The 72,089-nt window shown below is 41.4% G+C and overlaps 1 protein-coding gene across 1 annotated transcript; it reads right to left on the reverse strand.

The window, feature by feature from the left end:
- Positions 1–6,669: 6,669 nt before the first annotated feature.
- LOC121135246 (ferritin heavy chain-like) lies at positions 6,670–7,556 on the reverse strand. The gene has a single exon (XM_040733765.1). It carries the CDS (start codon positions 7,450–7,452, stop codon positions 6,805–6,807), a length of 648 nt encoding a protein of 215 aa, XP_040589699.1. The 5' UTR covers positions 7,453–7,556; the 3' UTR covers positions 6,670–6,804.
- Positions 7,557–72,089: the final 64,533 nt, after the last annotated feature.

Consider the following 72,089-nt stretch of genomic DNA (forward strand, 5'->3'; position numbering starts at 1 on the left):
CTGGTTCCACTGGCAGAAGTCCCATAGATTGCCCAGGCCTCCTAACTGACACCCACACTGAGGGGGCTTGGTTTGGTCCTACACTGGTTCCCCAGCTGTCAGACTGGGCTGTGTGAACTCCCACGTGCTCATGTCAGCTGTTTCTGTGGGTTTCCTCAGCATGAACTTGATCCCTTTGCTCATCACTCCTGCCTCTCTACAACTGAATTCCACTTTGACTCAGTGCTTAGCTATGGGTGTCTGCTTCTGCTTCATCGGCTACTGGATGAAGGATCTAGGATGGCATCTATGGCAGTCATCAGTCTCATTATACGGGAAGGGCTTTTAAGGTAGCCTCTCTACTATTGCTTAGATTCTCAGTTGGGGTCATGCTTGTAGATCTCTGGACATTTCCCTCGTGCCAGATTTCTCTTTAAACCTATGATGGCTCCCTCTATTAAGGCATCTCTTTTCTTGCTCTCCTCTATTCTTCCCCATACTCAATCTTCCTGATTCTTCATGTTCCCCTCCACACTCCTCTTCTCTCATTCTCCTTCTACTCCAACCCTCCCCTCCCCCAGTCTCCCACAACTAAGTTTTGAAGCACAGGAGGCTAATGAAGTAAAAATACTGTCATATTATACACACACGCTTATTTTGCATGGTCTCGTTTGAGATGTGGTCATTAAAATCTTCATATTTTTATGCAAGGAAACACCAGAAAAAAAGACTCAAACATCCAAAAAAGAAACGTATTGGCAAAATAAGATTATGTCAGTAATCTTTTGCTTAACCTTTGTGGAAAACCCCAATACAATACACTATCCTTGAGAAAGTATGACTGTATTTCTATGCTGTCCTTGCCCTCAGTGGTATTGATTGTCAAAAAGGAAACAGGGGCAGTTTTTTATTCATACATGTATAACAAATGCAGATATCAAGAGAATTGTCTCAAGAACAGAGTTTTGGAAAAAGGGAAATTTATGAGAGTCAGAAAAATAACTGTATTAATGTATGCTATTATTTTCAAATGGAGTTTATATTGTTAGCATTATTATCTTTTTTACTACACCATAAAGAAATAAAGACTAACGTGGTTCTTTCTATTTTTATTTAAGAAAATATTAACTAATGGATCTAGGAGAATCAGGTATGAAGTTTGGCATTATAGTGTTTTTGTGTCTGATTGCAACACTGACATTAAACGATACAAGGAATGATGCCTCATTTATTTACAAATTTTGAAGCTCAAAAGTTAAAACTGAAACTAAGGTAGAAACACTGACTCATCCAATGAGTGAAAGAAAGATCAGACATCCCAGTTCTGGGAGTAGTCATGGATTGATAATCTGCCTTGTTTATAAGCACATATGAATAAGAGGAATCAAGATAAATTCATCACCGGAAGGGTGTACAAACCACAAACCAAACTGGGTATGTTTCAATATCTAGCAATACCTAGGATATTTGCTGCTGAGCCCTTAGCAGTGAAACAGAATTTGGAGTCTATCACTGAATAATGCCTGATCTAACATCCTGGTTTTTCATTTTAGTTATCCTTCCCTCATATAATCCATCCCTACCAGCAGATCCAGGGAGACCAGGGGACCAGCTCTTCTGGAGGGAGCAGGTACAACAGGCCCTGCATCCGGGCCTGTGTTCCAGTGCCTGGGGATCACCTGGGAACTGCACAGGGCTTCCAATCCCAGCGGGAGCAAAGCACCCCAGACTCCAGTTCCTCTCTCCCACCAATGAGACAAAGAAACCAGCAGATCCAAGAGAACAGGGAAACAGCTGTTCCGGAGGAACCAATTAAACCAGGCCCTGCATCCGGGCCTGCGTTCCAGCACCTGGGGATTGCCTGGAAACAACAACACAAATTGCACAAACCCTACAAACTAATGGAAATTGAACAATGCACAATTGCACCATTCCAGGGTCAATGAAGAAATAAAAAAAAATGAAAGATTTCCTAGAATTCAATGAGAATGAAGACACAACATACCCAAACTTATGGGACACTTTGAAAGCTGTGCTAAGAGGCAAGTTCATAGCAATAAGTGCCCATGTGAAGAAACTGGAGAATAGTCACACTAAAGAATTAATAGCACAACTGAAAACTATTCCATGACAAAACTAGAGAGAGTTAAAGGTTGGGAAAAAATGTTCCAATCAAATGGACCCAAGAAACAAGCAGGGGTAGCAATCTAAATATCTAACAAATTAGACTTTAAAATAAAATCAATCAAAAGAGATGAAGGAGGTGATTACATACTCATCACAGGAAAAATCCACCCAGATGAAGTGTCTATCCTGAACATCTATGCCCAAATACAAAGGCATCCACATACATAAAAGAAATATTACTAAAACTTAAATGACATTAAAGCCCCACACACTTATGGTGGGAGATGTCAACACACCACTCTCACCACTAGACAAGAATACCGGACAGAAACTCAACAAAGAAGCAAAGGGTCTAATAGAAGTAATGACCGAACTGGGATTAACAGACATCTATAGAACATTTAATCCACATAAAAAGAATATACGTTCGTCTCACCACCACATGGAACCTTCGAAAAATCGACAACATACTTGGCATTATAACAAACCTCAGCAGGTACAAAAAATTGGAATAACTCCATGCATCTTATCAGACCACCATGCGTTAAAATTAGAATTCAAAATAACACAAATTGCAGAAAACCTACAAACTCATGGAAATTGAATAATGAACAACTGCACCATACCTGGGTCAAAGAAGAAATAAAAAAAAGAAATTAAAGACTTCCTAAAATTCAATGCGAATGAAGACACAACATACCCAAATGGGACACTTTGAAAACAGTGCTACAGGGAAAGTTCATAGCACTAAGTGCCCACATGAAGAAACTGGAGAATAGTTATACCAGAGAATTAACATCACAGCTGAAAGCTCTAGAACACAAAGAAGCAAACTCCCCCAGGAGGAGTAGACACCAGGAAATAATCAAATTGAAGGCTGAAATCAATGAAGTAGAAATGAGGAAAACAATACAAAGAATCAATGCAACAAAGAGTTGGTTCTATGAGAAAATCAACAAGATAGACAAACCTTTGTCCAAACTTACCAAACAGCAGAGAGTGAACATGCAAATTAAGAAAATCAGAAATGAAAAGGGGGACATAACAACGGACGCTGAGGAAATCCAGAGAATCATCAGGTCATACTTTGAAAACCCATACTACACAAAATTTGAAAATTTAAACTAAATAGACGACTTCCTGGATAGCTATCACTTGCCAAAAGTAAGTCAAGAACAGATAAGCAATTTGAATAGATCTATAACCCCTATGGAAATAGAAGCAGTCATGAAAAGTCTCCCAAACAAAAAAAAAAGTCCAGGTCCAGATGGCATCAGTGCAAAATTCTACCAGAAATTCAAAGAACAGCTTATACCAATTCTTCTCAAAGTATTCCACACAATAGAAGCAGAAGGGCCTTTGCGAAACTCTTTCTATGAGGCTTCAATAACCTTGACCCCAAGGCACACAAAGACACAACTAAGAAAGAGAACTTCAGACCAATATCCCTCATGAACATTGATGCAAAAATACTCAATAATATACTGGCAAATCTGATCCAAGAACACATCAAAACAATCATTCACCACGATCAAGTAGGTTTCATCCAAGGGATGCAGGGATGGTTCAGCATACGAAAATCTATCAACTTAATCCACCATATAAACAAGCTGAAAACCAAAGATCACATGATCATCTCACTAGATGCTGGAAAAGCCTTTGACAAAATCTAACACCCCTTAATTGTAAAGGTATTGGAGAGATCTGGGATAACAGGGACATACTTAAACATACTAAAAGCTGTATACAGTAAACCAACAGCCAACATCAAACTAAATGGACAGAAACTCAAGGCGATTCCACTAAAATCAAGAACAAGTCAAGGCTGTCCCCTCTCTCCAAACCTCTTCAATATTGTACTTGAACTTCTAGGTAGAGCAATAAGACAAAAAATGGAGATGAAGGGGATACAAATTGGAAAGGAAGAGGTCAAATGTTCACTGTTTGCAGATGATATGATAGTTTACATAAATGACCCAAATAACTCTACCAGGGAACACTTACAGCTGATTAACACCTTCAGGCAAGTGGCAGGCTACAAGATCAACTCAAGAAAATCAGTAGCCCTACTATATACAGAGGATAAAAGGGCTGAGAAAGAAATCAGAGAAACATCACCCTTTACAATTGCCAAAAACAACATAAAATACGTTGGGGTAACGCGTGAAAGACCTGTATTGCAAGAACACTGAATCTTTAAAGAAAGAAATTAAAGAAGCCCTCAGAAAATGGAAAAATCTCCCATGCTCTTGGATAGGAAGGATCAATGTAGTAAAAATGGCAATCCTGCCAAAAGCAATCTACAGATTCAATGCAATCCCCATTAAAATCCCAGCACAATTCTTCACAGATTTTGAAAGAACAATAATCAGTTTTGTATGGAAAAACAAAAGACTCAGGATAGCCAAAACAACCCTGTTCAACAAGGCGACGTCCGGAGGCATCACCATCCCTGACTTCAAGCTCTGTTATAGCGCTATAGTCCTGAAAACAGCTTGGTGTTGGCACAAAAATAGACATGTAGAGCAATGGAATCGAATTGAAAACCTGGATATTAACACACACAGGTATGAACATCTGATCTCTGAAAAAGAACCTAAAAATATACAATGGAATAAAGAAAGCATCTTCAACAAATGACACGGGCATACCTGGAGGCTGGCATGTAGAAGAATGCGGATCTATCCATGTCTATCGCCATGCACAAAACTTAAGTCCAAATGGATCAAAGATCTCAGCATAAATCCAGCCACACTGAACCTCTTAGAAGAGAAAGTGGGTGGTACCCTTGAACGAATTGGTACAGGAGACAGCTTCCAGAACGTAACACCACTAGCACAGACAGTGAGATCAGCAATTAATAAATGGGACCTCCCGAAACTGGGAAGCTTCTGTAAGGCAAAGGACACAGTCAGCAAGACAAAAAGGCAGCCCCCAGAATGGGAAAATATATTCACTAATCCCACATCTGACAGAGGGTTGATCTCCAAAATTTACAAAGAACTCAAGAAGCAAGTCTCTAAAACATCAAAGGACCCAATTAAAAAGTGGGCTGCAGAACTAAATAGAGAGTTTTCAATAGAGGAGTCTAAAATGGCTGAGAGGCACTTGAGAAAGTGCTCAGCATCCTTAGCTATCCGGGAAATGTAAATCAAAATAATTCTGAGATACCATCTCACTCCTGTCAGAATGACTAAAATCAAAAACGCCAATGACAATTCATGCTGGAGAGGATGTGGTAAAAGGGGAACACTCCTCCATTGCTGGTGGGAGTGCCAACTTGTTCAGCCACTTTAGAAATCAGTATGGAGATTCCTCAGAAAAATGGGAATAAACCTACCACAAGACCCAGCAACTTCATCCTTAGGCATATATCCAAATGATGCCCATTCATACAACAAGGATGTCTGTTCCACTATGTTCATAGCAGCATTATTTGTAATAGCCAGAATTTGGAAGGAACCTATATGCCCCTCACCTGAAGAGTGGATAGAGAAAATGTGGTATGTGCTCTCTCATATATGGAATTTAGACATAGATCTGTGGAATGCCAGCCTACAAGCCCATGGCCAGAGAGTCTGGGAAACAGAAACTTCATCCAATGGCTGATGGAAGAAGAGGCAAACTCCCACCTCTAAGCACTGAGCTGAACTCAAGAAAGCCAGTAACAGAGAGGGAGGACTGATGACCAAAGGGGTTCAGACTGGGTTGGTTTAACCCCAGAAACAGCTGACCTGACAAGGGTTAATTCTTGAATCCCAGGGTGATGCCTGGGAATCCAGCATGGGACTTATCAAGACCCCCTGAATGGGGGTGTCAGTGAGGAGGCCTAGGTAATCTACTGAGCCTTGGGCAGTAGATCAGTATTTATCCTGGGTATACAAATGGACTTTGGACTCCCATCCAACAATGTGAGATGCACTCTCACCCTGAAATCTTGGGGGAGGGTCTAGGCCCTGCCCTGGATGAAATGGCACACTTTGGACACCCCAAAGGAGCCCCTCACCATCCCAGTGGAGATGAGGGGATATTGGGGTGATTGGGGGGGAGGGCACGGCAGGAGGGGAGGGAAAGGGAGAGGAGGGACCTGGAAAAGACTTGTGAAGCAACCCTGTTTCTAATTTAAATTTAAATTTAAAAATGAACAATAAAAAAGAAAAAAAAATCCATCCCAACAACAACATCCCTTCTCTCCACTCCTCCCAGTTTCCCTGCCTCCCCTCTCCCCCACATCCACTGCTTGTTTTAATCCCTGCCCCGTCTCAGTCCTACTTTGATCCCTGGTACTTCACTTGCTTACACTAAGCACAGACACCAGGGTTCTGACCACACTCCCCGTCACACCCCATCATATCTTACCACCTATGCGCACATGATTTATAAAGAATGCTACTTCTGGGGCTCTTGGATCAGCTTTCCCTTCCACCCTTTGGAGATTTGGGGCTGTAAGAGGATGGCCAGGGGTGGGTGATGAGAATCCTGGTCTTAGACCTCCATGGAATAGGCCCTTATTCTTGGGAAGTAAGGGGAAGTAAACATAAATAAACTAGACACTTTATTTGATTGAAATCAAATGACTTTATTGGAAACAGTGGTAAAGGGGAAGGAAAAACCAGTGAACTTGCTGGAAGGGCAATGTAGGTGTCCATTCTGGTAGCCTGGAGAGGAATAATGTAGAATTATTATACTTTGTTCAGCTCAGCTCTCTTTGTTGCCAGCCAGGGTAAGTTTTCCAAATAGATTTTCAACCATGCCGTCATCTGGAGACCCCATCTGGCGCATGTTGGTCACGTAGCCACTTATCACCTTGAGGATCTCAATTTGCTTGTTCAGAAAACGGTTCTTCAGGAAGCTGCATAGATGGGCATCGCTCTTGCTAGCGGCTAGCAGCTGCAGGCCCACAAGGCTTTGGTTGGTGGTCAGCTCCAGTCGAAGGGCATACTCCATGGCTTTAAGGCCGCTGATCCAATCAACACGGACTGGCTTGCTGACAGAGCCGAGTGAGATGCGGCCACCACGCTGGTTTTGCAGTTCCAGGAACATCTCGGCGTGCGCAGAACACTCGTGCGACTTGTTCAGGAAGAAGCTTGCCAAGTTCTCCTGAGCCACATCTTCACGATCAAAGTAGAAGGCCATGGACAGGTAGACGTAGGAGTTATACAGCTGCAGCTGGACAAGATGGTTAACAGCGGCCTCGCAGTCGAAGTGGTAGTTGTGACGCACGTGAGATGGTGGCGAGACCATGGGTGGTGCCATAAACACCAATGGATAGGCAGGCGTAGCCCTTGAGGAGCGGAGTGGGCAGCGGTTGCGCTGGCGACGACGAGACTTTCGCAGAAAACCCATGGTGAACGATAGATCCACCCGCAAGCTTGGGCTCCTGGCTGAACTAGCGGCAGAATCACAGAGAGTGATAATGGAGGCTCAGAACCGTTATGAGGCGTTAGAACGTGAGATCTAAGCTCCATAGCAACCCACGTGACTGCACTGATCATCTCACGTATACAGTATTCGAAAACATATTAATAAAGTACTAATATTTTAACAAATCACCCCATTTCTTTAAGCAAGCTATGTGAACACTGTTTACATGTGATTGTTTTGTTGATGAGGTGCTTTTCATGATTCCAGCAGTTAGTTATGTTTAACATCCTAGAGTTTTGTTTTAGTGACAGCTCTTCTCAGTGACTCCAATGTGCATACCAATGACATCCTTCAGTCTAATTTGTTAGATAATAGGATTGCTACAACATACTGTATTTCTGTACCTTCTCAAGTTTGTATTTGTAGTATGTTTTGTATGACTGTCTACTAACATGTCTCTAGTGTCCTTTAAAAATTCTTCAACAAATATAGATAATTATTTCTTGCAGAATTTTCATATGATTCAAATGTCAGCATGACTCCTTTATTCAAGCAACCATTAGACTATTACACGTTATAATCTGGGAGAAAATAATATAAAAAGGAAAATAGTTGCAGTGGTAAGCATAATCAGTGATATAAGTAGGGAATATTTAGAAACATGTTTTAATTTTGAAAACTTTCATGTATAATGTTAGTATTCAGGCATCTGTACTGGCCTGTCCTTGGTTTTCTGACAGGATATGCCCTCAGCTGAAGGAACATTCACTACCCTCCCTTAAAAGGGCCCAGGCTACCTCCCATCCTCCTCTCTTTCTTTCTCTCCTTATCTCTCTGTATCTGTCTGTCTGCCTGCCTGTCTGTCTGTCTCTGACACACACACACACACACACACACACACACACACACACACACACACTTTCTCTCTGCCTCTCTGTCCTGTCTCCCACTACTCCTGTCTTGGAGGCAGGGCTCCCTGCTTTCCTTTTCTTTTCCCTAATAAAAAACCCTCCACTTGAACTCTGTTGCATGGCATCTTTCTTTTGTTGCTTTTTAAATATTATAATATATAAATACTCTTACATCCTATCTCTATTAACTCTCTTACCTTGGACTTCTCCCCTGAACCCTTAAATTTCACTTCTCAAATTCATGACCTGTTATTCTTTAATTATTATTGCTGTACACACCCTTACTCATAAATAAAACCTGTAAAGTCCATTTAGTGCTACTCTTATGTGTATGTATTTAGGACTGCCCACTTGGGACTGAACAACCAATAAGGTTGGTTATACCTGAGTAACACTGATAATCTCTCTCTCTCAATCTCTGTCTATCTGTCTCAATCTCCCTCTCTCGCCCTAGTCATTAATTGTCTATAGCTCTTCATCTAGGTGTGTGGCCTTTTGAGATTTACCCCTTCCACACTGGCATGGCAACTGTGCTGTCATAGTTTAGTTTTATTTTAGGCAACCACATTCATGAATGCAGTTTTCCTGTCACATACAGAGGACACTATGTTGTAACTGACATTCCAGTATAACACATGTTTTCAAAATCACATTTTTTCAAATGCACATGGATTCTGAATAAAGAAGAACCTTTATTTTGAGTTATATATAAACAAAAATTTAATCAAAATAAACCATCATAATAGATATCTGAAAACCTAAAAGTGTTTGGTGACCAACTGTTTCTGGATCCCGCCTGGGTCCCTTAGCAGCTTTCACCCCCAAATAACATGCAAGACACTGTATTAATTATGAAGCTGTTGGCCATTTGCTTGGTTTCTAATCAGCTACCTCTGATTTGATTATTAACCCATAATTAAGAACTTATCTTTTTGAGGACTCATTGGTGGGTGCCCATTGCTCCCAGGAGATCACATGGCGAGAGGTATCCTCACTACAATTCCAAGAAACCTCCTAGACACCTAGTCCCACCTATCTTCTTTCCCTATTGGATAACAGTGCTTTATTCAAACCAATCAGACACATACTTAGAGAACGAGGTCTCCCAACAACCAATAATACACATTTAAGCAAATCTGTTGTCACTAAGATCTCAGTCTTGACTCCTGTTATTTGTCTGGTCCTTGTGATCTCCAGGGACAGTATTCAGGTGTGATACACACGGTGTGGTTAGTGTAAAAGACAAGTCATATTGATTTCACAGATTGGTGCATGCTCAAATGATGAGAGTAGAAAATGATCAAAGAGATCACTTGGGTGACCTAAATTTTAGGCAGGCATTGCAGTGTTTTCTTTTATAAATTAATTTTAGAATAAAATTATGGTTTTCTTTTTTATTTTTATTATTTATTTTTAAATTTAAATTAGAAACAAGGTTGCTTCACGTGTCAATTCTAGGCAGGCATTGCAGTATTTTCTTTTATAAATTAATTTTTAGAATAAAATTATGGTTTTCATTATGCCATTTTTACTTCACAATTTTTTATTCCCCCGCCCTTCCTCTGTCCTACTTATATCGACAGTGAGCTAATTCTAGAATATTTAAGGAATACCAAATAATTAAATACCCGAAAGTCAATAAATGGGTTCATGATCTGAGTACACAGTTCTTAAAGAAGAAACATAAATGTCCTCTTAGAAAGACGTTTACCATTCTTAGGCACCAAGGAAATACAAATTTAAACTTATTTCTATTATTCTGTAAGAAATCTCCAAAATAAATAGCTTTCCTGGAGGAACTTTGTCCTGCCTAGGTGACTGACAAGCCTATTTAGATCAAGTCTTTCTAAGGGCAATATTGTGCCTTTGATTTTTTTACCTGACAAACTTCTGTTATATAGTAGTCATACAATCTTTAAGGCTCCTGGAGCCCTTTTTAGTTATATACTAATGACATTTTGAGCAGTTTTGGATGTCATGCTTTCTCATGGGACATGAGACACAACTCCAACCCTGTTCTTCTGATCAGTAATTAAAGCTATGCTGTTCTAGTCATTGATTTAATGAGATCTTTATTATAAAGGAAAGGCCCAAATGCAGTATCCTCCAAACCTGTTAGTATCTGTCCTGCTGGCGGTTTTTTGTTTGTTTGTTTGTTTGTTTGTTTTTTGTGGGGCAAGGAAAAGGTTTATTCTGCTTATGCCTTCATATTGCTGTTAATCACAGAAGGAAGTCAGGACAGGAACTCACACAGGACAGGGTCCTCGAGGCAGGAGATGATGCAGAGGCCATGGGGGGTTGATGCTGACTGGCTTGCTCTTTTATTTATTCTTCTCTCATACAAAACATCCCAACTGCTGTTTCCCTTCCCTCCACTCCTCCAAGTTCCCCTCAACCTCCTCTCTCCCCCATATCTGCTCCTCCTCCATTTCCCTCCAGAAAAGACCAGGCCTCCCAGTGATATCATCTGAAAATGTCATAACGAGTTACAGTAAGACTAGGCACTTGTGGAATCAATGAGAGAATTCTTCAAGCTTCATTATTTTTTTAATTTTTAATTTAATTCTTTTAAATCATTACATCCCAGTTTCAGTTTCCCTACCTCCAATCATCCCAGCCCTCACCCTACACACCTCCCCACCCTGGCAACTCAGACTAGGTACAAACCCTGGTGTCAAGACTGGACAAGTAACCCGGAGTGAGGAAAAAGAACCTGTGAGCAGGCAAAAGAGTCAGAGACACTCCCACTCTCACTGTTAGAATCCCACAAGAAGACCAAGTACACAACTGTCACATGTATGCAGAGGGTCTAGATCAGTCCCATGCAGGCTTGCTGATTGTTGATTCAATCGCTGTGAACACTTATGAGCACAGGTTAGTTGATTCTGTGGATTTTCTTGTGGTGTTCTCGACCCCACTGGGTCTGACAATCCTCCCTCCTCCTGTAGCATGATTAATAAAACCCAGAGACAGATATTAGGTTTAAAGCTGAGGATCAGAAAGCAAAGAAGCTAGTTACTAGACCTCTCTCTGCCCAGCCATACCACTCCTATCTCCACCTCCCAGTGCTCGGGTTAAAGTTGTGTCATCCCAAGTGCTGGGATCAAAGGCATGAGCTCTGTTTCTCTTTTAGACTGATTATCTCTCATGTAGCCCAGGGTGGCCTTGAACTCACAGAGCTCCATCTGCCTCTGTCTCCCAAGTGCTGGGATTAAAGGTGTGGTCACTACTGCCTGTCCTCTATTGCTAAGTAGAGCCTTAGATGTGTGACTTACTAGTAGCTTAGTGTGTGTGTGTGTGTGTGTGTGTGTGTGTGTGTTTGTGTGTGTAATAGTAGCTTAGCTCTTAACTAGGAGTGCGGTTAACTATTGGCTTAGCTCTGCATTCTGATCTTCAGACAAGACTTATTTATTAGGTTACAAACAAAATATCACCACAACCTCCTCTTCTGCATGGATCCCCGAGCTCCACATTTTTGTGTAAAGTTCACAAAGGATGAATTGTGCTGGTTGTTTTTGTTTGTTTGTTAGTTTGTTTGTTTCTTTTGTCAACTTGACACAAGCTAGAGTCATCTGAGAAGTGGGAAACTTTTTGGGGGGGGTTTCGAGACAGCGTTTCTCTGTGGCTTCTGAGGCTGTCCTGGAACTAGCTCATGTAGACCATGCTGGTCTCAAATTCAAAGAGATCTGCCTGCCTCTACCTCCCAAGTGCTCAGATTAAAGGTGTGCACCACCACTGCCTTGCTATGAGAAGTGGGAAACATAACTGAGTCCTCTCTAAGATTGGCCTACAGTAATGTGTGTGGAGAATTTTCTTAATTGGTGATTGACTTGGAAGGGTTCAGCTCACTGTGGGTAGTGCCACCCCTGGATCCTGGATTGTATAAGAAAGAAAACTGAGCAAGCCAAGAGGAGAGAAAGCCAGTAAGAAGCATTTCTTCATGGTCTCCACATCAGTTCCTGCCTCCATGTTTCTGCTTTGATTTCCTAGCCTGACTTCCCTGGATGGTTAACAACAATTAACCCTTTTCTCCCAAAGATGCTTCTGGTTATAATGTTTATTAAAGCAATAGAGCTGCTACTGAGGGCTACATCTGGGTCCAGACCCTACACCAGGGTCTGAGTAGATGTCTATGGCTCCTGTTACCACCATGGACCATGCAGATACCTGAGGTCTGGTCAGCCACCTGAGACCATGTTGATGTCCAAGGCCATGCTGCCACTGGTGCCATACTGATTTGGGTGACCTGGGCTGCCACCTGGCCATGGCAATATTTGGGTCTGAGCTGTTGCTGAGGGCCATGTCTGTGGCCACAGTAACTGGAGTATTAGGGCAATAGTCCTAGTTCCAACGGCTCCAGCAGGGTAGAGAAAGTCAACTGCCCCAATATGTCAATTAAAGAAACACCAAATTCTAAAAACTGGAGAAACTAATACATTTCTTCCTATAATAAAACCTAAAGCTCTTTTAGTGGTACTCAGATAACCTTGGGATCACTGGGCTCTTTTATAGGTTCCTCTGTCCACATATTAGTTACGAGTCATGGTCAAGGACTGGTCCCACCCATCATTGCCTCTACTCTGTCTTGCAAGTAGTCCAATAGAAAGTTGTTCCTCTGTTAATACTAATCACTGCCTGATGGAATCAACCTGGTTCCTACAAGAAGAGCTGTTTTAGGTCATTGTGGCCTCTCATAGACGTGATTATTTAGAGGAAGTAATAGTATATCCTGTTTGTGAGTATTTGTTGCTCTTTGAATCTAAGGTGAATGCTGGTTTAGGAAAATGAATGTGAAATTAGCATTAAAGAAAGATGGTAGTTTAGGTAGCACCAGGATTCCAGAAAAATGCTCTGTGTCTTAGGAGAGGTCAATTGAGTAAGAGTCTCAATAAAGGTGAATAAAATATGTGCAAAGCAAAGGCAGAGATGCTAGGCATCCATCTTACTGATAGATACAATGTGGGCTCAGGAGAGGAGTCAATGTTTTTTATCTTTTATTTGAAAAGCAGCTTCTAAGTGTTTGCTGCATTTCCAGGAACAGAGCAGGGGGTGTCTGTTTTATAATGCACAGTTTGACTGGTAACTTTACATGTGGTCTGGGTTAGAACTCCCTTCCCACTGTATTATGCCAATAAGGGATGGGGTAACTTAAAGGTCTCTGATATGCTATAAGTCAAAGTAAGTTGATACTAATCAAGATTTCATTTTTTAATGATATGACTTGCATTGATATAACCAAGTGGTTGGACAATAAAAAGCAATTGAATACAAGATGTTCTTGGAGAGATAGCTTAGTGAGTAGGAACTCTTGTTGCTTTTTCAGAGGATCAGAAATCAGTCATAAGACTTTCATCAGGTGGCTAACAACCACTTAGAACTCCAGTTGCCTAGGACTCCTCACTGACTCTCACACTCAGGGGGTCTGGATCAGTCCCATGCTGGCATCCCAGCTGTCGGTCTGGGGTCCAAGAGCTCTCCCCTGTTCTGATTAGCTGTCTTGGCTGGTTTTGACAGTCCATTCTTTGCCAATTTGCTCATCGTTCCTCTCTCTGCCACTGGCTTCCTTGGGTTCAGATCAGTATTTAACTGTGGGTGTTTGCCTCTGCTTCCATCAGTCATTGGATGAAGGCTCCAGGATGGTTATTGACATCAAGTTCTTTATCAGGAATGGGCATTCGGGTTGGTCTCTCCACTATTGCTTAGCTTGCTAATTGGTGTCATCCCTTTAGATCACTGACTGGTGCCTAATCTGTCTTCTAACCTATGATACCCTCTTCCCCTTATTCTACCCCCCCCAATCAACCTTCCAATTCCCCCATGACCTACTCTCTCTTCCTCTTCTCCCCCTCTGTTTTTCCCATCTCCCACTTCCTCCCACCCCTCGCCGAGTTCCCCATCTGTTCAGAGGATCTTGCCTCATTCCTCTTCTCTTGGGTACCCTGCATATCTCTTAGGTTCTTTCCTGTTTCCCAGACTCTCTGTCAGTGGAAGTAGAGACTGGCACTATCCTGATCCATGTCTAAAATCCATATATGAGTGAGTACATAGCATGTTTGTCTTTTTGTGACTGGGTTACCTCACTCATGATTGCTTCTTCTCGTGCCATCCATTTACCTGCGAATTTCAAGATTCCATTGTGTTTTTTTTCTGCTGAGTAATGCTCCATTGTGTAAATGTACCACATTTTCTCTATCCACTCTTCAGTTCAGGGGCATCTAGGTTGCTTCTAGGTTCTGGCTATTACAAATAATGCTGCTATGAACATAGTGGAGCAGATGCCCTTGTTGTATGAATTTTCCTCTTTTGGATATATGCCTAAGAGTGGAAAAAAACAGACATCATGTGTCCATAACACAAAGACGGATGCTCTCTCAGCCTGGACTCTTAGGTGAGTGCCTGTACCCTACCCTGAGTGAAATGACAGACTCTAGATATCCCCTATGTGGAAGGAGTTGGAAATAGGGTGGGAAGCTGGGGGGGGATGGTGGGGGGTGTTGGAGGAGGGGAGCAAGAGGGAATTGGATTGACATGTAAAACAAGCTATTTAAAATTCAAATAATAAAAAAAATTTAAAAAAAGAAAGGACTGCAGTTGCAATGGAGGGGATCAGACCCACTTTCCCACTGTCTCAGCCACTTGTATGCATATGATATATACATATATATACATATATGTATATATGGCAAGCAGACATATACACAAAAATATAAATAAAATATAAAACTCTATATATATATGGAAGAACTCACCCTCCCTGGGGAAAGGAGGGAGTATTGCCTGGGTGGTGAGAGGGGGTGGGAGCAAGGGATGGAATGGGAGAGGGACGTGTGATTGACATGAGAAGAAACCTTGTTTCAAATTTGAATTTAAATTTACAAACAAAGTTTAAAACATCAAAAAAAACTTTATATATTTTTTCATGAATTATTTTCATTTCTGTGTGGTCACTGAACAAGAGGCACAAATCCTACATTTAGATTAGAACTGCGCTTGACTAATAATTTTTCCTTAAGTTCTTTTTGCAGTTTCTTTTAATTGTGGTTTTGTCAAATATGCTCAAATGAGAGCGTTTGGCACAGTTTTACTAGGCCCTGTCATGTTTTCTGTAGTGATAATATTCATACTAATAAAAGGAAAAAAAGGAGACATTTCCAAGTGCTCTCTTTTAACGAAAAGTTTCTTTCTCCTCAGGTCAGACCCTGTAAGCAATATGGTATGGCTTTTACCTACCAGTAAAGAGCATAAATAAATGAAAGAACAAAATAAAAGGCTCTGAGAAAAAGTGAATAAACTGAGAATTTAAGGGAATTTTATTATCCTGATAAAAGTCATACACAAAATACTTTTAATAGCATCTTAGTGGTGAAAACATCATAGCTTTCCACTGAAGATCAGGAAAAAGACAAGAATATTTGCTCTTATCCTTTCATTTGACAATGTACTAGAAGTTCTACCCAGTAAGGTAAGTAAGAAAAACAAATGAAAGAGGTAATGAACATATGGTAAGGATTTGAAATAATTTTAATCAATTTAAAACAGAAGATAAAAAGACATATAAAAGGAAAGAAATACATAAGAATGTTGTATATTTGCAGATCACATAATCTTATATGTGGAAGATCCTTAAGTATTTGTTCAAGAAAAGCAAATAAAATAATAAACAAATTCACAATGCTTCAGAACACAAAATACTACCTCCAAATCCTTGTACTTAGAACAGTGGTAATGAACAATGTGAAAATGAAATTAAAAACACAATGGCAAGTCTCATCCTCAGCTCTGTAGCAGGAAACCTGATTCAGGTTTCTTGTCCTCTATTACCCCATCCCTAATGCATCACAAAGGCCTTCTCCTCCAGCAGCATTCCTTCCCCCTAACTCATCCCAGTGCCCCAGCCTCCAACACCAGCAGGCATTCACTGTAAACACACTGTCTGAGCAAGCCAGGGAAATAGCTAAGCTAACTGAAGACCTCTCCTCCAAATTCAGTCCCCCAGTCATGTCCCTAGCTCTGCAATAGACCACCTGCTGCAGTCTTCCTTACCCTATCACATCTACTGTGTTTCCTATAGATCTTCCCCTTCTAACCTCACTCCCCACACTTGTTGCTTTCCTCCAGAACCCAGCTGCAGTAGTCACTCCTGCTTACACAAGGGCATCTCTTCCCAGGGCTAAAAGTAGGCTGAAGGCTGACACAAACCTCACCTACAGATCCTGAGAACCAGTCCCACCAGTTTCATCCCATGCTCTGGAGCAGGAAACCTGCACCTGCATGGGCTCCCTTTCCTCTCTGACATCATCCCCAGAGACCATAAAGACCACCTCCTCCAACCTTCCTCCCCCAACTCATGCCACAGGCAACACACAGCCATCATGTAGTGAACAGCCCTCCATTTCAGCAGCCATGACAGGCTAACATGTGTTTGCGTGACCTTGCAGCTCCTGTCCTGGTCACTAGGAAGTCAGATGCCCTCCTCGTGGCAAGGAACCAATCAGAATTTAGCTGGCAGGGTTGTGTTTTATGGCTCTGGATGTGGTTTATGGACAAGTGCACAACAGTAATGTACAGAGAATAGCAACCACCCTGGGAGGGCCTATGGTCCATAACAACCAGTTGACCAATCAACACAGGGCAAGTCATCCAAACTTGGAAAATCACCATTCCTGAGACTGTTTCATACCCCTAGACACTCCCCTTAAGCTGGCCTTTAAGATCCCTGCCTGGAGGTTGCTGGGGTCCTTCTCCAGCCACCAGCCATTGTGGATGGAGGAAGAGTCCAAGCTAATCTGTTTATCTCATTAAATACCTTCAATATAAGACTCAGAATTTGGGCACAACACCATACTCTATGAAAATAGAGAGGAAACAGACCCCAAGGAACAAAACACCAACACAATGCAGACAAGATCAGACATCAGTATCAAGCATTAAAATTGTCCCAAAACCTAATGCCTAGATGCTAGAGTAAAAACACAATCAGTATCACCCAGGGTAATATTTCTCCACTGGACACAGCTATCCTACCACAGCAAGTCCAACTAGCTGAAACACAAGGAAAAGACCTTAAAAACCAACCATATGAATGTGATAAATATCATCAAAGAGGAATTAAAGAAATACAAGAAAATACTAGCTGTTCATTGAAGTGAATAAAACTATTCAAGACACGAAAATGGAAATAGAATCAATAAAGAAAACCAAAACAGAGGTGATTGTAAAACTTCAAAATTAGGAATTTGAGTAGGAACTACAGAGGCAGGCTTCACCAACAGAATATAAGAGATGAAAAAGAATGTCAGGGGTTGGGGGAGCAATAGAAGAAATGGATACATAGAATAAAGAAAGTGTTAAATCTAAAGAACTCCAGAGAGGAAACATGCAGGGCACTATGAAAAGAGAAAACCTAAGAATAAAAGCAATAGAAGAAGAAACCCTGGTCAAAGCTACAGAAAATATTTTCAACAAAATCATAGAGGAAAATTTCCTAACCTACAAAAAGGAGGTGCCTATGTTGAAACAAGAAGCATATAGAACATGAAATAAACTGGACCAGAAAAGAAAGTCCCCTTGCCACATAATCAAACTACTGAATATACAGAACAAAGAAAGAATATTAAATGCTGCAAGGAAAAAATGAACAAGTAACATAACATACAAACACCTATTAGAATTATACCTGACATTTCAATGGAGTCTAAAAGCCATAAGGGCCTGAACAGATGTGCTTCAGATTCTAAGACCACAGTCACCAGCCCAGAAAAACTTTTAATCATAATTGTTGTTCTTTTGTTTAAATAACTGACTTGCAATCACAATGGGACATGAACCAAGAGAGGCATTACCATGGAGTTTATTAAAGGAGGGAGAGCGAGAAGGGGAGAAGATTTGATTTAATTTGGCAAGTGATAGCTCCCCAGGAAGTCGTCCATTTCCTTTAAATTTTCGAATTTTGTGGAGTACAGGTTTTCAAAGTATGACATGAAGATTCTCTGAATTTCCTCAGAGGCCGTTGTTATGTCCCTCTTTTCATTTCTGATTTTGTTAATTTGCATGTTCACGCTCTGCTGTTTAGTATGTTTTGACAAAGGTTTGTCTATCTTGTTGATTTTCTCAAAGAACCAACTCTTTGTTGCATTGATTCTTTGTATTGATTTCCTAGTTTCTAGTTTATTGATTTCAGCCCTCAGTTTGATTATATCCTGGCATCTACTCCTCCTTGGAGAGTTTTCTTCTTTGCGTTCTAGAGCTTTCAGCTGTGCTGTTAATTCTCTAGTATAACTAACTATTCTCTAGTTTCTTCATGTGGGCACTTAGTGCTATGAACTTCCCCGTACCACTGCTTTCAAAGTGCCCCCCAGGTTTGGGTATGTTGTGTCTTCGTTCTCATTGAATTCTAGGAAGTCTTTAATATCTTTATTTCTTCTTTGACCCTAGCATGGTGTAGTTGTGAATTATTCAATTTCCATGAGTTTCTAGGGTTTCTGCAATTTCTGTTGTTGTTGAATTCCAATTTTAACACATGGTGGTCTGATAAGATGCATGGAGTTATTCCACTTTTTTGTAGCTGCTGAGGCTTGATATGTTGCCAAGTATGTGGCCGATTTTTGAGAAGGTTCCATGGGGTGGTGAGAAGAAGGTATATTCTTTTTATGTGAATGAAATGATCTATAGATGTTTGTTAACCCAGTTGGGTCATTACTTCTATTAGACCCTTTGCTCCTTTGTTGAGTTTATGTCAGGTATTCCTGTCTAGTTGTGAGAGTGGTGTGTTGAAATCTCCCACTATAAATGTGTGGGGCTTTATATGTGATTTAAGTTTTAGTAATGTTTCTTTTACGAACGTGGATACCTTTGTATTTGGGGCATAGATGTTCAGAATTGAAACTTCATCTTGCTGGATTTCCCCTGTGATGAGTATCTAATGACCTCCTTCATCTGTTTTGATTGATTTTATTTTAAAGCCTAATATGTTAGATACTAGGATTGCTACCCCGCTTGGTTCTTTGGTCCATTTGATTGGAAAATCTTTTCCCAACCTTTAACTCTCAGGTAATGTGTGTCTTTGAGGGTGAGGTGTGTTTCTTGTATGCAGCAGATTGATGGATTCTGTCTTTGAATCCATTCTGCTATCCTGTGTCTTTTTATGGGGCCTTTTCATGGTGTCCCAAATTTCCTGGATGTTTTGTGTTAGGGATTTGTTGGACTTAGGATTTTCTTTTGTTGATAAATCATTTCTCCTAGTGTATCTTCAACACCTGTGATTCTCTCTTCCATCTCTTGTATTCTGTTGATAATGCTTGTATCTGTAGTACCTGACCGTTTGACCAGTTTTTCTATTTCCAGCCTTTCTTTAGATTGTGTTTTTTATTTTCTCTATTTCAGTTTTCAACCCTTGCACTGTTTAAATTGTTTCTTCCAATTTTAGGTATATCTTTTCATCAATTTGTTGCATTTTATGATTTTTTTGGTTTGGTCTTTCTTCCAGTCAAAGGTTTGGAATAGCCCTGGGAACTACCACGGAGATTATAAATGAAAGCCACCACAGGCACTTCTAAACATCCTAATACTAGTCAGGGTAACTAGAGGGAGGGAAAATAGATTTTAATGCATTTCATTAATACAAGTTATTCTAAATAGCAACACTTCAATATGTTACCAATGTAAAGAAAAGAATAGTTTGTATTCAGTCTTGTATTCACATCTTCAAAATCTTGTATGAGTTTTGTGCTTACAAACATTTTAATTTCACATTTCTGTGATAACACCATTACCGGCTGACACCCTGGGGTCGGCCATCATGATATTCTTTATCAGCGTTCAATGCTGACATATTTTAACATTAAGTTAAGTGTATTTGTTCTCCTTGGATTCATGTTTCAATTATTAGTTAAGGCTAGAGAGTATGCTATTTTCAACTCGTAACTCCAGTTAAGTCTATCATGTCACATATACTCCCATCATAGCAGAATCAGAAAAATGATTCATGCTTCCTGTTACATAGTGGTCTTTGTTCACTTACAGTCCTTGGCCACGGGATAATAAACAATCCTGGAAGCACTGACTATTCCCATAATCAGAAATGTTTTATATTCCACCTATTCAAAAGCTAAATTTTGTGGCTGAATCAGAGGCTCTCCAGTTAAGAGCAATCGTTGCTCTTGCAAGGACCCAATTGCAATTTCCTGAAGCCACATGATGACTCACAAACATCCATAACTCCAGGTTCAGGGGATGCAATGTCCTTTTCTTATCAAAGTGGGCCCCAGCTATTCATGTGGTACATATACATACATTCAAGCCAAACACTCATATACATAATTCAAGCAGATCTAAGATCTTATATACAGTGGTTTTCAAAATGCTAAAACCAAAGGCACACAAAAATTGACCCCAAATATAGCACTTCTTCCTGACCTTGCTTTTTCTGTAGGAGATCTGTTCCATCAAGAGTTGGTGTCCACTAAATGCAGATAGATATTTCAGAGGAGTGTTTTTCTTGTTTCAGTTTCTATGGTGATACTTAATGAGGTCTCCAAAACATATACATGAGCCTACCCCACCATACCTGCCTGCATATACTGAATAACTTCCCTTGGTTATCACCATAAGCCTATGAAGAAGAAAATTACTCACATACAAAAATTGAAGATTTTCTTTGAACTTTGGAAAGGAAACATAACAATGTCAATATAGCTACAAATATAGTGATGTCAATTTCCTATCTGGGAAAGATACAAGCAAACCAAAGTAAGGTTGTGGGAAATTTCCAGAGCCTAGTGTTTTAGACCTTGACATACAGTGTGGTTGCTAAGAGTTTATTGTCAAATGTTGTGGAAATTTTCTTCTCTATTTCAAGTTTTTCTCATAGTACTGTGTATTTACATAACAGGGCTCCAGAGCTTAGTAGGCCCCCAGACCTTAGCACAACTGACTCCATGATGGAAGTACCATTTATCCTGTAAAACTCAGCATATAAAAAGCACCACCAGCCCCCCCCCAAAAAAATCTAATCGATCAAAGTCTGTAGTTTTGGGACAGTCTCTAAATGTACTAACCTTGATTTTTTTTTGCTTCTGTAGTTCTGTTTCTGGCTAACTGTCCTTATTAACTGATATACGCCAATTCATAACATAGTTTTTGTGCTTAAAAGCTCACCTGGGAAAATGTCAGGGCTGAGATTCCAAACACCCAGTATAGTTGCTGGTCAGCTAATAAAGACTTTCTTTTGTTGTAAACATTCACCACAAAAGGAAAGAAATTAAAATCAGAAAGTCACCTGCTCTGTCACTGGAGGTGAATCTGGTTAAGGAACCTTGTGCTTGGACACATAGGAGAGAGGTGGGACATGGCTGCTAATCCTGAGTCATGGATCCATGTGAGACATCACTTGTGGCCCCTCATGTTGGGGACTCAAATCCTTTTGACTCTGCTAGGTGACCCAGAGAAACCCAAAAACTCTCCACATGTCCCACTCCAGGAATGGACCACATGCTTGTTTGGTTCCTTGACTCCTGATCAAGGTCAGGGGTGGCCCCTATGTCGGGAAGGACAGAGACCGGGCTTCTTAAGTGGGTCCCTCATCCATCTAAGCAGACTACAAGCAGGGAGGGGAGATAGTTCCCCCAGGTGAGCATGCCCTCAGCTCTGTGCCTATTCTAAGGCACCTCAGGGAGGGGAAAAGTGCCCCTGGGCTGAGCCAAAAGGAAAAGAGGAAGTTCCACTCCTTCTCTTTCATGATTTATGTCTCTTTTCTGACCAATGATCCATAAACCCCACCATAGTCTGAAAAAAATTAAAACAGCAACAACAGCAACAAAAACTGCCCCTGGGTTGGGCATGTTGGTAGGGGTATTGCTGCCTGGCAATACTATTTGGGCAGAACGAATTTTCCCTCTGTCCTACACTGACCATAGAGACTTTAAGCAATATTCACTGGGTCCTTTTTAAAAGATTAAAGACAGCTGCTAAAATAATTTTCTTCATCACCTAGTCAGCCCCAGATATTAAAAAGTTAAAAAATTCAAAGTATAAGTATGTCTCAGTTGCCTGAGGTAGCTCAAAATGTGTTTAACAATTAGGACAAGACCTTCTGCCTAAACTGAAAGTCATCATCATCTTCTGATGATGAAACACAGTTAGACTTACAGAAACCCAGCAAGGATTTGCTGTCCTACGCTCTGTCAGAAGAATATCTCATAGTTGAACGATCTGCCTCTAGTCAAAAGATACAGTTGGACTATCTCAGATGGACAAAAAAGATTCCTCGGGTTATGGGCAGAATTCAAACCCTGAAGACAGGCTCAACACCAAGGTTGCTACAATTATTCAACTCACCAGTTTAGCTAACCCATCCAGATTAAACAATACCCAGTGACCATGGGCACAAAAAGAGAAATCACAGTCCATATTCTCTGTCCTGAAGAGACAGGAATCTTGGTCCACTGTCAGTCACACTGGAATACACGTCTCTTGTCTGTGCAGAGACTAGGGGCCTTTGATTCTCATGAGGCTGATTCCTCCTGAGAAACAGGTGTAACTGTCTTGCACCTCAATGATGCATTCTTCAACCTTCTGTTGACTAGGGTGAGTCAATGTTAATCCCGCAAGTCAAGTATAAGACCACTACCACAGTTTAAAGCCAATTTGAAGCAAGCTTTAATTAAATACTGGCCAAGATGATGGACTCCCTTACCAAATCCATCTCTGGTTTCCCAGACAATGGCTCACCAAGTCACATTTTGTAGGGGATAAAAAGGCAAACATTCATAATTCGCTGCATTTCCCATGAGGTCCAGTCAGAGGCAAGCCTACATCCTGATGTACTTCCTGCCTACATGGCTCTTGCCTATATACAATCAGGGGCAAGTGTTCATCCTGACATATTTCCTGTCCACATACCTCCCACAAACGTGTGATCAAGCACATCTACTGCACATGGGTCAAACAAACTCGTTTAGAGGAATGAAAACCATGTGGCTTGTTATCTCCCATAAACACTAAGCTCCAGCATTTCAGGAACTATCTGTCCTCGGGCAAGGGGCTTACGCACCAGAGACATTTTGTTTCATGGATCACTTAGGCATAGTAATAAAGACAAAATTTGGATTGCACATCACTCATATTTGTTTGTAAGTGAACAGACCCAGTGGAGGTTACAATGGGCATCATACGTAGAACAGGATTTAAAGACACCAAAGGCAAACTTCCTGCCCTTCTATCAGAGGTTTCATGGAAAAAGAGATTATAAAAATGTCACTGGGGGACTGCTGCAAGAGTTGCAGACCTTGCGCTACAGAATATCAGTTAAGAAAGCCCGACTTTGTAGAAGTCTGCCTGTCTTGGCTACCAGCTGAGTGGAGGCAAAAGGAGTATGCTTCAGACTCGGATTGCTGCCATCTTTCAGATCCCAACTCCAAAGTCTAAGAGACAGCTTTAAGAGATCCTAGGTGAATCTGACTATTGTTGGCTCTGGATACCAAAGTTTGTGGAAATGCCAAGGCCTCTATACACCAGTACAAGGTGGTAGGGAGTACAGGGATCTCCTGATCTGCACTGAGACTAAATAAAAGACAAAGAGGTTTAACCCGAACTTTGGGGTCATGGAAATGCCCCAGACATACCTGCCCAAACAATTGGATCCTGTAGCCACAGGATTATGACCTGTTTAAGATTCATGGCGTTTATTGCTAAATTAATGAAAGAAAGCAAGCAACTGAACTCTGGGTCAAGATCTTATACTACTCCTGGCTCACCCTTGTGTTGGGTCTGTGAAACCCACCACCATCAATCCTGCTACCCTCTTTCTTAATGACATAGGCTTTTGACCTGCTGCACCCCATATAGGAAAAGAGTTAACCCCCATGAGACTATGTTTGGAAGACCTCCCCCACCACTTCCCAGGCTCAGAGACCCACAGTTGGCTGGCCTCTCTAACCATTCATTTCTCAGGCCCCTACAGGCCCTCCAGTTCTCCACACAGGCTATTCATTGAACTGTCCTAGAGACCCAGATGACCTCAGAGTCCTCCCCAAGTTTCCCCTTGTTCAATACAGTGATAACATCTGGGTCAAGAGTCGTCAAAGGGGCACTGACACTAACCTGAAGGACCCTATGAGGTGATTCCCTCCACTCCTATGACAGTCAAGGTAGCTGGCTTCACACCATAGAGCCACCACACCAAGGTCAAGGAAGCAGAAGCCACAGATGCTGCTGCCAAAAGGACTGTCTCTGGACTACGTCCCACTGAAATTAAGGTTGGTTTTTGTAGTTGCTCAGTTGCTAGTATTTTGTTACAGAAGCCTCCAAAGACAACATATGTTTGCTGCTTCATACATTTTGACTTTTCATTGTGGTATAATGTGAATACACAATGAATGAAACACGAAATGTCACTATAGTTTTATATTTTTATTTTTTAATAGAAATACCAAACCCTACTCAGAAAAGTGATATTACAAGGAATAAGAATCAATCCAGTCAATATCTACCTTTTTTCCAAAGGGAATTTTTTAGGATCTAACATAGAGGCAATGTAATGTGTAAATATCTTACCAAACCATTGCTGAAAGATATTGAAATGCGGGCAAAATGCTGAAATGCTAATCAAAGATATTTAAATACAATTCATAATTTTACAAGTTTTTCTGCATGCTAATTTAGTTATTTATCAGAAGGACCTATCAAATATTAAAACAAAAATATTTTTGAAAATCTAGCATTTTCCAATTTACAAAGGTTCACTGGGAAATTCTAGGTAAGCAGGCATCTCCCTCTGCATTTTTTTGTCCACTCCCTCCTTGGTTTTCTTGGACCTCACCAGTAAATTGATTCAATATAATAGAAAACTAGTTGCTATCACGAAAACTGTCTCCCTGACTATACATGAAGTAATAGATGACTTGGGAACAAAATTGCTTGTTTGTTTTTTTTTGCCTGTCTGAGACAGTGTTTCTCTGTGTAGCTTTGGGACCTAATTCTTGACAAAACATTTATGAATCAAAGCCAAAATATATGGGAGTGAACAAAAACTGAAAATAGAAGTAGTTAAAACAATGAATGCCTGAAATCCATTGAATCACATCAGTATTTCTGAATTGGACTTGTAAATAGCTCCTTCCTACTGCAGAATGTATGATGATTAACTAAATCCTCAGATTCTTTACTCAAATGCACTGGTTAGAGGTGGACATGGACATAACAACATGGCTGCAAATGCCAGGGAGGGAAGAATCGGTAGTAAATAGTAAACCACCATGATACTTTCCTCTGGGAAAAGGTTGAAGTAAAATCAGTCTGCTAGCTAGTGAGACTTGCTCCTTCTGAGGTAAAATCAAGATGATACCAGGAGTGTAGCAGATTCTTAGATACCAGAACCAAAGCTGCACCTCCTTTGCCTGCTACATGATAAAGGCTGGCTCAGTGTTTCCACAGAGAAGAGAAGAGAGAAGAGTAGAAGAAGAGAAGAGAAGAGAAGACAGAAGAAAGCAATTTCCTGTTTGTCCATGCTTATATACTGATTCTGCCAAGCTACATCATTTGCTGACTCTCTGTATAATCCTCCAGACCTCTATGGCTAGCTAGTGGCAGTTTCTGCCCAGCTACATCACTTCCTGGGATCACATGATGACTCCTTTCTACCTATACTTCCCAGTATCGCCATTGTCTCCTAGCCCTACCATCATCCTTTCTGGCCAATCTGTATTCTATTCATCATCCAATAAGACAAATATATACACAGAAGAACATTCCCCCATCATCTCCTCTTTTCTGTCTAAATAAAAAGAAGGGTTAACTTTAACATAGTAAAATTCCATATAACAAAACAGTTATCAAGTAAGAACTATAGTTACAATATTTACTCCATTCACATTTAGTAAGATCTAAAGGAAATATTCAATCATCTATCCTATCTTTGAAAGTCTAAAATCTTATATGAAACTTATCTTTTATCATAACAAATGAAAACCATAACCATAACTATCTGTCCTCAACTCCATCAAAGACCTCAGAAGGATAATATATAAATTCTAGAATTGGCAGACACATCTCAAGGCCTAGACAGTCACCCAAAGTTACTCTGTAACGTTGGAATATCCATTTTAGCCCTAAGTCATACAATGTGTCTGGCAGAATTCTCACTGAAGCAGGAAAATTTAAACTGTACACCTGCATTGACAGTTTATCAGTCATTTTTCTCTGTGTCCTGAATTATCTCTGGCAGACAATTTCATGAAGAAGGAACACTTCAAGACTGTTCTATTTTGTTTTGCAAGTACAGCAGAGACTTTCCTGAGGGTCCTGCATGTCCGGTTTATACAGCAACAGTCAAACAGTCCAGGAAAGAGAAGTTTGTTGCACAAAAGGCTAGTTTCACCATATTGAAAGCAAACTCCATAACGAGTTTCTTTGATGCCCCTCTTCCTCTCCAACGTTATTGGTGTTGCCAGGAACAGTTGTGTCTCACTGTCAAGGAAAACTTTAAACCATTTTAATGCCATATTCTGTAGGTCTTTGAAAGGTTTGAAGACTATCTGTCCATCTCAAATTCACCTCAGTATGTCTAGAAAACCTAACTAACCTAACTATGAGTTTTGAATACTGTAGGTTACTATATGTAATCTGTATTTCATTATGCATTACATTATAAAAGATCTGTATAAAGACAATACCTACCCTAGAAGAGAAATATGCATATCACAAAATTGACCTTAAATTTGTATAAATTAATCAAAATTCATACCAATGCAAAGTACTCATTTCTATATCATTTCCCCTTCTTCCTTTAAAAAGAGATTGACTGTGATCATTACCATATATAACCAACTCCATATAAATGAAAACAAACATTTATAAACAATATTTGGGATTACGGGGTCATTCTCTCCAAACTACTTTCTGCTATTAGGAGTCATTGAAATATCACAGGATCATGAGAAAACAGAAACCTGGTCAAATATTGATTGTTGTAGTCAGCATAGTTTTATCATCTCAGCTGTTTTGGATGCTGGATCAGTTGGGCCATTGCTTCAGGGGTCTTGCTTCATCAAACCATATAAATCTGGAAGGAATCCACAGCTTAAAATTTCTGTGGAAACACAAATAAAATCTCTTTTTTTCCAAAGTAGCATATCCTTACACCTAAATTTTGAAGTCAAGGCATTTTTTGAAATATATACATTGGATTAATCCAACAGCATTTCTTTGAACAGTTGTTGGTATTACCTCAGCAGTCAATTTAAAGAAAATGGCATACAGTTCCCAGACTCTGTGTATATTCCAAATTAATGTGGCTTTTTTAATTGCTCTCTTTCTTTTACTTTCATTCTTCTTCTTTTTGGAGACAAGGATTCTATGTGTAAATTTGGCTGCCCTTGAACTCACTCTGTATAACAGACTGGCCTTGAAATCACAGAGATTTGCTTGCCTCTGCATCCTGAGTGCTGGGATTATAGGTGTGTGATACTGCACTGAACTACTCTATTTCTTTTTTCTTAACATGTCAATTTCATATTTGCCCTGGGACTTTGATATATATATATATATATATATATATATATATATATATATATATATAATTTAAATTAGAAACAAGGTTGCTTCACATGTCAATTCCTGGTCTCTCTCCCTTTCCCTGCCCTCCTTCCTCACCCTCCCATCAATCCCTCCAATATCCCCTCATTCCCCCAGGGAGGGAGAGGCCCTCCATAGGGATGTCCCTAGTTTGTCATTTCATCCAGGGCAGGGCCTGAGACCCTCCCCCAAGTTTCCAGGGTGAAAGTTGGATGGGAGCCCAAAGTCCATTTGTATACCCGGGATAAATACTGATCTACTACCCAAGGCTCAATAGATTACCTAAGCCTCCTCACTGACACCCACATTCACGGGGTCTTGATCAGTCCCATGCTGGATTCCCAGTCATCAGTCTGGGATTCAAGAGCTAACCCTTGTCAGGTCAGCTGTTTCTGCGGGTTAAACCAGCCCAGTCTTAACCCCTTTGCTCATCAGTCCTCCCTCTCTGTCACCGGATTTCTTTTTTTTTTCTGAGAGAAAATGTATTTATTTATTTATTTTTCAGTTTAAATTAAGATAAGAAACAAGGTTGCTTCAAAGTCAGTTCCAGGGCCCTCTCCCTTTCCCTCCCCTCCTCCGGTGGCCTCCCCCCAACCCCCCCATTATCCCCTAATTTCCCCAGGGAGGGTGAGGCCCTCCATGGGGGTGTCCATAGTCTGTCATTTCATATAGGGCAGGGCCTAGATCCTTCCCCAAGAGTTCAGGGTGAGAGTGCACCTCACATTGTTGGATGGGAGTCCAAAGTCCATGTGTATACTTGGGATGGGTACTGATCTGCTGCTCAAGGCTCAATAGATTACCTAGGCCTCCTCACTGACATTCACATTCAGGGGGTCTTGATCAGTCCCATGCTGGATTCCCAGGTTGATGCCTGGGATTCAAGAGTTAACCTTTGTCAGGTCAACTGTTTCTGGGGGTTAAACCAGCCCAGTCTTAATCCCTTTGGTCATCAGTCCTCCCTCTCTGTTACTGGCTTTCTTGAGTTCAGCTCAGTACTTAACCTTACAGAAGCTTCTCAGTTTCAGGAGGTCCCATTTATTAATTGTTGATCTCACTGTCTGTGCTAGTGGTGTTATGTTCAGGAAGTTGTCTCCTGTACCAATTCCTTCAAGGGTACCACCCACTTTCTCTTCTAAGAGGTTCAGTGTGGCTAGATTTATGTTGAGCTCTTTGATCCATTTGGACTTAAGTTTTGTGCATGTCCATAGACATGGATCTATCCACATTCCCCTACATGCCAGCCTCCAGTTATGCCAGCATAATTTGTTGAAGATGCTTTCTTTTCTCCATTGTATGTTTTTAGTTTCTTTGTCAAAGATCACATGTTCATACATGTATGGGTTAATATCAGGGTGTTCAATTTGATTCCAATGGCCTACCTGTCTATTTCTGTGCCAATACGAAACTTTTATTTTAAAAAAATACACTTTATCCTGTTTCTTTTTCTCTCCAAACCTACACATATTTTCAAACACACTGTAAACCTTTAGAGTTATTTTTCTTCATCTAAATCTGTCTGTAACATATATGTTTACAGTTTTTCTGGTCACAAGTATTTTACCTGCTAAACAACATTGTTAAAATTAAAGCTGTGGCTGTTTTAACCTGTAGCTTTGCAAGATGGCAGGGGTAGATTTACCGTCAGCACTGGGATCTGTGCTCACCTCTTTGGTCAAGAAGTTTGCTGTCACCGTGGAGATGTGTTCACTGCCACTGTCAGATGCTCGTACACACCATTCAATTGTTAGCAGTACCTCTTAAAAGAGCCTTGCAGTTTTTCTATTTATGCTCATTTAGGAAACCTCCTTTAAAAGAACCACCCAAGACTCTGCTTGTCTCTAGCAAGACAGAGCCCACCTGAGAAAAATGCTCCTACCAAGAAGCCCTGCTTGACTTTGTTCCTTTGTTTCTAAAATCCCTTACTAAGATTTTTCAGTTTTAAATGGAAATTCATGCCATCCGTTGAGGGTGACATCATGTTACATATACTCTTTCCCACCAGCCACCTGGTTCCTGCTGCTGCTTCACCCCAAATAATACATGACACACTGTACTAATTGTAAAGCTGTTGGGAAATCACTAACGTTTCTTATTGGATAGCTCTAACTTAATTATTAACCCATAACTACTAATCCATGTATTTCCACGTGGTCTTGGCTTAGCATACCTGCAACTCCTATGACTACTATATGATGACGGCTGGCTCAGTTCCTCCGCAGAATAGAGAAAAGAGAAAAGCCACTGTAATTTTGTTACACTGAAAACATTCATGGAACCAATATGAAGGAACCTAAATTTTACCTATGGGCCTAGTCAGCTTATTTGATACTACTAAGATGAGATGAAATATTTTGACGAAAATGTCTCTTAGGGTCCAACAGACTGGAACTTTTGCTGGGCTTCACTACCATGATGTATAATAAATGTACCTTGATGTCACTTAAGACTGCTATCCTACTGTATACTCTGCTTGATTGGTTAGCCTGCCTTTCTATTCATTTCGCCTACCAACCACAGTTCTTCCTCCCTTCCTTCCCCCTGTTCCCCCTAACCCATCCCCCATCCAATCCAGAGAAAGGGTAAGACCTCCCATGGGGAATCAACAAGGCATGCCACATTAAGTTGAGGCAGAATCAAGCTCCTCTCCCCTTTGTCTAGGGGAAGCAAGGCATATGACCATAGAGAGTGGGTTCCAAAAGCCAGTTCATGTACTAGGGAGAGATCCTGTTGTCCACATGTTAGTCCCATGCAGACTTCACAACTGTCTAGAGTCCCTGAGCTCCCTAAGGGAACAATATAACATTCAACCTTACTTGCCTTGGATTTCCCATGCAATCAACTTTTACAATCCAAGATAATGTATAGCTGTGATCTTAAGTAATATAATCTTCCATTTCCCTGGGTCAAGATGAATGTGTGTGTGTGTGGGGTGTATTATGATAAATATTTGCTGAAAACAGAAAATAAAGGTTGAAAAAAATCTTGTAAGATGAATATTCACCATGAATCCTGAAATAAGTTATGAATATTTATTGATAAACAATGTTCATAGGACTGTTACCTATCTGGGTAAGTTGGGATCATTTGGAGACAGTGACTTGATCTCTTCTAAAACTCTGTTAAAGAATTCTGTAAAGCATCTCATTCTGTCTACACATGATGACTGCTGACTGTACAATAAAAGAGTGGGCAAATGGCTCTTTGTTAGGCATGGGCACACAGGATGGGTAAAGACACAGGGACAGAGACAGATTTGAGAGACACAATTCAGGTAGGCACAGATTCACATTAATTCAAGAGACAGACAGAAATGACAGAACTCACAGGAAACAATGTAGAGAATTCAAACCTACCTGGTTCTTGTTTAAATAACACCAAAGTGAAGACTTTTGATGGGACATGAATACATTATTGGTGACTCGGGTTTATTATAGCTGCGTTCACACCAGCCACATTTTGTGCCCCCATCTGAGTAATCTATAATGCATCAAACACATGCATCAAGCTGTTCTGCAGAGTGGATATATCAGGGCACATCACCCAGAAAGAGCCTGTCTCAGTTCACTCTTCTCTAGGCCTTGTCTGGAGTCTGGGGCTACAAGGACATCTGATGGGGGTTAAGTGTGATTCCCTCACACCAGAGCACTGACAGATAGAAAGCAGTCAAGGTTGTACTTTCATGAAGTAATCAGGGCAGTGCTGCCCCAAATTCAATTGTATTTTGTTTCTGTGTCTGTATAATCCCTCTAGGAATGGAAAATCCACAAAATGAGGAAAGAATAGGTAATAAAAATACGCAAAGCATGCTACAAGTAAGCAGCCAAGAATCATGGCAAAGGTGAAGGAAGACAATATATAATTTATTAAAGGTTTATTTATTATGTCTAGAGTGTTTTACCTGATCACCATAAGAGGGCACCAGATCTCACTTTTTATATTATATTTTATTTTTTAAATTTGTTTTACATAACAACCACAGTTCACCCTCCCTCTTCCCCTCCTCCCCCACTTCCCATCCACTCCTCAGAAAGGGCACTGCCTCACATGGAGAGGCAAAACCCTGACACATGCAGGTGAGTCACAACCAAGAACATCTCTCCTCCCACACAGACACACACATCAAGGCTGAGCAAGGCATCTCACCGTATGGAATGGGCTTCAGTAAATTGGATAAAAGAGGCTGAGAAATACAGGTGTTGGCATGTTCTTTGGTTGGCTAAATGTCAAAAGGAAGTGAAGGGTCCAGGCTAGACTGGCAATACAGAGCCCTTCCTAGGACCCCCCCAAACCAAGAATGCCTGGGAGGAATCAAGTAGTGATGAGTAAGGGGGAACCCACAAATCATCACAGATGCTGGTCCGGTTCAAATTTAAGTTCAGAGAAAGGGAAAACTGTGACCCAGCACACTGTCAGAGGCCTTAATGCTGAGTCAGTACATATGACTATGGTCATCAGAGAATGTTCAGCATCAGAGCTGTCATGCTTTTGGAAAACTTTCAAACAAGCAATGAGGGAACACTTGTCCATTTGGCTTGTGGGACATGGAAGAAGAGATGATCAGTCTGAGTGCTGCAGAAGCCGAAAAGCTGGGCAATATAATTTCCCATACCTCCTTCAGACAAAGGTTTCAAGATCCAACCATCTCAGCGGTATACTTGGTATACATTGGTATACTTGGTATACATGCACGTGATATTAAAATACGACACAGGAGGATATGTGCCTGCCCCAATATATTACTGCTGCAGTGATGTCTGCATATGAGATTATGCATACAATTCCGAATTTGCTTGCTTCAGTAGAGCAGCACGTATGTTCCTGTGTGGAATGGACTCCGAAGAATATGGTTAAAATGGAAGCACTTTTACAACAGCCAGGGCTTTGCTCTCCCGATGAATCTACAGAGAGAAGCATGCAGCACACGTGGGGGTTGATTTGCAGGAAAGCAGAGAAAATGAGATCATTACTGCTGGAGAGCTGCAAGGACACTGATTAAGCAAGGACAGAACAAAACAGCACAGCCCGTGCCTCTCAAACTGAAGCTGTACACAGTGTCATCTTAGGAAAACACACCCATGTGATGCTAAAATATCATCCCAGGCATAATGTCCTATCCCAATGGGCTATTAACTGCAGTGATATCGAAACAAAGTTTACAACAAAGCCTAGAAGATTACTCATACAAATATGAAGTTGCCTGCCACGATTATTAAGAACACAGTGAAAATTATAGAAAGTTGCTGTGGAATAATCCTTCTGTGAACTGTGCGAATACATATCACTATGATCAGTTTAATTAAAAAGGTCGTTGGCACATAGCTGGGCACGAGGAGGTAGGTGGGGAAAGTGCAACTGAGAATGCTGGGAGGAGGAAGGGCAGAGTGAGAAATGATGCCAGACAGCAGCCCAGAAATCAAGACATGCTAGGGGACAGGTAACTCCACAAGCCACGTGACAATACAGGGATTAATAGAAATGGATTAATTAAATGTAAGAACTAATTAGTAATAAGCCTGAGATGATGTGACAATACAGGGATTAATAGAAATGGGTTAATTAAATGTAAGAGCTAATTAGTAATAAGCCTGAGATGTTGGTTGAGCATTTATAAGCATTATTAAGTCTCTGTGTTGTAATTTGAAAGCAGCTTCAGGGTGGGGAGCAGGTGATCAGGACAAGAAGCGTCCATTGGCAGTACTTTTACATCAGGAAGAAGTTTATCATAATGATGAACACTACAACAGAGAATACAGGTGAGGAATGTTATGCTGGAAAGCAGAGTACCTGGGATTATTACTGTAGCATTGCACCAGGACCCTGACTGAACAAGAACGAAATCTGAGAGCACAGCACACATCTATAACTGAAATTGTTCATAGTGGATCCTTGTAAAACACATCCATATGTGACTAAAACACTGCACATAGCCATATTTGCATAATTCCAACTTTCTACTACTGCAGCCATATGTAGAATGTATTCACCACAAAACCTAGAAATTTCTCACACAAGTTTGAAATTGCTTGCTTCAATACAGCAACACATGTGTTCCAATGTGGACTGCAATTTGTTAGCAACACGGTGAAAATTGTTTTAATTTTACAATAGAGCAAGCAATCTGTTATAGGGATGAATGTCACAGAGGTGCACTGTAATAAAAGCAGTGACTTATGTGCATAAAATCAGACATAAAACATTATTATAATAGCACTGCTGCTCTTGGACAGAGACAGAAGAATGGAATAGGAGCCTCTGCTAACCAAAAGGCCAATTCTGCATGGAAAAAGGGTGGGGAACCTGCAAATGATGAACTAGATTCCCTTAATGTAGGTGACAATGGTGCGACCAGGACAATAGATGAGGCCACTGGCAGTGGGTCCAAGACGTAACACTAATGCACAAACTGACTTAGTGGAGGCCATTCTATATGGAAAGATAACTTGCTCAGTCTACACACAGGGGTGTGGAAGTGTGAAGAGATGCCTTCGTCCTGCCTCAGTGAGATGATGGGACAGACTTAGTGGATTTCCTAAGGAAGGTTTTACCCTCTCCAAGGAACAGATAGGAGGTGCAGGTTGGTTGCAGGAGCTGCAGGAGAGAAGGGAGGGGAAACTTGGATTATAATATAAAAAATTAAATTGATAAAATACGCTACCATTTTCTCTATGTTCTTAACAATACCACTGTACATAGGATCTCATGTGTTGTTATTTAAAGCAAGCAAATTCCAAGTTTTAATATTAATGCTGCATGATCTTTTTTAAATTTTATTTTCAATTTAAATTTAAATTAGAAACAAGGTTGCTTCACATAGCAATACCAGGTCCCTCTCCCTTTCCCTTCACTATTCCCACACCCTCCCACCAACCCCTCCAATATCCCCTCATTTCCCCAGGGACGGTGAGGCCCTCCCTGGGGGTGTCCATAGTCTGTCATTTCATCCAGAGTAGCGCCAGGACCCTCCCCTGGGAGTCTAGGGTGAGAGTGCATCTCTCATTGTTGGATAAGTGCCTCCATTTGTAAACCTGGGATAAATACTGATCTACTATCCAAGGCCCCATAGATTGCCTAGGCCTCCTCACTGGCACTCAGATTCAGGGGGTCTTGATCAGTGCCATACTGGATTCCCAGCCATCAGTCTGAGATTCAAGAGCTAACCCTTGTCAGCTCAGCTGTTTCTGCGGGTTAAACCAGCCCAGTCTTAACCCCTTTGCTCATCACTCCTCCCTCTCTGTCACTGGATTTCTTGAGATCAGCTCAGTGTTTAGCTGTGGGAGTCTGACTCTGCTGCCATCAGCCATTGAATGATCTCATGTCTTGTTATTTAAAGCAAGCAAACTCAGACTTTCAGGAGTAATACTGCATGATCTTTAGTGTGGAATTTAATCACTGCAGTGGCAGCACATTGATTTTGCAAGTGCATCATTGTGAGGCATTTCAGTAGCAAGTGCCTGTGTACTGAAAGGATACCACAGTGGGCTGCTTCACTTTCAGAGGGACACGCTGTGCTCTTTTGTTCCATCCTTGCTTAATCAGTGTCCTGACAGCTCTCCTGCAGTAATGACCTCATTTCCTCTGTCTTCCTGCAAATCAATCCCCTCGTGTGCTGCAGTGCATCTCTCTGTAGATTCATGGGATAACAAAGCCCTTGCTCTTGTAAAAGTGCTTCTGTTTTCACCGTATTCTTCACAGTCCATTACACATAGGAACATACATGCCGCTGCAGTGAAGCAAGCAAATTCATGCTTAACTTCTTTAATGTGAAAGGAATTTACGTACAGCTGCAGTAGCAGTACATTGTTTTTTGCAAATATGCCATTGTGAGGTGTATTAGCCTGCAATGTGTTTTTTATTTTGAAAGGACGTCACTATAAGGCTTCAGTTATATGCTGTATTCTCCTATTCCATTTTTGTTCTATTTCTGTCCTAGAGCAACAGTGCTGCAATAATGACGTCATGGATAGGCTTTTCTACAAGTCAGCCACCACTTCTATTATGATACATCTCGGTGACTTTCATAACTATCTGCTTGCTGTTATAAAATCACTATAATTCTCATGTGTTTTTAATAATCTGGGTCCATGTATATATGCTGTACTGAAACAAACAATCTCAGCATTGTATGGATAATCATGTCTGGTTTATTACAAATGCAATATATATATACATATATAAAATCAGCAGGAATAAAGCATTACATTTTTTGCAAATGTGCCATTGTGATTTGTTTTAGTCATATGCACTTTTTTGCACTGTGTACAGCTTCTATTAAAGACACATATGCTGTGTCCTCCTGTGGTGATATTTTGTTTATGATCTGACAAATAAAGCTTGCCTGAAGATCAGAGTTCACAGCTAGACACAATACTCAGCCATGGAGGCCAGGCAGTGGTGACACACAACTTTAATCCCAGCAGCCACAGCAGTTAGCCGTACAAGCTGGGTGGTGGTGATGTATACCTTTAGTACCAGCACTAGACAGGAATATAACAAAGGAGGAGACAGGAGCTCACACTGAGGACAGGATTGCCCCTTTTGGTCTCAGCCTTGGTAGAGTTAACATCTCTCTAATGACTGGCTGCTTTGCTTTTCTGATCTTGAGCTTGAACCCCATTATCTGTCTCTGGGTTCCATTCTTGTTCAATTGGTGTCTTGGTGCTGTGCTACAATCAGATGCTCAGGTCCTGGCTTTCCTTTATAGTGATCATCAATTAGGATATAGTCAGTACTCCTCTGTAAGCTACACTGGCATGATGAACTTCTAATTTGTAAAAGTATTGTAATTGTCCTCGTGTTCTGAACCACCCCAATCCACTTAAACGTGTGTGTGCTGCTCTGAACCAAGCAAAAGCAGGGCTGTAAGAGTGATCTCAGAACTTGGTTATTAACTACGTTTAGGTGTTGTTGTCATAGTAGTACGCTGGGATGTCCAAATAGGTCATTGTACAGGATTTTAATATCATGTGTATGTGGTTTGCAAGGATGCCACTATGTACTGCTTCGGTAACAGATGTAAATGGGTCTGGGAGAAAATATCTCATTTTGTCTCTATTAATTGAATGTCTTGTTCCTTGGTTTCTACACCCTCCCTGGAATTCAGCAGAGTGTGGTGCTGTGTGCTGCCTGGTAGGTAGTTTTCTGTGGATCTGTTTTCCTGGTCTGCTCAGCTGGTGTACTCCCCATGAATGCCTACTGGTGTTGGAGGCTGGGATAATAGGATGAGTAGGGGGAAAGAAGGTTGGAAGAGAAGATCTTTGTGGTCTGTTGGGGTGGGGACAGAGAGGAAAGGGAGAGTGCTACAGGTTTTCTGCTCCAAGCTGGGGACAACTGGCTTTGGAGGTTTGAATGATAGGAGCAGTAGTAGAGGTGTGGATTCACCATAGCTTACGTTTTGTCCTCTCAATTTAGTGTTCTCATGGAACTCCTGAGTGTATGAACATGTGATCTGATTCTTGGAGTTTCTCTTGAGACTCTATTTCTGCTTTGGTGTGCCTTGTCCAATTTCAATGTGCCAGTTTTTGTTTTTTCTTATATTTTATTTTGATAACAACAACTGTTGTGGGCTATTTGCACACTGGGTAAAGATGTATTTACTGTGATTGGTGTAACAAAGATCTGAATATGCAATATCCATACAGGAGGAGGTTAGGCTGGACTTCTGAGCACAGAGAAGGCTCTGGGTAGAAGGTAGGCAGAGATGCCAGGAGACACTGAGAGGAAACAGGAGGTGCAAGTTGGACGAGAGGTGATGCCATTTGATAGAACATAGATTAATATAAATGGATTCATTTAATTTGTAAGGCTAGTTAGGAACAAGCCAAAGCTATATGCTGAGCTTCCACAATCAATAAGGGGTGTCCATGTCATTATTTGAGATCTGGCTGGTGGGACACAAAAAAACTTGTTACAAACAGTAAAGAACACCAACGAGCTTGTTCTGATTATAGTAAAAATGATAGTAGTTTTAGAACAGCAAGAACTTCTTTAGACCATTGGAGCACACAGAGAATTACTGATGGATTTAAAGGAAAGCAGAGGACCTGAGATTCTAATTGTAGCAATGCACAAGGTTTCTGACCCAACAAGAATAGAGTATGAGAGCACTGCACATGAATCTGTAACTGAAGCAATACATAGTACTATCCTTGGAAATCACCTACAGGCCATATTAAGGACCTGTACAAGGCCATATTTGCCTGTATCAATATGCTTCTGTTTCAGAGATATCTGAATGCAATTTACAACAAAGCAAACAAGTTTACTTATACAATTCTGAAGTTTCTTGATTCAGAACTGTGGTACATATGTTCCTAAGTGAACCATAATTGTTGAGATGACAGTTCAAGTTGTAGTACCTTTAAAACAGCAAGAAGTTTGTGATATATATGAATGTCACTGTTGCACCTTTCCCCCATGGGGGTCTGTTGACTGCTTGTTACTAGGAGCTTTTAGCAAAACACTTCTCACCCCCTCCTCCCAGTAAGGCCTGCATGAAAGTTCCTGTTTATTGTCTAAAAGCTAATTCCTGGTTTTGGCCCACCCCTTTGAGGGAGGGCCTTGGGAATGTAGGCTTCTGACCTTGGTGTTTTCCCACCATGCCTGCCTTTGGTATATAAGGCTCCACTCTGGTAATAATAAATGCCATTCTCCTTGTAAGGATGAGGCGCTGTCATTGTCTTCATTTTCATCTTTAACCCTTAGCCTCGGATCATTGTGAAGTATGGTAGCACTGTAGCTGTGAACATACTGGCAGCTCTCTACAGGTCACATTAATACACGGTAACATGGATGGTGACTGGTATACAGAAAAGCAAACACATGGGATTATTATTGTAGGACTGTACATGGACAGTGACTGAACAAGAATGGAATAAAAGTGCACAGTGTACACATCTATAACTGAAGTAGTACACAGTGGCATCTTAGGAAAACACAAGTATGTGTGACTAAAATGGCCTGAGGTGGCATTGTGCATAATATAATGTAATTCTTCTGCAATGAAATCTAAATTCCATTAACAACAAGGGGGACTGGTTAACTTCTACGTCTCTAAAGTTGTATGCATCAGAACAGCAGTACATAGACTTGAGTGCCAGGGCATATGGAAGAATACAGTGAAAAGAGTAGTAGACCAAGAACTTTGTAGTAACACTTCAACAATACAGTTCTGTACTGTAACAGATGAGATTATCTATAGAGAAGTGCAAGTGGACAACGATTGAACTTGAAGGGAGTAGTAGGGCAGACCTTACACGTCTATAAATAAAGTGCTTCACTATGGCACCTTTGGAAAACACACACACGTTTGGTGATTCACATTTGCAAACCCAATGGTCTTCATCTGCAATGAAATCCAAATCCCACTTACAAAGAAGTGAACTGGTTTACAAACACAGCTGTGAAGCTGCTTACATCAGAACGGCAACACATATAATCCTAAGTGGACCAGGACTGTGAAGAGCAAATTCAGAGATCCAGAGCCAAGCACTGGGTAGAGCTCCTGGTGCCCAGTCGAAGAGAGGGAGGAGGGGTTATGTGAGCAGGGGCATCCAGATCATGACAGGAAAGTCCACAGAGACAGCTGATCTGAGCCAGTGGAAGCTCATAGACTCTGGACTAACAGCCAGGGAGCCTGGGTGGGACTGAACTCTGAAAGTGGGTAACAGTTGTGTGGCTTGGTGTGTTTGTGGGGCCCCTGGCAGTTGGACCAGGATTTATCTCTGGTGCATGAACTGGCTTTTCAGAGTCCATCTCCTATTGTGGGATACCTTGTTCAGCCTTGATGAAGGGAGGAGTGACTTAGTCCTGTCTCAACTTGATATGCTAGGCTGAGCTGACCACTCATGGGAGGTCTTACCTTCTCTGAGGAGTAAATGTGAATGGGGGAGGTGGGGATGCAGGAAGTGGGGAGGGGGAACTGTGCAATTAATAAAAAATTTTTACTTAAATAAATAGTTAAGAAAGCCAAACTGAATGCTGGTATGAGGAGTTACCAGACAGATAAAGAATTAGTAGGACACACAAAATGGGATAGAGGTAAAGCCATGAGCCTTGGAGCAGCACATACATACATTAATAGAAATTGGTTAAGTTGTAAGAGCTACTTAGTAAGGAGCCTGAGCTGTTGTCTGAGCATTTGTAATTAATATTAAGCCTCTGAGTGTTTGAGAGCAGCTACCCAAAAGGAAGGCTCCACCTACAACTTTGTTATATGAGTGCAGCTCACTAGATGTCCTGTAACATGAGTAATGATTGATTTAAAGGGAAGCAGATGACCAGAGATTCTAACTGTAGCACTGAACCAGGACCCTGACTGAACAAGAATGAAACAGTAGAGCACACAGCAATCACATATCTGACTGAAGCTTCACACATTGGCACCCTTGGAAAACACATGCACAGATGATTAAAACATAATGATGTATTTGAAAAAAAACAAAACCAATGTACTACTACTACAGCAATATCTAAACTCCAGTTACAACAAAGGGTATGAGTTACTCAAGTCACTCTGAACTTGCATCAGAACTGAGGGAATTCGTTCCTAAGAGGACCAGGATTATGAATTGTTAAAAACAAAGTGGAGATGGTAAATTTTTGGAACAGCAACAACATTGTTATAGAATGCAGCTCACAGAGAAGTACTGTAACATAAGTGCTGATTGCTTTAGAGAAAAGAACTGGGTATGAGATTGTTTTTGTAGCACTGCACCAGGACACTGATTGAACAAAACAGGAATACGAAAGAACAGTACATCTATTCCTAAAGCAGTACGCAGTGGCATCTTTGGAAAACACATGTACTTGTGACTAAACACGTCACAATGGTAAATTTGTGAAAACCCATGTCCTAATAATGCAACAAATTTGAAATTCTCTTTATAACAATTATATGAGTTTCCCAGCATAAACGTTGTATATACTGTGGGAAACTCATACCACTAACCCAGCATTCATGGTGCATGGACTGTGGAGGCTCATGCCTGTAACTCAGCACCCACGGTGCATGAACTGTACAATTGCATGCTTACAATGACACACTTGTGGTGCATTCCTGTGGAAGACACATGCCTGTAACACAGAACTCATGGTACATGTCCTTGGGGGTCCCGGGCTGCAAGCCATCCCTCATGAAGCCTGATGTAGAAGACTGACATCTGTATACCTGTTTTCATGGGGCATGTTGAGTAGGAGCTTTACACCTATAGGCGACATTCATGGTACATATTCTACAATGGGCTCAAGGTTGTAACCCAGCATTCGTGGTGCTTGGACTATGAAAGGATAACAATTCTAGCACTTCTGGTGCATACTAGACATTACTTATCCTACAGACACCCTCAGACACAGATAATGACAGGGTAAAGAAGAGAACAACTCAACTGTAGTGCTAATTATTACTGTCAGTCTGACTGGGAACAGTCAGATTGTGTCTCCACATCAATGTGTCCCCAGTGTCATGAAGACAGAGTTCCTGAAGAACCCTGGAGAACACCTCCATGAACTAGATAAGATATGGAACGTGGCTCTTGGATACCCTGGCTTGGATACTACAGCCAGGTCGACTCCCCCCCCCCCCTGCCCCGATGGATTTCCAAGAAGCCAGGAGCATGCAGAGAGAGCTGCTCCACTTCCAGCCAAACCCAGGGCAGAGGATAGATTTGAGCAAGCTCACCCTCTCTTGGATACCCTGGCTTGGGAACTGCAGCCAGTTCGACTCCCCCCCCCCACCCCGATGGACAATCAAGTGACCAGGAGCCTGCAGAGAGAGATGGTCCACTTCTTCCCACACTCAGGGCAGAGGTCAGAGGTGAGCACCAGGTCCCCATATTAGACCCGATATCCTCATGCCTGCCCTGTCTCTGATCCCCTGGCTTGGGAACTGCAGCTAGGTCGACTCCCCCTGGAAGGACTATCAAGAAACCAGGAGCCTGCAGAGAGAGAGCTGCTCCACTTCCAACCAAACCCAGGGCAGAGGGCAGAGAGCAGTGCCCAGAGAGTATTGGATTTGCTTGCACACACGGAAAGGGAACCCTTGTCGCCTACCCACCAGGTGAGGAAGAGACTCCTTCTATACCTACTGGAAGAAGTGATGGGGAAAAGGGAATATAAGAACACACCCACCAAGAGAAAAATAAATATGACACCACCAGAGTCTAGAAATTCTACACCAGTAAGACCTGAACACCCCAATGCAGATGAAGCAGAAGGGAATGACCTTAAAAACACCTTCATGAAAATGATAGAGGCCATCAAAGAGGATGTGAGAAAATTTGATTTTCCAATAAAATGTTCCCAAGAAACAAGCAGGGGTAGCAATCCTAATATATAACAAATTAGACTTTAAACTGAAATCAATCAAAAGAGATGAAGGAGGTCATTTCATATTCATCACAGGAAAAATCCACCAAGATGAAGTCTCGATTCTGAACATTTATGCCCCAAATACAAAGGCATCCACATTCGTAAAAGAAACATTACTAAAACTCCAACCACACATAAAACCTCACACACTAATACTGGGAGACTTCAACACCCCACTGTCACCACTAGACAGGACTACAAGACAGAAACTTAACAAGGAAACAAAGGAACTAATAGAGGTTATGACCCAATTGGGTTTGACAGACATCTATAGAACATTCCATCCAAACACAAAATAATATACATTCTTCTCAGCGCCACATGGAACCATATGAGTGGCAACATAGCAAATCTCAACAAGTACAAAAAAGTTGGAATAACTCCATGTATCTTATCAGACCACCATGCTTTAAAGTTAGAGTACAACAACAATACAAACTACAGGAACCCTACAAAGTCGTGGAAATAGAATAATGCAAAACTTCACCATTCCTGGATCAAAGAAGAAATAAAAAAGAAATTAAAGACTTCCTAGAATTAAATGAGAATGAAGACACAGCATACCCAAACCTATGGGACACTTTGAAAGCAGTGCTACGGGGGAAGTTCATAGCACTAAGTGCCCACATGAAGAAACTGGAGAATAGTTATACTAGAGAATTAACAGCACAGCTGAAAGCTCTAGAGCACAAAGAAGCAAACTCCCCCAGGAGGAGTAGATGCCAGGAAATAATCAAATAGAGGGCTGAAATCAATAAAGTGGAAACTAGGAAAGCAATACAAAGAATCAATGTAACAAATAGTTGGTTCTTTGAAAAAATCAACATGATAGACAAACCTTTGTCCAAACTCACCAAACGGCATAATGTGAAAATGCAAATTAACAAAATCAAAAATGAAAAGGGGGACATAACAAATATCCAGAGAATCATCAGGTCATACTTTGAAAACCTGTACTCAACAAAATTTGAAAATTTAAAGGAAATGGACGACTTCCTAGATAGATATCACCTGCCAAAATTAAATCAAGAACTAATCAGCAATTTAAATAGACCTATAACACCTAAGGAAATAAAAGCAGTCATCAACAATCTCCCAAACAAAAAAATCCCATGGCCAGATGGCTTCAGTGCAGAATTCTACCAGAAATTCAAAGAAGAGCTTATACCAATTCTCCTCAAAGTATTCCATGCAATTTAAGCAGAAGGGTCTTGGCCAAACACTTTTTACCAGGCTTCAATAACCTTGATTCCCAAGCCACACAATGACACAACTAACAAAGAGAACTTCAGACCAATTTCCCTCATGAACACAGATGCAAAAATACTCAATAAAATACTGACAAATCGGATCCAAGAAAACATCAGAAACCTCATGCACCATGATCAAGTAGGCTTCATTCCAGGGATGCAGGGTTGGTTCAACATATGAAAATCCATCATTGTAATCCACCATATAAACAAACTGAGGAACAAAAATCACATGATCATCTCACTAGATGCTGAAAAAGCCTTTGACAAAATCCAACACCCCTTCATTGTAAAGGTCTTGGAGAAATCTGGGATAACAGGAGCATACCTAAACATGGTAACAGATATATACAGTAAACCAACAGCCAACATCAAACTAAATGGACAGAAACTCAAGGCGATTCCACTAAAATCAGGAACAAGACAAGGCTGTCCCCTCTCCCCATACCTCTTCAATATTGTACTTGAAGTTCTAGGTAGAGCAATAAGACAAAAAAGGAGATCAAGGGGATACAAATTGGAAAGGAAGAGGTCAAACTTTCACTATTTGCAGATGATATGATAGTTTATATAAGTGACCCAAAGAACTGTACCAGGAAACTCTTACAGCTGATTAACACCTTCAGCAAAGTGGCAGGCTACAAGATCAACTCAAGAAAATCAGTAGCCCTACTATATACAGAAGATAAGAGGGCTCAGAAGGAAATCAGAGAAACATCACCCTTTACAATTGCCACACACAACATAAAATACCTTGGGGTAACGCTAAACAAACAAGTGAAAGACCTGTATCGCAAGAACATTGAGTCTTTAAAGAAAGAAATTAACGAAGCCCTCAGAAAATGGAAAGATCTCCCATGCTCTTGGATAGGAAGGATCAATGTAATAAAAATGGCAATTCTTCCAAAAGCAATCTACAGACTCAATGCAATCTCCATCAAAATCCCACCACAATTCTTCATAGACCTTGAAAGAACAATTCTCAACTTTATATGGCAAAACAAAAGACCCAGGATAGCCAAGACAACCCTGCTCAACAAAGCAACATCTGGAGGCATCCTGACTTCAAGCTCTATTATAGAGCAGTAGTCCTGAAAACAGCTTATTATAGGCACAAAAATAGACAGGTAGACCAGTAGAATCAAACTGAACACTCTGAGATTAATCCACAAACCTATGAAGAGCTGATTTTCGACAAAGATGCTAAGGTTAAACAAAGGAAAAAAGATAGCATCTTCAAAAAATGGTGCTGGCATAACTGGACATTGGCATGCAGAAGACTACAGATAAATCCATGTCTATTGCCACACACAAAGCATAAGTCTGAATGGATCAAAGACCTCAACATAAATCCAACCACACTGATCCTATTAGAAAAGCACGTGAGAGGTACCTTTGAAAGAATTAGTACAGGAGACAGCTTCCTGAACATAACACCAGTAGCACAAACACTGAGATCAACAATTAATAAATGGGACCTCCTGAAACTGAGTAGCTTCTGTAAGGCAAAGGACACAGTCAGCAAGACAAAAACAACCCACAGATTTGGAAAAGATATCCACTAACCCCACATCTGACAGACGGGTGATCTCCAAAATTTATAAAGAACTCAAGAAGCTATTCTCCGAAACTCCAAAGGATCCAAATAAAAAGTGGGGGACTGAATTAAATAGAGATTTCTCAATAGAGTAGACTAAAATGGCTGAGAGACACTTGAGAAAGTCCTCAACATCATTAGCCATTAGAGTATTGCAAATCAAAATAACTCTGAGATACCTTTCTCACTCCTGTATGAATGGCTAAAATCAAAAACATCAATGACAGTTTATGCTGGAGAGGATGTGGAGAGAGGGGAACATTCCTCCACTGCTGGTGGGAGTGAAAATTTGTACAGTCACTTTGGGAATCAATATGGAGATTCCACAGGAAAATTGGAATCAGTCTACCACAAGACTCAGCAATTCCACTCTTAGGCATATACCCAAAAGATGCAAATTCATTCAAAAAGGATATCTGTTCCATTATGTTCATAGGAGCATTATTTGTAATAGACAGAATCTGGAAACAACCTAGATGGCCCTCAACTGAAGAATGGATAGAGAAAATGTTGTACATTTACACAATGGAGTACTATTCAGCAGAAAAACAAAACAATGGAATCTTGAAATTTGCAGGCAAATGGATGGCACTAGGAGAAACCATCCTGATGGCAAGGATCAGGGGAGTGCCAGCCTACAATCCCACTTACAGAGATTCTGCAAATCAGCAAGGACCCTAAGAGAGATATGCATGGTACCCCAGAGAAGGGGTATGAGTCAAGGTCTCTTGAGCATGAGGGGAAGGGGGAGGGAGCCAGGAAAAAGAGAGGGGGAGAAGAGGAGGGGAGAAAAGACATGGGGGAGCAGGATGGATGAGTCATGGGTAAAACAGAGAACAGGATGAGAGATACTATAATAGAGGAAGCCATTATAAGTTTGAGGAGAGATCTGACACTAGTGATATTACCAGAGATCTACAAGGATGACACCAACTGGCAAATGAAGCAATAGTAGAGAGACTAACTTAAATGCCCATCCCTGATAAGGAGTTTACCATCCTAGAACCTTCATCCAGTGACTGATAGAAGCAGAGGCAGACACCCACAGCTAAACATTAAACTGAACTCCTGGAACCCAGTGACAGAGAGGGAGAATGATGAGAAAAGGGGTCAAGACCAGGCTGGAGAAACCCACAGAAACTGCTGACCTGAGCAAGCAGGAGTTCTTGGACCCCCGACTGATGGCCCGGAAGCCAGCATGAGACTGATCCACACCCCCTGAACGTGGTTGTCAGCAAGGGTACCTGGCCAATGTATGGGGCCTTGGACAGTAAGTATTTATCCCTGGCATACAAGTGGACTTTGGGTGCCCATCCCACAATGAGGGATGCTCTCTCAGCCTGGACTCTTGGGGATGGGCCTAGGTGTGCCATGAACGAAATGACAGACTCTGGAGATCTCCATGGAGGGTGTCACCCTCCCTGGGAAATAGAGTGGGGATTGGATGGGGTGCTGGAGGGGTGGGTGGGAGGAGGGAGAGGAAGGGAGGGAGAGGGAGCTGGGATTGACAGGTGAAGGAAGCTTGTTGGTAATTTTAATTTTAAAAAGACTATTGCAAATAAAAACACTAATTTTTATTGATTTTCATATACCATTTGATTATTTCTTTTTTTAAATTTTTAAAAAAATTTTTAGTATTTTTTATCATTTTTTATTTTAATTTTAAATAGCTTGTTTTACATGTCAATCCCAGTTCCCTCTCCCTCCCCTCCTCCCGCACTCCCCTTCCCCCCCACCCTCCCACCCTATTGCCAAATCCTTCCACACAGGGGGTATCTAGAGTCTGTCATTTCACTCTGGGTAGGGTCCAGGCACTCCCCTAAGAGTCCAGGCTGAGAGAGCATCCCTCTTTGTGCTATAGGCACATGATGACTGTTTGTATTCCAGGGATAGACACTGATCCACAGCTCAGGGCCCCATATGTTGAGGAAGTCTTATGTGAATAAAGCACCGTCTGGCCAATAGGAATCTAGATAGGTGGGACTAGGAATCCAGGAGGATTCTGGGAAGGAGAAACACAGGAGAGTTCGACACGTGACGCCATGGGGTAGGAAGCCCAGAAATATTCTCCGGTAAGAGACATACTTAGATTAAAAATTATGGGGTAAGTACTTAATTCAGAGATAGCCAGTAAGAAACAAACAAGGCCAACAGCTTCATAATTAATACAGCATCTTGTGTGTTATTTGGGGACTACAATGTGGCAGAGCCCAGGCAACTGGTGGGTGATATCCCAAAGCGGCTAGCAAGATAAAGCTTCTCTTAACACCCATAGGTTGCCCAGGCCTTCTCGCTGACACTCACATTTGGGGGGTCCAGATCAGTCCCATGCTGGCCTCCCCACTGTCTGTCTGGGGTCCAAGAGCTCTCCCCTGTTCAGATCAGCTGTCTCTGCTGGTTTTGCCAGCCCATTCTTTGCCAATTTGCTCATCACTCCTCTCTCTCTGTCACTGGGTTCCTTGGGTTCAGTTCAGTGATTAATTGTGTGTTTGCATCTGCTTCCATCAGTCACAGGATGAAGGCTCCCGGATGGTTATAGCCATCAAGTTCATTATCAGGAATGGGCATTCGAGGTGGTCTCTCCACTATTGCTTAGCTTGGCAATTTCAAAGTATGCCCTGATGATTCTCTGGATTTCCTCAGAGTCCGTTGTTATGTCTCCTTTTTCATCCCTGATTTTGTTAATTAGCATGCTCTCTCTCTGTCTTTTGGTTAGTTTGGACAGAGGTTTATCTATTTTGCTGATTTTCTCAAAGAACCAACTCTTTGTTTCATTGATTCTTCTCAGTGTTTTCCTGGTTTCTACTTGATTGATTTCAGCCCTCAATTTGATTATTTCCTGGTGTCTGCTCCTCCTGGGGGAGTTTGCTTCTTTTTGATCTAGAACATTTAGCTGTGCTATTAAATCTCTAGTATGACTGTTATCCAGTTTTTTCATGTGGGCACTTAGTGCTATAAACTTTCCTCTCAGCACTGCTTTCAAAGTGTCCCATAAGTTTTTGTATGTTGTGTCTTCATTCTCATTGAAATCGAGGAAGTCTTTAATTTCTTTTTTTAATTGTTCCTTTACCCAGGAATGGTGCAATTGTGCATTGTTCAATCTCCATGAGTTTGTAGGGTTTCTGCGATTTGTGTTATTGTTGAATTCTAATGTTAATGCATGGTGGTCTGATAAGATGCAGGGGGTTATTCCAATTTTTTGTATCTGTGGAGATTTGCTATGTTTCCTATTATGTGGTCAATTTTAGAGAATGTTCCATGTGGTGCCGAGAAGAAGGTATATCCCTTTGTATTTGGGTGGAATGATCTATAGATGTCTGTTAAACCCAGTTAGGTCATAACTTCTATTAGTTCTTTTGTTTCTTTGTTAAATTTCTGTCTGGAGGTCCTGTCTAGTGGTGAGAGCAGAGTGTTGAAGTCTCCTACTATTAGTGTGTGAGATTTTATGTGCATTTTGAGCTTTGGTAATGTTTCTTTCATGAATGTAGGTGCCTTTGTATTTGGGGCGTAGATGTTTAAAATTGAGACTTCGTCTTGATGTATCTTTCCTTTGATGAATATGAAGTGTCCTTCTTCATCTCTTTTGATTGATTTTAATTTGAAGTCTAATTTGTTACATATTAGGATTGCTACACCCGCTTGTTTCTTGGGACCGTTTGATTGGAAGATCTTTTCCCAACCCTTTACTCTGAGATAATGTCTGTCTTGATGTTGAGATGTGTTTCTTGTATGCAGCAGAAGGAAGGGTTCTGTCTTCGTATCCATTCTGCTAGTCTGTGTCTTTTTATAGGCAAGTTGAAGCCGTTGACATTGAGGGATATTAATGACCATTGATTGATGATCCTTGTTTGTGCTTGATTTATTGTTAGTGAAGTTATTTTGTGTCTTTCTCCTCCCTTTTTCTTTTGGTGTTTTGTAAAGTGGGATTATATATTGCCTATGTCTTTGTGAATGTAGTTATCTTCCTTGGATCTAGGTTTTCCTTCTAGCATTTTCTGTAGAGCTGGATTCATGGATATGTATTGTTTAAATCTGACTTTGTCATGGAATATTTTGTTTTCTCCATCTATGGTAATTGAGAGCTTTGCTGGATATAGTAGTCTGGGCTGGCATCCTTGTTCCCTTAGCGTTTGTAGGACATCTGTCCAGGATCTTCTGGCTTTCATCGTTTCCATTGAGAAGTCAGGTGTAATTCGGATAGGTCTGCCTTTGTATGTTACTTGGCCTTTTTCTTTAGCTGCTCTTAATATTTTCTCTTTACTCTGTAGGTTTGATGTTTTGATTATTATATGGCTAGGTGACTTCTTTTTCTGGTCGAGCCTATTTGGTGTTCTGTAAGATTCTTGTATTTTCATAGGCATATCTTTCTTTAGGTTAGGGAAGTTTTCTTCTATGATTTTGTTGAATATGTTTTCTGTACCTTTGAGTTGTATTTCTTTGCCTTCTTCTATACCTATTATTCTCAGGTTTGGCTTCTTCACGGTGTCCCATATTTCCTGGATATTTTGTGTTAAGGATTTGTTGGTTTTGAGATTTTATTTGGTTGACAACTCTATATCCTCTAATGAGTCTTCAACACCTGAGATTCTCTCTTCTATCTCTTGTATTCTACTGGTGATACTTGCATCTGTAGTTCCTTATCGTTTACCCAGCCTATTTCCAGCATCCCTTCATTCTGTGTTTTCTTTATCGTTTCTATTTCAGCTTTCAATCCTTCAACTGTTTGAGTTGTTTCCTTAATTTTTTGGTTGTTTTTTCTTGGTGCTCTTTAGATTCTTTGAGATATTTGTTTATTTCTTGGATTTTTCCCCCATTTCATGGACTTTTTTGTTTGTTTTTTCGTCTATTTCTTTAAGGGATTTCCTCATTTATTCTTTGAAGGTCTCCATCATCATCATGAAATAATTTTTAAGGTCTGTCTCCTCTTCTTCATCTATGTAGTGCTTTTCAGGTCTTGTTGGTGTTGGATCCCTAGATTCTGGTAGGGTCATGTTGATGTTTCTATTGCTGAGTGAGCTCTTATTCTGTCTTCTTCCCATCTCTTCTTCCAGTGGGTGCTGGTGGTGTCTTTCTGTCTCCACTGTCATAGAGTGTTGGGTTCACTGGGTCATGCCCCTCCCAGAGGAGAAGAACTCAGTTAACAGTTTCCAGTGGGGAAAGCCAATGGGGCCCCACCCTACTGTAAAAATCCAACTGAACTCATTGGATCCCTCCACTACAGATCAACATTAGATAGAAGAGGGACTAGTGGTGATGAGGAAGGGCATCAGCATTATTGGGAGTCAAGAGAGGGTATTTGGGATCTCTACATGATTGAATTCATTGTAATGTATGTATACAAGATCAAAATATATTATATAGTCATATAAAATGTCACAATGAGGGCTGGAGAGATGGCTCCGTGGTTAAGAGCACTGGCAGCTCTTCCAGAGGATCCAGCACCCACATGACAGTTCACAACTGTCTGACTCGAGATCTAAGTGTTCAAACACCCTCACACAGACATCCATGCAAGCAAAACACCAATGCATGTATAAATAAAAAGTGGAAAATGTCACAATGAAAAATATATAATTGAGAGCTTTGCTGGATATAGTAGTCTGGCTGGCATCCTTGTTCCCTTAGCGTTTGTAGGACATCTGTCCAGGATCTTCTGGCTTTCATCGTTTCCATTGAGAAGTCAGGTGTAATTCGGATAGGTCTGCCTTTGTATGTTACTTGGCCTTTTTCTTTAGCTGCTCTTAATATTTTTCTTTATTCTGTAGTTTTGATGTTTTGATTATTATATGGCGAGGTGACTTCTTTTTCTGGTCCAGCCTATTTGGTGTTCTGTAAGATTCTTGTATTCTCATAGGCATATCCTTCTTTAGGTTAGGGAAGTTGTCTTTTATGATTTTGTTGAATATGTTTTCTGTCCCATATTTCCTGGATATTTTGTGTTAGGGATTTGTTGGTTTTGATATTTTCTTTTGCTGATGACTGTATATCCTCTAATGAGTCTTCAACACCTGAGATTCTCTCTTCTATCTCTTGTATTCTATTGATGATACTTGCATCTGTAGTTCCTGATAGTTTACCCAGCTTTTCTATTTCCAGCATCCCCTCACTCTCTGTTATCCTTATTGTTTCTATTTCAGCTTTCAATCCTTCAACTGTTTGAGTTGTTTCCTTCATTTGTTTGGTTGTTTTTTCTTGGTACTGTTTAGATTCTTTGAGAGATTTGTTTATTTCTTGAATTTTTTGGTTCACCTTTTCCCCCATTTCATGTTTTTTGGGGGTTTGTTTTTTCTTCTATTTTTAAGAGATATCCTCATTTCCTCTTTGAGGGTCTCTATCATCTCCATAAAATAATTTTTAAGGTCTGTCTATTCTGCTTCATCTATGTAGTGCTTTTCGGGTCCTGCTGGCATTGGGTCTCCAGATTCTGGCGGAGTCATTTTGGTCTTTTTATTGCTGAGTGAGCTCTTACTCTATGTTCTTCCCACCTCTTCTTCCAGTTGGTGTAGATGGGGTCTTTCTGTCTCCACTGGTCTCCTTCTTTCCTGAATCTGAATCTGAATCTGAAGCTGAAGCTGGGGTTGCCAGAGGTTGGGGCATGGAAGGGCTGATGTGTTTCCTGAATCTGAATCTGAATCTGAATCTGAATCTGAATCTGAATCTGAATCTGAATCTGAATCTGAATCTGAATCTGAATCTTAAGCTGAAGCTGAAGCTGAAGCTGAAGCTGGGGACATAGGAGGTTTGGGTCTGGAAGGACTGATGCCTTTCCTGTGTGAGCAGGTCCTCTGGATGCCAGGAGCAGGCCCCTGAAGATTGAGGGGATAGGTGGTGGGCAGGGGATGGGGGAGTGGCCCCAGGGAGACTCAAGCTCACCTTAAGCTGAGGTCGCTGGAGGATGGGGCCTGAGTGCCAACTTGTACACCTACTTTGGAAATCAGTATGGAGATTCCTCATGAAATGGCAATCAATCTACCACAAGACCCAGCAATTCCATGCTTAGGCATATATCCGAAAGATGAAAATTCATACAAGGACATCTGCTCCACTATGTTCATAGCAGCATTATTTGTAATAGCCAGAACCTGGAAGCAACCTAGATGCCCCTCAACTGAAGAGTGGATAGAGAAAATGTGGTACATTTACACAATGGAGTAATACTCAGCAGAAAAAAACAGTGGAATCTTCAAATTCACACTAGAAGAAACCATCCTGAGTGAGGTAACCCAGTCACAAAAAGACAAACATGGTATGTACTCACTCACATATGGATTTTAGAAATGGATCAGGGGAGTGTCCGCCTACAATCCCAGTGCCAGTGAGTCTGGGAAACAGGAAAGAACCTGAGAGAGATATGCATGGTACCTCAGAGAAGAGGAATGAGGCAGGATCTCCTGACAGATTGGGAACATCGCAAGGGGTGGGAAGAGAGCAGGAGCTGGGAAGAAGAGAGGGGGAGAAGAGGAAGAGAGAGTAGGTCATGGGGGAACAGGAAGGTTGAGTGGGGGTAAAATAGGGGGAGAACAGGATGACAAATACCATAATAGAGGGAGTCATAAGTTAGAAGAGAGATCTGGCACCAGTGAGACCTCTAGTGATCTAAAGGGATGACACCAACTACTAGCAAGCTAAGCAATAGTGGAGAGACCACCTCAAATGCCCATTCCTGATAATGAACTTAATGTCTACGCTATATGCCATCCTAGAACCTTCCAGTGACTGATGGAAGCAGAGGCAAACGCCCACAGTTAAAACACTGAACTGAACCTGTGGAACCCAGTGACAGAGAGAGAGAGGAGCGATAAGCAAATTGGCAAAGAAAGGGCTGGCAAAACCAGCAGAGACAGCTGATGTGAACAGGGGAGAGCTCTTGGACCCCAGACGGATAGCTGGGAGGCCACCATGGGAATGACTGATCCAGACCCCCTGAATGTGAGAGTCAGTGATGAAGCCTGGGCAACCTATGGGGCCCTGGGCAGTAGATCAGTGTTTATCCCTGGCACACAAACAGGCATCGTGTGTCCATAACACAAAGACGGATGCTCTCTCAGCCTGGACTCTTAGGGGAGTGCCTGGACCCTGCCCTGAGTGAAATGGCAGACTCTGGATATCCCCTAAGTGGAAGGAAGTGAGGAAAGGGTGGGAGGCTGGGGGGGAGAGTGTAGTGGGGGTGCTGGGGGAGGGGAGGGAGAGGGAACTGGGATTAACATATGAAGCAAGCTATTTAAAATTAAAGTAATTTAAAAATTTTAAAAAGGTCTAGTACATTTGCAGAGGAGTGTGAATTGGGTTCCCAGTAACCACTACATGTGGACCACAACTGCCTGAAAATCCAGCACCAGGGGGGAAGCCTCTGGCTTCCATAAGGAACACCTGCATGTACACTTACACACACACACACACACACACATACACACACACACACACACACACTCACACACACACCTAAAAAAAAAGAAAAATAGATTTAGTGGTGGGTTCAAGACAGGATTTCTCTGTGTAACTGTCTTGGCTGTCCTGGAACTCAATCAGACTGACCTTGAACTCACAGAGATAGCCTGCCTCTACCTCTGGAATGTTGAGCTTAAAAGTGTGCACCATCACTGCTTGGCTGAATGAAAGCTTTTAAACAAAATCAGGCTTGGCAAGATAAAAGGGCAACAAAATCTGGGCCACATTTGAGGCAGCAAGAACCAAAATCACACCAGGGAAAACTAGCGCCAAAGCAAACAAAATTGAGATTTGTCCCCCACCTGCCCAGTCTTGTTCTAGAAGATGCCTTGCCCTGTGACCAGTCTGGCTGAGTCCCCATTGTACATATGTCAGAATAATCTTATAAATTCTGCTATTTTTTGTCAAGTTGAAACCAACCTAGCATGTCTGGGGACAGGTCATCTCAGTTGACAAACTACCTCTGTCAACTTGACCTATAGGTATATCTGCATGGAATTTTCTTGAGTAGCATGTGATGTGGGAGAAACAACCCCCATTGCAGACAGTGCCAGCCCTGGGCACGTGGACCTAGGATGTGCAAGAAAGCAGACTGGCCAAGCCAGGAGAAGGATACAAGGAAGTTCCTCCATGAGTCTGTTGCAGTTCCCCGCTCTGAGCTCCTGCCTTGGCCTCTCCCATAATGAACTATAACCTACAAAATGTAAGAAACACTTTCCTGCCCATGTTGCGTTTGGTCATGGTTTTTATCACAGCACGAGGAAGCAAACTGAGACGCAGGCCAAATAGAGAGCCGACACAGACAATGTCAAATTTACCAAACAGGAGTACATGGAAGTTTCAGACTACAAGAAAGATAGAGCTATTACCGGATTTGGTGAAAGATGGAATGTGTGTGAAATTGAAATGATCTCTGTTCTGCTATATCTGCTCTCATCTACCTGTTTCTGCATGCTTATATTTTGTGAGGAGCACGTCTGCATACATCTTCTTGTGTGCAGTATTCCTGGTACTTGGAACCCCAGCCAGGATAGGCTGCGTGATGCTTTCTGTGAGCATTTTTCCATACATTGTGGATTTAGCAGCACCCCTGAGCTCTTTCACTAGATTCCAGTGGATATTTCCCGTCTCATTTTTGACAAGAAGCTACACACATCTTAAGGACAGGGCTGCAGGTTCTGGTTGGGAACCTTCTAGACATTTACTGATGCTGACAGTGAAGGTCCAATGAAAGCTCTTGCAGAATAACTCCTGTGTTCATTTTCTATATTTTAGGAAAAGGTATGAATGTAATATGCACTTTAAAATGACACTTTTGTGTCTGGAGGATGTCTCAGGCCGCTAAGACCACATGTTTCTGACAAAGAACCCACATGGCTGCTCACAACCACCTGCTGCTCAAGCTCTGGGAATTCAAAGCCTTATTCTAGAGTCCACCAGCTCCTACATACATGTGGTGCATATAAACTCATGCAGGCTTATATACATGCACATTAAACACATACTCGTTTGAAAAATTAGAAATTTGTGTATAAAAGTGAAGTGCCTTCCTGAAATACAAAATAATATCAAGGCAAATTGCCATGTAAGCATTTATGCTCATGCCCCCACGTCACAGAGTTTTTAGACTTGGCCAGAGAAACTGTTTTTGCACTTGGACACAAAGAGTGTAAAACTCTTAACTGGTCAAAGCATTGAGAGTAAGGGACTGTTGGCTGCTCACTCCTAATTAGGAAATCATTGCACCCCTTTTATGGGTTGAGAAACATTATGGACGAGGGAGCAGGAAAAAATATAAGAAGTGGAGTAAAAGGTGCAGTCATAGAGACCAAGGTCTCTAGGGCAGGGCAATGCCATTGCTCTCTGGAAATTTGAGCAGTGGTGATTACCTGAATGTGATTAACCTTTGTCATGGTATCCTGAAGGAGTTAGAAATTCATGAGGACCCTCCACTCACTGAGGATTTGTAGACAGTAAGCAGTTGCTGTGGGAAGGGCTCAGTAGACCCAACCGACATGAAGGATCTATAGGTAGTTTATGCTTTCTGAATGAGGGAGAACTGTTTATTCTACTGATGAGGTGCTCCCAATTCGGGGAAATAACCCTCACGCAGCGTTCTTGCAAGCAACCCTAATTAAACTCATGACTTGAGTACTTTGAAGGAATTATAGGGGATCAGCAAGAGTGAGGGTGACAGGCAGACAAGACAGCATAATGTGAAGTAATTAAAATCAAATTTTGTCATATACGTGTATTAAAATGTCACAATGAAAATATTAAAATCTACTAACTGCAGCACACCAACTTCAGAAAAATAATACAGAACAGTAGATTTGTGCCTTGCTGATTGAATGTTTGATCAGCATAAACAAGACCTTGGAGCAGATACCAAGAACTGTAAAAAAAATAATAATATTGATAGCTAACATGGCATTATCATCTACTTAGAAAATGAAAAGGAAATTATTTCTTTAATTCATCAGATAATAACCCTCACTCTGTGAGTTTGAGGCCGGGCTGGACTGACAGCCTCCAAAACAATACAGAGAAACCCTGTCTCATAAAAACCAAACAAAAAGAAAAGAGAAGAAAATGACCTTAAAACAACTTCATGAAAATGATAAAGGCCTTCAAAGAGGATATGGGAAAATCCCTTAAAGAGTTAGAAGAAAAAAAAAAACAAAAATGCAATAAATGGAAGAAAAAACAAACCAAAAGAATGCAAGAAATGGAGTAAAAGACAAAACAAAAATTGCAAGAAACAATTCAAACAGTGCAAGGGTTGAAATCTGAAACAGAGACAATAAAAAACACAACCTGAAGGAATGCTGGAAATAGAAAAGCTGGGCAAATGGTCAGGTACTACAGATGTAAGCATAACCAACAGAAGACAAGAGATGGAAGAAAGAATCTCAGGTGTTGAAGATACACTAGGAGAAAAAGATTCATCAACCAAAGAAAATATTAAGTCCACCAAATCCCTAATACAAAATATCCAGGAAATATAGGACACCGTGAAAAGACCAAACCTAAGAATAATAGGTATAGAAGAAGTTGAAGAAACCCACCTCAAAGGGTCAGAAAGTATATTCAACAAAATCATAGATGAAAACTATCCCAATCTAAACAAAGACATACCAATGAAGGTACAAGAAGCTTACAGAACACCAAATAGAGTTGATCAAAATAAAGTCCCCTTGCAACATAATAATCAAGACCACAAACTTACAGAATAAAGAAAGAATATTAAGAGCACCTAAGGAGAAAGGTCAAGTAACATGTAAAGGTAAACCTAGCAGAATTACAACTGATTTCTCCATGGAAATTATGAAAGCCAGAAGGTCCTGGATAGATATTCTACCAACATTAAGAGACCATCAATACCAGCCCAGAATACTGTACCAAACCAAGCTTTCAAACACTGAAGATGGAGAAAATAAGATATTTCTTGACAAAACAATAATTAAATAATACATGTCCACTAAACCAGCCCTACAGACAGTTCTGGAAGGAAAACATAAACCCAAGGAAGTTAACTACAACCAGAAAAACATAAGCAATAGATAATCTCATCTTACCATGAGCCAAAAGAAAAACGAGGTGGAAATCCACATACAATTCCAACAACAACAACCACTCCAAGACAAACAATAATGAGAAATCAATGGTCATTAATATCCCTCAATATTAATGATCTTAACTTGCCCATAAAAAGACAGAGGCTAACAGAATGGATTCGAAGACAGAATCCATCATTCTGTTGCATACAAGAAACACACCTCAGCCTCAAAGATAGACATTACGTCAGAGTTAATGGTTGGGAAAAGATTTTCCAATTAAATGGATGCAAGAAACAAGCGTGGATAACAATCTTAATATCTAACATATTAGACTTTAAAATGAAATCAATCAAAAGAGATGAAGGAGGTCATTACATACTCATCCCACAGAAATTCACCAAGATGAAGTCTCAGTTCTGAACATCTACACCCCAAATACGGAGGCATCCACGTTCATAAAAGAAACATTAACAAACTCAAATCACATATAGAGCCCTACACACTTATAGTGGTAGATTTCAACACCCCACACTTACCACTAGACAAAACTAACAGACAGAATGTTAACAAAGAAAGAAAGGAACTAATAGAAGTTATGGCCCAATTGGGTTTAACAGCCATCTACAGAACATTCCATCCAAATAAAAAGAATATAACTCCTTCTCAGTGCCACATGGAACCTTCTCAAAAATCGACCACATACTTGGCGACATATCAAACCTCAACAGATACAAAAAAATTGGAATGACTCCATTTATCTTATCAGACCACCATGCGTTAAAATTAGAATTCAACAACAACACAAATTACAGAAACCCTACGAACTCATGGAAATTGAACAACGCACAATTGCACCGTTCCACAGTCAAAGTAGAAATAAAAAAGAAATTAAAGACTTCCTAGAATTCAATGAGATTGAAGACACAACATACCCAAACTTATGGGACACTTTGAAAGCAGTGCTAAGAGGAAAGTTCATAGCACTAAGTGCCCACGTGAAGAAACTGGAGAATAGTCACAGTAATGAATTAATAGCACAACTGAAAACTATAGAACACAAAGACACAAACTTACCCCAGAGGAGCAGACACCAGGAAATAATAAAATTCAGGGCTGAAAACAATAAAGTAGAAACTAGGAAAACAATACAAAGAAGCAATGTAACGAAAATTTCATTCATTGAGAAAATCAACAGGATAGGCAAACCTTTATCCAAACTTATGAAATCGCAGAATGTTAACATGCAAATTAACTAAATCAGAAATGAAAGGGGGGACATAACAACAGACACTGAGGAAATCCAGAGAATCATCAGGTCATACTTTGAAAACCTGTACTTAACAAAATTCGAAAATTTAATGGAAATGGACAAATTTCTGGATAATTAAAACTTGCCAAAATTACATCAAGAACAGATAAACAATTTAAATAAACCTATAACACCAAAGGAAATAGAAGAAGTCACCAAAAGTCTCCCAACCAAAAAAAGCCCAGGCTCAGATGGCTTCAGTGCAGAATTCTACCACAAATTCAAAGAACAGTTTATACCAACTCTTCTCAAAGTATTCCACACAATAGAAGAAGTATCTTTACCAAACTCTTTTTACGAGGCTTCAAAAACTTTGATACACAAACCACACAAAGACAAAGCTAAGAGAGAACTTCAGATCAATAAAATACTGAAAAATCAAAACAGTAATCCACCATAATCAAGTTGGTTTCATCCGAGGGATGCAGGGATGGAGCAATATACGAAAATCCATCAATGTATTCCACCATATAAACAAGCTGAGAAACAAAAATCACATGATCATCTCACTAGATGCTGAAAAAGTCTTTGACAAAATCCAAAACCCCTTCATGATAAACGTCTTGGAGAGATCTGGGATAACAGGAACATACCTAAACATTATAAAAGCTATATGCAGCAAACCAACAGCCAACATCAAACTAAATTGACAGAGACTCAACGCCATTCCTCTAAAATCAGGAACAAGACAAGACTGTCCACTCTCTACATACCTCTTCAAAATTGTACTTGAAGTTCTAGTTAGAGCAATAAGACACAGAAGGAGATCAAGGGGGTACAAATTGGAAATGAAGAGGTCAAACTTTCACTATTTGGAGATGATATGTTAGTTTACATAAGTGGCCCAAAAAACTCTACCATGGAACTCCTACAGCTGATGAATGCCTTCAGCACAAGTGACAGGATACAACATTAACTAAAGAAAATCAGTAGCCCTACTATATACACATGATAAAAGGGCTGAGAAAGAAAACAGAGAAACATCACCCTTTACAATTGCAACAAACAACATTAAATAGCTTGGGGTAACGCTAACCAAACAAGTGAAAGACCTGTATCACAAGAACATTGAGTCTTTAAAGAAAGAAATTAAAGAAGACACCAGAAAATAGAAAGATCTCTTTTAAAAAATAAAAAACAAAATAGAAAGATCTCCCATTCTCTTGGATAGGTGGTATCAATGTAGTAAATATGGCAATCTTGCCAAAAGCAATCTTCAGATTCAATGTAATCCCCATTAAAATCCTGGCACAATTCTTCACAGACCTTGAAAGAAAAATAATCAACTTTATATGGAAAAACAAAAAAACCCAGGATAGCCAAAACAACGCTGTTCAACAAAGCAATATCTGGAGGCATAAATATCCCTGACTTGGAGCTGTAGTCCTGAAAACAGCTTGGTATTGGCACAAAAATAGACAGGTGGGCCAATGGAATCAAATTGAAGACCCCGATCTTAACCCATACACATATGAACTCCTAATCTTTTGACAAAGAAGCTAAAATTATACAGTGGAAAAAAGAAACCATCTTCAACAAATGGTACTGGCAGAACTGGATGCTAGCATGTAGAAGACTGCAGATAGATTCATGTCTATCACCATGCACAAAACTGAAGTCCAAATGGATCAAAGACATGAACATAAATCCAGCCAAACTTAACCTATAAGAAAAGAAACTGGGAGGCACCCTTGAATGAATTGGTACAGGAGACTGCTTCCTGAACATAACACCAGTAGAACAGACAGTGAGATCAACAATTAATAAATGGGACCTCCTGAAACTGAGAAGCTTCTGTAAGGCAAAGGACACAGGCAGCAAGACAAAGAGGCAGCCCACAGAATGGGAAAAGATACTCACTAATCCCACATCTGATCTACAAAATTTACAAAAAACTCAAGAAGCAAGTGTCTAAAACACCAAAGGATCCAATTAAAAAGTAGGGTACAGAACTAAATAGAGAATTCTCAATAGAGAAGTCCAAAATCGCTGAGAGACACTTGATAAAGTGCTCAACATCCCTAGCCCTCTGGGAAATGCAAATTAAAACAACTCTGAGATACCATCTCACTCCCATCAGAATGGCTAAAATCAAAAACTCCAATGACAGTTTATGCAGGAGAGTATGTGGAGAAAGGGGAACACTCCTCCACTGCTGGTGGGAGTGCCAACTTGTACAGCCACTTTGGAAATCAGTGTGGAGATTCCTCAGAAAAATGGGAATCAGTCAACCACAAGACCCAGCAATTCCATTCTTAGGTATATACCCAAAATATGCACATTCATATAACAGGGATGTCTGTTCCACTATGTTCATAGCAGCATTATTTGTAATAACCAGAACCTGGAAGCAACCTAGACACCCCTCAACTGAAGAGTAAATGTGGTACATTTACACAATGGAGTACTATTCTCCGTAAAAAAATGGAATCTTGAAATTTTCAAGCAAACTGAAGGCACTAGAAGAAACAATACTGAGTGAGAACTCCTGTGCAAAAAGAGAAACATGGTATGTATTCACTCATTTACGGATTTTAGACATGAATCATGGGAGTGCCAGCATACAATCCCACTGCCAGAGAGTCTAGGAAACAGAACCTTCATCCAGCAACTGATGAAAGCAGAGGCAGATACCCACAGACAAACACTGAACTGACCTCCTGGAATCCAGTGTCAGAAAGAGAGAACTGATGAGCAAAGGAGTTAATACTGGGCTGGTTTAACGCATAGAAACAGTTGACCTGAACAAGGAGGAGCTTTGGGACTCCAGATTGATGGCTGTGTGGAAAGAATGGGACTGACCCAGACTCCCTGAATGTGGGTGTCAGTGAGGAGGTCTAGGTAATCTATGGGGCCTTGGGTAGTATTTGTCCCTGGTGTACAAATAGACTTTGAGTGCCCGTGCCACAATATGGGAGGCTCTCTCAGCCGGGACTCTTGATGAAATGATGGTTACTGGAGATCCACCATGGAGGGCCTCCCCCACCCTGGGGATCAGAATGGAAATTGGGTGGGGCACTAGGGGACCTGATAGGGAGGGTGAGGGAGGAGGGGAGGGAGGGGGAGCTGGGATTGACATGTGAAACACGATTGTTTCTAACCTAAAGAAAAAAATAATAATTATTTTTAAAAAAGAGGAAAACATTTAATTGGGGTTAACTTACAGTTTCAGAGGTTTAATCCATTATCATCGTGGTGGGAACATAATGGCATGCAGACAGAGATAGTGCTGGAGAAGGGGTTGAGAGTTCTATGTCTATATCAGCAGGCAGCAGGAAAAGAGAGTGACACATGTCCTCCAACAACATGTACTCCAACAAGGCCACATCTCCTAGGCATTCAAATATGAGACTATGGGGGTTATTTTTATTCAAAACACCATACCCACTGACCCATCTCCAATGTCCCGAATGGTTTGTGTTCTTGAAAATTCTTCTAATTGGTCCAATATTTCAAAATTCAAATCTTAGTCAACATTTTAGGACAAACCGATACAGCTAAATTGTTTTCCAGAATGTAACTCAAATGTCATCTAACCCATTTCCTAATAGTGTCCTTATTACCAACTGAAATCTCCTGAGCATGACCTTCACGGGCCATGTTTCTATCTGAATTCTGACCTTTAAAATGCTCAGCAGAATGCCTCACTGATCTGCTTATAAAAGTATATACTTTGCTCTAGCTAGTAATCCAACCCCATACATAGTCTATACACAAACCGGTTGAAGGCTGAAGAACCTCACAGTCCAGTTGATCATAGGAATGACACCACTTCTGGATGAGAACTTTCTAAGTGAATTTACTGAATGAAAACAAAAGAAATAAAGAGGAAAGGGAAGGAAATGTTTGCTCCTAGATTTGTGGAGGAGAAAGTGTATTGTAGATTTTTGGGAGAGCATAGTCAGAGGCAGGGACATGTGGGAGAGTTCAGAGTGGATATGACCAGGCTGAGCTGGGCCATGTGGGGACAGGAGAGGGGAAGAGAGAAGGGAGAAAGAACAACTATATGTAGCAACCAGGAGACCAGAGACACAAAAGAGAAGAAGGCTGAGTAACCAAAATGACTGGATTATATAGGGAAGAGACTGTGGGGAAGGACAACCCAGCCCCTTGGCTGGAGAGTTTAGGGTAGGGAGCAGGGTGTGCTGTGAGCCATACCCTGTAACAGGTAGGGACTGAGGGATGCTGGGAGAACCTGGTGGCCAGGTCAGGTTTGATATGTTAAACAGGAACCTCAGCTGTTTGTCCTGGGTTTGAAACTTTACACTTCTTACATTGTTTGTACAAAGACCTGAAAAAAAGCAACTGAAATAAGAAGGGATTTGCTTGGACTCACAACTGAAGCGAACAGTCTACTATGGGTGGAAGCCTGGAAGCTAGGACTCTATCTGTGTTGGTAGAAGATTGTGGCATGGCTCCTTCACCCCATGACAGAGATCAGAAAGCAGAGAGCCTGAGCAGGAAAAGTATCAGGCCTGTAACCCCTTATGCACCATTCCTTTGCTCTGATATCAAATAACTTTCTCATCATGAACAAAAGGTTCCACCACTTTCCACAACAACACCACTAACTGAAGTCTAAGGTGCCCACACATAAGAGTCTAGGTGGACATTTTACATTTAAACCATATCAGACTCCCATTGTTTGGCTTCTTTACAAGATTTCATCATGTGGGAACTCAACACGCTCTTGAGTGGCATATTTCTTTATTCTGCATTTGAGCACATTTGCCCTGTTACCACTTCTGGCACACACTGATATCAAAGCTTATAAGGGTGCTTGACATAGTCAGACCAGTGTGAACAGATTGTTGGACGTAGTACATGAAACAATGCTAACACCGTGTTTGGCACTCAGTGAAAGCGGTGTCATTAGGGAGCGTTCCACAAAAGGTGAGAACAATGCGTATGGGGTGGCACACGATGAGATCAATGGTAGCACAGTGCTTGCAATGGGGTAAAAAATGCTAGCAAACTTTGAACGAGGTTTGGGGGCTCCAGAGATTTCTCAGCAGTGAAAAATACTTTCTTCATTTACAAGAGACCTGAGTTGTGTGCCCCCACACACATTAGGTATCACACAACTACCTATAACTTCATCTCCAGGGTATGTGCACCCCTCTCCTGACCTCCATAGGCACACACACACACACACACACACACACACACACACACACACACACACACACACAGTATTTATGCACACAGGAAGAAAACACACATACCCTTTAGTGAAAATTAAAATAAATCCCAAGAAAATAGAATCAGGTATGAGAATTTTCTTGGAACAGAGTAAGGACACTATTGACTAACTCTTCCTTGTCATAAATATTCCTTTCATTTCTTTTAAAGCTGATGCTTAGGATTCCACAGTTGTACCCATGATTCTGAAGGCCTACCATGTTCTTACCACAAGCTTTATTCACCTATCTGGAACTGGGACAATGTGAGAGAAGGAAAAGAAACCCAGTGTGTTCTGTCTGCTGCTCACCCAGTCATGAACTCTCCATTTCCGTGTAAATCCTGAATACTCTCAGGATATTCTGACTCTCCTTGGAGGCTCCTGTGGTCCACAAGATCACACAGAATGATTCCAGTGAACATATTCTACAGGCTAACCCACCACATTGCCATTAACGCATTCCCCTGGAGAGAGACCCCATTCACAAAGCCTTGGGGATATCTGCCTTTTGCATAGTTACTGTCATCTCTGTAAAACCTTTGTGAAAGCATAGTGCTTCCCCTTTGCCATAGCGAGATTCGTCCCCCAAAATCCCAGCAGTGTATTAATCAATTACTGGGCACATCTCCTTCCTGTACTGTAAAGGGGATAACTGTGGGGCTCTGATGTGGAAGTAGCCAGTCACACAGTCAAGGAAACCTTGTGTTCTCCTGGTCAAATCTCCATAACTTAGAAGCCAGCTCCCTACAATTAACTCTTATAGCAGGACACCCAGCTGGGAGAGGAGCCTTGCAAATAGACCACATTCAGAGCTTCAAAAGACAGGAGACACAAACATCCATCCCCACTGACTAGCAGGACTGGGTGGCACCAGCAGAATCTGGAGAGTGCAGCCTCCTAGCCCATGGCCCTAGGGGAAGCTGCAGCCTCAGGTTCTCAGCATCTCACATAGCTTCTCCCTTTGACCTACTGTGGAGAGAATTCACTAGCAATTGGTGAAAATGCTAATACGGATTAAGGGACCATTTTCCTTCCACAGCTTGTGCTGGTTGCCATAGCAACTCGTTTTCAGCTACCAGGAAAGCAAAAACATAACCCAATGCATACAATGAAGAATAAGCTATTCCACCTTGTCCCTCCCATCACCAAGAAAGAACACATTTAGTGGGCCTTTTTGGATTCTGGAAACAACACATTCCTCACTTGGGTGTGTTATTCTGGCCCATAAACCAAGTGACTCAGAAAGCTGCTAGCTTTGTGTGGGGCCTGGAACAAGAAAGGCTCTTCAACAGGTCCAGGTTGCTGTGTCAGTGACTGCTTTAGGACTTGGACCATGTGATACAGCAGACCTGTTAGCATTTCTGGCATCACCCAGGCAGGCCCAGAGTCCTACAGCCACACATGCATTGTGAGAATTCGGGCAAACACTTAGTCCAGGGCCCAGTGCTCAGGGCCCAGGGCCCAGGGCTGTATGTCACTATGGAATCCATGAGCTATATAGCTGTATAAGCCTCTGTATACATGTTCTAAAGCCCCTTTAAAAGTGAGCTCTGCCCATTCCCTCCTCTTTTCCCCCACTTCCCTTTCCAAGCCAGGATTCCATGACCTCCTCTTTGCACACCCTATCAATAAAACTTCCAACGTGGGTTTTGTCATCTGTTGTGGTACAATCTCACCCACCCCTAAACTACAACACTTGAGGTGTCAGTGGCAGACAGGAGTGCTGTTTGGAGCCTTTGGCAGGTGCCTATAGAAGAATCACAGAAGAGACCTTTGGGGTTTGGGAGCAAGGCTCCACCATCATCTGCAGACAACTATTCTCCCTTTGAGAGACAGCTCTTGGCCTGCTAATGTGCCTTAGTGGAAACTGAATGTTCGACAACGGGCTACCAACTTACCATGTGACCTAAGCTGCCCATCATGTGATGTTATCTTTTTCATCAAGTCATAAAATAGGATGTGTACAGCAGTAATCCTTCATCAAACAGATGTGGTATAAATAGATCAGGTCTGAGCAGGTCCGGAAGGCACAGGCAACTTACATGAAGAAGTTGCTCAAATGCCTATGGTTTCTGCTCCCATTACCACGCCACCTGACAATTCATGGGGTAGGATTGGTTGACTGAGGAAGAGAAGACTAGGGTCTGGTTTACTGATGGTTCTTCACTTGATGCAGGCACTGGCCAGAAGTGGAAAGATGTAGCATTGCAACCACTTCCTTGGACAATTCTGAAAGGCATCACTGAAGGGAAATCTTTGCAATGGTCAGAATTTCATGCAGTACACAAGGTCATACTGTTTGTTTAGAAGGAGAAATGTCCAGATATGTGATTGTTCACTGATTCATGGGATGTAGCTAATGGATGGGCTGGATCATCAGGGACTTAGCAAATTAGTGAGAAAGATGTCTGTGGAAGAAATATGTAGATAGATCTCTGCAAATGGGTGAAGGATTTGAAGATACCTGTGTCCCACGTACATGCTCAAAAATTTACTACAGCAGAGAAGGAGTTCAATGATCAATTAGATAAAATGAACCATTCTATGAACAGTCAGCCTCTTTCCCCAGCGATTCCTGTCACAGACCAGTGGGCCCATGAACAAAGTGGCCATGGTGGCAGAGATGAGGGTCAGCCCCCTGTTTTGGCACCCATGACAGGCTGGAGAAAAGACCCAGCAAGACAAAGGCCCCTGATTCAACAACATGTGCTGAGCCCCGACCTTGCCCAACCTTGCCCAACCTTCCAGTCACTAAGAAGCCAGATACCCTCCATTTGGCAAGGAATCGATCGGGAGTTAGCTGGCAGGCTCTGGATGTGCTTTATGATAACAGTGGAGTACAGGGCATAGCAACCGCCATTGGGGGGGGCCTATAGGTCATAGCAACCAATTGACCAATCAACACAGGACAGGTCACCCAATACCGGAAGTGCACCAATCCTGACACTGTTGCAGACCCCAGACACTCCCCTTGCTCTGCCCCAATAAATTCCCTGCCCCTCAGTTCCTCCAGGTCCTTCTCCCTCCACCCACTGTGTTGAGCAGAAGGAGGACCCAAGTTACTACAGTTAACTCATTAATTGGATCGGGTCTCTTGATGATTTTGGGGTTCAGAATGTGGGCACAATGCTCAACTGTTAAAAAAATGGCATCAAGAAATTGCCCTCAAATGAATGAAACTAGAAAAATATCATCCTGAGTGAGGTAATCCAGGCCCAGAAAGACAAATATGGTATGCATTCATTCATAAGTGGATATTAGATATAAATCAAAGGATAAACAGCCTACAGGCCACAGCCCTAGAGAAGTTAGGTAATAAGGAGGACCCTAAGAGGGACATGCATGGATCACCCTAGAAATGGGAAATAAATAAGACCTCCTGGGTAAACTGGGGAAGAGGAGGAGGAGATGGAGGGTGGAAACATGAGGAATCGGGTTGGTCTAGTTGGGACCAGGATGGAGGGAGAGATTAATGAGAGAGTTATCTTGATAGAGGGGGCAACTTCTGGGTTAGGGAGAAACCTGTGCCAGGGAAACCCCCAGGAATCCTAGCAATAGTGGAGAGGGTGCCTGAACTGGCCTTCTCCTGTAATCAGATTATTGACTACCCTAATTGTCATCAGAGAGCCTTCATCCATTAACTGATGGAAGCAGATGCGGAGACCCACAGCCAAGTACTGGGTCCATCTCTAGGAGTCCAGTTGAAGAGAAGGCTGAGGGATGGTATGAGTAAGGGGGGGGTCAAGATCACGACTGGGCAAGGGGAATCAACAGAGAAAGCTGACCTGAGATAGTGAGAGCTCACAGATTCTGGACCAACAGCTAGGAATCCTGCCTAGGACCTACCTAAGCCCTCTCCATGTAGGTGACAGTTGTGTAGCTTGGTCTGTTTGTAGGTGCCCTAGAAGTGGCATCAGGACCTCTCCCTGGTTCATGGCCTGGCTCTTTAGAACCTATTTCCTATGGCGGGATGCCTTGTTCAGCCTTGATGCAATGAGGATGGGCATGGTCCTGCCTCAACTTCACCTGACATGCTTTGTTAACTCCCATGGGAGGCCAGCCCCTTTCTAAATGGAGAAGGAGTGAATGGGAGAGTAGACAGAATGTGGAGGAGGAAAGAGAAGAGGGAGGGGAAACTATGGTTGGTATGTAAAATAAATGAAAACTTTTAATTAAAAAAGAATGTGTTTGTACAGATATTTGTGGGGGGGTTCTCAATTTCTTTATCATGTGATGCAACATCAGTTAGGAGAATATGAGTGGCTATCATTCTTAAGTCTGAAATGTTAAAAGAATGGCCCTCCACGATCTCCTGAGCAGATTGGGAACATCAGGGGAGGGGAGAGGGAGCCAGGAAAAAGAGAAGGGGATAAGAGCATCCCTCACTGTGGGTGGTACACCCAAAGTCAACTTGTATGCCAGTGATAAATACTGATCTACTGCCTAAGACTCCATACATTGGCCAGGTCTCTTCACTGATAACTATGTTCAGGGGGTCTGGACCCATCCCATGCTGGCCTCCTGGCCTTCAGTCTGGGGTGAAAGAGCTCCCGCTTGTTCAGGCCAGCAGTTTCTGTGGGTTTCACCATCCCTGCCTTGACCCCTTTGCTCATCATTCCTCCCTCTCTGTCACTGGGTTTCAGGAGTTCCATTAAATGTTTAGCTGTGGGTGTCTGCCTCTGCTTCATCAGTCACTGGATGAAGATTCTAGGATGGCAAATTCCTTATGAGGGATGGGCATTTAAGGTAGTCTCTACACTATTGCTTCATTTGCCAGTTGGTGTCATCCTTCTAGATCTCTGGAGATCTCACTAGTGCCAGATCTCTCTTCAAACCTATAATGGCTCACTCTATTATGGTATCTCTCATCCTGTTCTCCTCTATTCTTTTCCCAACTCATCCTTCCTGCTCCCCCGTGTATTTTCTCCCCTCCTCATCTCCCCCTCTCTTTTTCCTGGCTCCCTCTCCCCTCTCCCCATGCTCAAGAGATCTTGACTCATACCCCTTCTCTGGGGTACCATGCATATCTCTCTTAGGGTCCTTCCTGTTTCACAGACTCTCTGTCAGTGGGATTGTAAGCTGGCATTCCCCTGATCCATGCCATCAAGATGGTTTCAACTAGTGCCATTCAATTGCCTGAAAATTTCAAGATTCCATTGTTTTTCTCTGCTGAATAGTACTCCATTGTGTAAATGTACCACATTTTCTCTATCCACTCTTCAGTTGAGGGGCATCTAGGTTGCATCTAGGTTGCTTCCAGGTTCTGGCTATTGCAAATAATGCTGTTATGAACAGAGTGGAATAGATTTCCTTGTTGTATAAATGTGCGTCTTTTGAGTATAAGTCAAAGAGTGTAATTCCTGGGTCTTGTGGTAGACTGATTCCCATTTTCCTGTGGAATCTCCATACTGACATCCAAAGTGACTGTACTACGACCAGCAGTGGAGGAGTGTTCCCCTCTCTCCACATCCTCTCCAGCATAAATTGTCATTGGTGTTTTTGATTTTAGCCATTCTGACAGGAGTGAGATGATATCTCAGAGTTGTCTTGATTTGTAATACTCTAATTGCTAAGGATGTCAAGGACTTTTTCAAGTGTCTCTTAGTCATTTTAGATACCTCTATTGAGAATTCTCTCTTTAGTTCAGTGCCCCATTTTTTTAATCTGATCCTTTGGTGTTTTGGATACTTGCTTCTTCAGTTCTTTATAAATTTTGGAGATCACTCCTCTGTCAGGTATGGGGTTAATGAATGTCTTTTCCCATTCTGTGGGCTGCATTTTTGTCTTGTTGACTATGTCCTTTGCCTTACAGAAGCTTCTCTGATGGGGAAGTCCTTGTGTCTATATCAATAAAGCACTGTTGGCCAATAGGGAAGCAAGATAGGTGGGACTAGGACTCCTGGTGGACTCTGAGTAGGAGAAACACAGGGAGTCACGATGTAGCCCACCAGAGAAGTAATATGTACAGAACTTTTCTCTAGTAAGAGAAATACTTAGATCAACAATTATAGGATACTTAAGTCAGAGCTAGCCAGTAAGACACAAGCAAGGCCAATAGCTTCATAATTAATACAGTGTCTTGTGTGTTATTTGAGGGGTACAACGCACCAGAGCCCAGGCTACTGGTGGGGAAAAACCAAAGCAGCTGGCAAGGAAAAGGCATCACTCTACACTTCTCAGTTTCAGGAGGTCCAGTTTGTTAAATGTCGATATCAGTGTCTGTGCTACTGGTGTTATGTTCAGGAAGCTGTCTCCTGTACCACTTCTTTCAAGAGTACCTCCCACTTTCTCTTCTAAGAGGTTCAGTGTGGCTGGATTTATGATGAGGTCTTTGATCCTTTTGGACATTAGTTTTGTGCATGGTGATAGACATGCAAATATCTGCAGTCTTGTACGTGGCAATTCTAGTTATGCCAGCGCCATTTGTTGAAGATACTTTCTTTTTCCAAGTTATACTTTTAGCTTGTTTGTCAGAAATCAAGTGTTTAAAGGTGTGTGGGCTGATACCAGGGTTTTTTATTCAATTCCATTGGTGTTGATTATTATTCTTTCAACGTCTTTGAAAAATTGTGGTGGTATTTTTATGGGGATTGTGTTGAATCTATAGATTGCTTCTTTTTAATATTTATTATTTATTATGTATACAATCTTCTGCCTGCATGCCAGCAGAGGGCATCAAAGCTCATTCAAGGTGGTTGTGAGCCACCATGTGGATGTGGTTGCCAGGAATTGAACTCAGGACCTTTGGAAGAACAGTCAGTGCTCTTAACCGCTGAGCCATCTCTCCAGCCCTAGATTGCTTCTTGTATGATTGCCATTTATACTATATTGCTCCTACCTATCCAAGCTCATGGGAGATCTTTCCATTTTCTGGTGTCTTCTTTAATTTCTTTCTTTACAGACTCAAAGTTCTTGCTATACCAGTCTTTCACTTGTTTGGTTAGCGTTATCCCTAGATATTTTATGTTGTTTGGGGCTATTGTAAGGGTGATGTTTCTCTGATTTCTTTCTCAGCCCCTTTATTGTTTGTATATAAGAGGGCTATTAATTTTTTTAGTTAATCTTGTATCCTGCCACTTTGTTGAAGGTGTTTATCAGATGTAAGAGGTGTCTGGTAGAGTTTTTCAGGTCATTTATGTGAACTGTCATATCATCCGCAAATAGTGGAATTTTCACTTCTTCCTTTCCAGTTTGGATCCCCTTGATGTTTTTTTGTATTCTTATTGCTCTACCTAGAACTTCAAGTACAATATTGAAGAGACATATAGTGTACAGCCATGTCTTGGTCCTGAACTTTCCCCATTCTAGACCTGCACCCGAGTTTCAGTTTCCTAAAAAAAAACAACAAGAGAGATAGCAGTTAAACAGAGAAGAGGGACATAACAGGTACCATGCCTGAGCCAGCCCCCACAGTAACTCAAGGCAATGTCGAAACAGGAACAGGTCCTGGGACTTGTCCAAACATGCCCAAAGATGGAAAACCTATAGCCCCAACCAGCTGCTGCTGCCCCCGGCAATCAGAAATGTACTGACATAACTGACACTTGCTTAACCAACTACATTTGACATAGTCTAACTGTCCCTGAAACTCCCCCAGGCTATGTTTACAATGAGCCTGCATGCTCTCTTGGGGTCCCCATTTTGCCTTCCTGTCAGATGTGCGGCCCCAGCTTGCTGGAAAATTTACTCTCCAGATAGTAAACACTCACTGGTTGCATACATGGATGGTGGTGTTTTGTAGGACTTCTTGAAGACCCTAACACCAGGTAGCAAAAAGAAAAGTTTGTAGAAGAGGTTATGGCAGGGAACCCATTTGACTGGGTCACGCTGACCTGTAATGAAAATGAAACAGATCTTCAGCTTAGCTTCCTCATAGCCATAGATGATGTACTGGGTTCACGGGGGAGCAGGGAGAGAAAAATCAATCCATTTCTAATTTTCCCAAATACATTTCATCCCCCGGGATTATGTGATATTGAAATACAATCACTGATCATATACAAGGACTGGCATAACATGAAGCCATGGATAAAGGTCTTGTTTGGGAGGCTGAACTAAAAGTTGTACAGAGCCCAGAGTGTTACAGCCCATGGGGTACATGCTTTGAACTAAGTAGAGGTGGGCAGAAAGAAGTTCATAGACTGTTCGTAGTTGTGATCCAGGGCTCTTGAGATGAGGGGTTTTCGTCTAGGCAATCTGCTGATGTTGCGTGCCATGAACAAAGGGTTGGATTTTCAGGCAATGCAATGGACAAACACATGAAAGGAGCAACAGCAGCAAGCCCCAGGAAATTGAATGTGGTGGGAAGAATGGTGTAGTGCTGGACTCACACAGAGAAAAGAAAATGAAAACCACAAACTTTATTAGAACATATGAAATGCCATCATCAAGGGGATGGGAGCTAGGAGTCCCCTAGGGGCCTCTCAGTC

This window comes from Mesocricetus auratus, unplaced genomic scaffold (assembly GCF_017639785.1).
Source record: "Mesocricetus auratus isolate SY011 unplaced genomic scaffold, BCM_Maur_2.0 Super-Scaffold_100033, whole genome shotgun sequence".
In the NCBI taxonomy this organism is placed as follows: domain Eukaryota; kingdom Metazoa; phylum Chordata; class Mammalia; order Rodentia; family Cricetidae; genus Mesocricetus; species Mesocricetus auratus.

What these genes read in the sequence shown, in the direction of transcription:
- LOC121135246 (XM_040733765.1), bottom strand. Translation starts at nt 7,452, where the DNA reads ATGGGTTTTCTGCGAAAGTCTCGTCGTCGCCAGCGCAACCGCTGCCCA.